The 72,089-nt window shown below is 42.1% G+C and overlaps 1 protein-coding gene across 1 annotated transcript; it reads right to left on the bottom strand.

Annotated features, from left to right (window-relative positions):
* Nucleotides 1–14,784: 14,784 nt before the first annotated feature.
* Nucleotides 14,785–39,495, bottom strand: LOC142488174 (uncharacterized). The gene is made up of 6 exons (XM_075588546.1): nucleotides 39,439–39,495; nucleotides 38,063–38,326; nucleotides 36,548–36,743; nucleotides 18,811–18,977; nucleotides 17,909–17,969; nucleotides 14,785–14,849 (listed from the first exon to the last, which is right to left on the bottom strand). Exons 1-6 carry the CDS (start codon nucleotides 39,493–39,495, stop codon nucleotides 14,785–14,787), a joined length of 810 nt encoding a protein of 269 aa, XP_075444661.1.
* Between the last annotated feature and the right edge of the window lie 32,594 nt (nucleotides 39,496–72,089).

The following is a 72,089-nucleotide window of genomic DNA, read 5'->3' as shown; positions in this document are numbered from 1 at the left end:
TAAACTCTTTGGGTGCCAGAGGGGCCACGGCAGCCCATTCGGCATATTGAAATCATGAAATAATGTGACCGCTCCTCAGAGTAATCACATGATCGCTGTATAACTGAATCCAGAAACAGAAGAGGAGTCATCCTCTACCATTTCCTTGCATGCCAGATTGGGCTCCGTGGGACTGCAGAACCCAATGTCCCCATGGAAAATAAGCTGTTAAAGGGCATGTGGCGTAAACCTCTTTTGCTCAGCCCCAGGTGTAAGAAGCTCAAAAAACAAGCTTCATACATAAATACTAGGTGCAAATGGATGCAAATAAAAATCTTTGCTTTGTCAGGATGGAGAAAATTGCCAGTTAATATCCCCCAATGTTTTTTTTAGTCCATCAGTTTACAAATACATGTAACCCCTGTCCAGGCACTGTAGCTAGTTTAATAGTAAAAGGACAGGGGCCCAAGTTTCCTCAGCCTTTGCAACACTAGATTTGGCTTCTTCCAGGTGAGGAATTTTATTAATAAAGATGGTGCTATAGATGTGTCTCAAAATGAGGGACGTGCAAGATATACTGTATACTGTATGTGTGATTGATGGTGTACACTTGCACTATTTCATATTTGTCATTTACAATGGTGCCAATTAATTTTCTTGGCGAAACAAAGACTCAAATGTAATTCTTCATCCACCTCCTGCCAAGAGTCTCAATTAAGATGGGGGGTCTTTGCAGACTTAGCTATGTACTTTTTATATACAGTACAGTAAATGCAGAACGGGGAAATGTATTCTATCTTTATTGATACTGCAGCCGGTACTTACAGCTTGGTAATGGGATTCAGATTTCACTAAGTGATCAATAGCAGTGAATCCTCTGTGTCCATCTCTGGAGCTGGAATTGCTCTATTCCTCAGAAGAGGGCAGACCTGAGAAGTTTTGGAGTGACTGTAGCACCTTCTCTCTCCACCTTGTCTGGCTGGAAGCTAATTCGGTTTTTTTCCCAGATTACTTTCCACATGGAAATGTTGACAACTGAGTGTAGGCAGAAGTATTTGTACTGCTTCATTGGGAAATGCAGCAGACTACAGCAATTTTATGCAGCTCTGTGGAGCTTTTATAACACATGAAAAGTGGAATGGCTGCTCTTCTATAGAGTAAGATAGAGAGCTCCTACCTCACCGGCACTCTCTCAGAATTCTTTCCATGGCACCTTTCACTGACACCTTTCTTTTCCTAAAAGCCATCGCACCAGTTCACTTTAAGACTGCACATTGGTAGAAAATCGTGTCCCTCATTTTAGCTTAGTTTCCTGTGTACATACAGGAGATGTGACTGGATAATCATAGCTTTTCAAGCAAGGAATATCTATGCCTGCTCAACTGCTGTCTTTTACAGACATACTGTACTGTAGTAATTTGTACTGCAAATACAATTTTTGTTACAAGCCACTTCACACTCTCAGTTGCAAACATAAACGTTATAAATCTTACAAAGGTTTTGAAACACAAGTTAACTCAATAGTAGAGATGTGCAAAATCACCTTCAGTTTATGCCAACTTTTTGAAACGTTAGCCTATTTGAAAATATTGATCTAAATTTTTGCCCTTAAATGTTTGGTTACAATTTACAAAGTTCAAGTGAAATGCGAAAATTTAGATTGCACTTTCAAGTTTGCCAGGCGAAAACTACACAGAGAGAGGTTAATTAGAATATAAAAAGTATATTAAAATAATTGATATTAGCATATTTCCCATGTGGGTTCCTTTTTATGCAAAGGTATCTCTCCACGTGTTACATTAAGGTGTGTCGAGGTATATTACTTGTTGAGGTTACTTGGGACCTCTCTCTCATCCTCCCTCTTTCATATTTCAGAATACTTTTCATCTGGAAAATGTCAAAGTTCAATCAAAATTGTCACTTTAGACTTAAAAAAATGTTTTTGCAAACATACTAATTGCTAAATTCGAAAAAAGGGGTAATTTTTGCCATATTCGCGAATGCAGGCGAAGAGTTTGCATATCTCTACTCAGGATGCTGGATTAAACTTCAGAGATGCAGACGGATGTCCTTGTTAACACAAAGGCTCAGGTCAGAAACTCCAAAGGAGCCTACACCCCCCGCCCAGCTTAAAAATTGATGCCTCCATTGAACACTTTGAGCATTACATACAGCCAATACTGTATGCGAACTAATGCAAATTATACATATCTCTCTAGACAGAAACATATACAGAAGTATTTAATAGTGAGTAATAACATTTTCCACATTGTAACACATTAAAACACCACCAGGTTTCACAATTCCTTCTATTGCTAGGAATATCAGTAGGAATACCACTATGCACAAGAGTCCCGGACACTTCAGTAGAAACCCCCAGATAATAATTTGTGAGCTCCATTTGGGGTTTTATTCATATTCTTGAGAATGTATAAACAGATTTAAGTTCTACAGATGAAGAGGGTGCTTCTTATTCAGTAGTCACATTGATATTAAGTGAGGGTACTCCTTCATGCTGTTCACCATTAATTCTGTTATCTGATATTTAATCAGGTAATGGAGGAGCAGCAGGAATAAAAGTTCAGCTTCTGAATTTAAAAACATGCCTAGTACCTGGTTTAGATTTAGGATTCTGCTGAATAAACATGGAGTGGGGGAGGGGGAAAATATTTATAAGCTGATCCCTGACATTTTGCCTGTCAGGAAATCCATATTCATATTCACTTTCTGATTCACTACATCCTTCACTACATTACAAACAACTTGAGGTTGATCAGGTAATTACCCTCTAGGAGCAGTAGATGTAGAATGCAGATTTTCCTGATTTTTTTTAAACTGGGATTTTGTTTCTGAGCTTCAGAAGTTCTTGCCTGTCCCGCTGAGGCAAATATATTAGCTCAGAGAAACAGCTGTACATATTAGGTATGGTTTGTAGAGAGACTCCTAAGATAACAAGCAAACAAGAAGACACAAGAGGTCTCCCACAGATCCCTTTTAACACTGCACAACCAGGCTGTTGAACAATATTTATAGGGGTATAGTGCTCCCTGATATATGACCAAATAAGCTGTATGGGGTACAGAAAGTAATCACTCCCAACACTGTGGGCGAACAATTAAATAAACAATTAAATAAAAATACAAATATAGAATCGGAACCTGGTGCGTGTGTATATGTGATTAAAGTCCAATAAAGGATATATAATATTGTGAGTGAAGTCCTTGTTCTTGCAAACTTGAGTGGTTAGCCGATGAGAAATGGACTCAAAATCACAGTTCACAGAGCAAACAGTCCTCTTCACAGTGTGATGTTACCCTGTAGATGTGAGACATGAAGCAGGGAAAAAGACATTGCGCCGTATTGTTTTACAGCCCAATGCACCCTTATTCTTTGAACTCAATAAATTGCCTACTTACTAGAAGTAGGTAGGTCGCATACAGGGGAGAGAAACTGTGCTTGGAGCCTTCCGGGTCCAAGGAGCTTTGGGTATGGCATGAACCCCTCGTGGTGTCCTCAGCTTCAGTGGATATAGGAAGGGTCTCCCTCTCAGGAAAAGGTGTCTCCTGGGTCTGTCTTCGGACTCCTGTATCTTATTCTCCAGTGAGGGATGAAAAAAGAACAGAGGATTGCGCAATAATAAAAACTTTAATGACGCCTCCAACCTAAAACAATAAAATACTCACAAAGGAAGGTGAGTTTAAAATCAAATTAGAAGTGCCCGACCCAGCACATCCAGCAGCCGCGTTCAGTCTCTGAATGTCCTTTCCGGTATCGCGTGTACCTCGCGTGGTTCCGGCGCGGCTTGGATGACGTCACCGTCTCCGTTCTTTACTGGCAGCTGGATGAGTGTCTAGGGCAGTACCTCGTTAGGCTCCTCCCTACGCATTTCGTGACGGGGAACGTCACTTCGTCAGGGAATTGTGGAGCCTCAGCAATCCCGTGTGTGTTTTATAGCCCCATGTTAACCCCTTATGTGAAGGAACCACATGGGACTATCAGTAGCAGAGTGAATCTACTGTCCTGATGACTAGCACCAGTGGAAGGCTCCAAGCACAGTTTCTCTCCCCTGTATGCGACCTACCTACTTCTAGTAAGTAGGCAATTTATTGAGTTCAAAGAATAAGGGTGCATTGGGCTGTAAAACAATACTGCGCAATGTCTTTTTCCCTGCTTCATGTCTCACATCTACAGGGTAACATCACACTGTGAAGAGGACAGTTTGCTCTGTGAACTGTGATTTTGAGTCCATTTCTCATCGGCTAACCACTCAAGTTTGCAAGAACAAGGACTTCACTCACAATATTATATATCCTTTATTGGACTTTAATCACATATACACACGCGCCAGGTTCCGTTTCTATATTTGTATTTTTATGTTATGTTTTGGGGTTTATTTTTAGATATTCCCTAGTAGAATACCAGGCTGCTTAGTTTTGTGCACTGCACTGTACTATATTAGGTCTAGCGCTTGTTTTAGTTATTTTGTATTGTTATAAAAACAATTAAAACACAAGGTATTTGGTGATACCAGAAGGGAATGAAATAAACAATCCAATAATGGATACATCAAGTAAATCCTCCTGATAGTGACTGAAATTAGGACGGGGGTAGGGTGGGAGGTAAATGCAAATAGCAGGGGGGACAGTAAATGTTATATTTTATATTCAACACATGTATTTATATAGTATATTGCACATCATCAAATAGGCCAAAGATCATACAGATATATGTCCCCCTCGATAACCTCCTCCCTAGATAAGTGAAAGGGTGTGTACTGCACCGACACACTTTATTCGAGCAAATACCCAGTATGTACCTGGCAGATACCTGGAATGCGCAGCTCCTCACCTCTGACAAGCCCCGTTGTGTTTTCCTTCCCAGGCTGGGTTCATGCCTGGCTGACGGGCGGCTGATCTGTTAAATGATAATGATTAGGATTTAATAGGCTGCAATGCTTCGCGTGTCTACCAGATGGCACAAATTCATGAATTGTAATGCAGTATATATATATATACTGTGCAGTATTGCAGCCAGCGGGAATAAAATGCTTCAATCCCTGCCTGGAAAATACCTCAATGCACTCGGGCAGAAAACAGTCACAAACCTCAATACACCCGGGTATACCCGAATTCGTGGAACTAGCCGAGCTCGAATAAAGTGTGTCGCCAGTGTATATGGTAGGTAGTGTTAAACCGCAGCAATCTCAGTGCACCACAAATGATTTATCATCTGATGAATGGAACAATAGGAGTTAACAGAGCTACTACATTTGCATTTGAGATTTAAATTGCTGATATACCATTTGTGGAGGTTATCGAGGAGGACATATATCTGTATGATCTTTGGCATATTTGATGATGTGCAATATACTATATAAAGACATGTGTTGAATATAAAATATAATATTTACTGCCCCCCCTGCTATTTGCATTTACCTCCCACCCTACCCCCGTCCTAATTTCAGTTACTATCAGGAGGGTTTACTTGATGTATCCATTATTAGATTGTTTATTTCATTCCCTTCTGGTATCACCAAATAGTAAGAAGGTTGGTGAGAATGCTCAAATACCCTGCTTATATAACATCATACTGTCCCAAAACATAGAGAGGTGTATGCCATACAGTGAGTAACCTTATTGAAGGTAAATAAGTCTTAATCCCTGAAAATTGAAAGTGAATGAGAGACCCACCACAAACAATTTCATTGGAGGCTAATGGGGCTAATAGCCCAGTACTCACGGACACCTCTTGTAGTGGATGATGTGCTGCTGCTGATAGATCCAGGGAAAAACGAAAAAAGAGAGCACCATCGATGACTGGAGACAGGAGGGGATCCAAATAACAATCTTTATTGGAGTAAAAGCACAGGGAAACACCTCCTACGCGTTTCGAACAAAGGTTCTTTATCTCCTTGATAAAGAACCTTTGTTCGAAATGCGTAGGAGGTGTTTCCCTGTGCTTTTACTCCAATAAAGATTGTTATTTGGATCCCCTCCTGACTCCAGTCATCGATGGTGCTTTCTTCTTTCGTTTTTCCCTGGTATCACCAAATACCTTGTGTTTTAATTGTTTTTATGCCTATTGAGTATGCGTCGTTGTTTTATATAATTAATAAAACTTTATTGTTTTGCCTATATCAGGCTTTAATTGGTTTTGGAGCAATTACTTTCTGTACCCCATACAGCTTATTTGGTCATATATCAGGGAGCACTATACCCCTATAAATATCGTTCAACAGCCTGGTTGTGCAGTGTCAAAAGGGATCTGTGGGAGACCTCTTGTGTCTTCTTGTTTGCTTGTTATGCCAGTACCATTCCTTTGCATCTGCTATTTTTATTAGAAACTATTTGGTGAGCGGTCCATCATTAGTTATTTCTAAGACTCCTAAGATAGCCACATTTTTTCTTAATTTTAGCAGGTTATGAAACTGGCACGACACATACACGAGTAGGTATTTCTTCCCACTAGCTGTCTGGTTCAGGTATATCATGGTGGAGTCCTGATAATATATCGGCATCAATGTTTGTCACGGGAGACAAGGCATTTACACCTTTTATACCGGGATTATAACATTGAGCAAAAAAAATTGATTAAATAAATTGTCATTTATTATCTTAAACAGGCAAGCACAATGTGAAACACAAAATACATGAGAAAGACACACTTACTGGGGGTGGGGGCAAAGAACTAGCCTTTCCTAGTTGAAATAAGCAACAAACCTACGTTTTTAGTTGACCGGGACTCATCCGGAAATGTCCTAGAAGTCAAAATGGCATGAAGTTCCTGATGCCACCGCTCTCTTTCTTCCGGAGTTGTTGAATTCCCTTGACCGGGACTTAGTCCCAAACATCCTGGAACGGTTTTCATCTTGCAATCCTAGCAGCGACCGCTACGTTCAATTCTCAGAACTTGGCCCCAAAAAGTGGGACCTAGTAAATATTCTGCCTTGAAATTTATGAAGCCTGCTTGCTGATATTTCTCCAAGAGCATATTTTTGCCGTTTCAAATTTGCCGCTGCTCTTCTGGTGCTTAGAATCTGCTCTCCAGATTGGCTGAGGGTTCCTTATAGTATTTCAGAGTTCATTCATGAAATATTACAGCCAATCCGGGCGTGGGAAATTTCCTACCAGCCAATCAGAGCGATGCCAGTCTTCTGAAGCCGCGCAAGCGGATATTCTGCATCAGCCAAGGGCATGCGCACGCTTGTCACCTCAGCCTCTTGGTATGCAGAAGCCACCCACTGGTTTAGGCTCCTCACAGTCTGAGAAAGGCAAATGGTAGTCCGAGGACTTCCATTCATCCCAGGACATGAGTGCTCAAGCCTAAACCCTCTGCCCAAATGCTCTTCACACCTCTGGCATCCTCTATGGCTTTCATGTCCAATGTCTGGGTAGACACAGTGGCACCAAGCTGGTAGCTCATCGGTCCAGAAAGACCCAGCTCATAATACAGCGCACAAGCATATGTACTTTAAAAACACTGTTTAATAAAATCATACATTTATACTTTCCTAAGTCTTATGTTTATGGGGAATAGAATAAGAAGTTGCACTTTATTCCTGCTAGCCATATTCCCCACACACTATACTAGACTTAGACTTTAAAAATTCTCACAACCTTATATATGGTTGGAGCATCCCCCGAACCTCTATACCGTATTATGGATGACCTGGGCATTAACTGGGCATAGCCCGTTTACCTAAGGACCCCTTTGCCGTTTCAGGGATACCTCACATCCATATGCCCCATTTACCTTTCTGGTCTGTGCTGAAGCAGGGAATCCTAGCGGTGAGTCGAGCAAACGTTTTCAATGGGAGATTTTGCCAGAGCAATGTACCTATATGTATCCAGGATTCCGACCTGATTCCTGGGTACATTTTTGGGGTATCCAGCAACTCTGGACCCCGACTAGCTAGGCACATTCTGACAACACTTTCTCCATATAAACCGCCTTGAAACTCAAAGCCCAGCAATATCTGCTTGCTGGCACTCCTGGAAAGGTAAAAACACATACATTCTTTATTGTATTGTATGTCTTTATTTCTATAGCGCCATTAATGTACATAGCGCTTCACAGTCACATAATTATTCACAATGCATATACAATCACTGGGCTCAAGAGCTGACACTCCCGAACCCCAATACAAGGATCAGAGGTAACTAAACGGGCTTAACCTTTATTATTGAGCCTGGTTACCACCTCACCATCACAATGTTCTCTCTACCAGAGTGATACTTCAGACTAAAGATGTAGGTAGCAAAAGCAGCTAACCAGAGATGTCCAGTTGTATTAATATTTGCTGAAGAAAAGATGTTGGTAAGCAGGTTATGTGTGTGTAATGTACTTCAAATTCTGCTCCACAGAGATATTCATGTAGTTTGTGAACTCGTGCCCACTTTAATACCAGGAATTCAAGCTTGTGTACAGGATATCTTCTTTTTGAGTGAGAATGTACGCTACTTACAAATACAACAGGTCTTAATCCTTCAGGGTGTTCTTGTAACAGCTCCTAGTCCTTCCAGACTGGTATCAGCATTTACATTTCTGGGGAACAGCAAAACCTGCTCATACTGCTAGAGAAGCAAACGGTTTGGAGGTTCTAATCCTGTTGAGTCTGACACCAGTACCCCATTTGAGGTACTAGGTGCCTTAGACTTGTAAACTCATTATAGTTCTTATGGAAAGCCTTTTAGGAAGTATGGGGATGTGACTAATTTAAATATACTTTGCATATCTCATTAGCATATCTCCTAGCCAAATACCTCAGGTGTGTTCCTATTTCAGCACAGGAACGTCTCTTTAATTTATTTGGAGGGAGGTTTGAGGGGATATATATACAACTGGAGACACTACTAATTTGGAAGTTGGCCTCCTCGTCCTCCTCATCCTACTCATCCTCCTCATCATTTCTGAGGATCAACAAAACCCAAGACAGGAGCACCAGTGAGACCAAACCTTAATCTTCTGAAATTCCTCCTCACAAGCTTCAGTCCAGCTTTTCTCAGAGACCTCACAGTAGGACTGTTTACATGTCCTTTTGTGTGCCTTTTTGGGAACATGTGTTGGGGGAAAAACTTTTGTCAGCTAATTCCATGGTGACACTATAGTGGGGTTATTCCTCACAAATCTACGGTAGAAGGTTTTTTGGGCTTAACAGATACTGTACATAGAATTTGGTTTAGGCTATTTCTGTAATAGTAAAATGAATAGCGTAAAAAAACTTAGCAGGTAAAAATAATTGACACAAAGAGACACCATATTGTATAGTATGGATTAGAACTCTTAAAAAAATTTTTTTTTAAAACATGCAACGGAATATAACCTATTAACTGCGATGTAAGCAAATGGCAGTTAATGCTGGATCACGCTCAGATACCCCTTATTGGAGTTTAGATTCCATGTTCAGGATTCCGCAGCATCCCCAGCAGGATAGTGCCGATACTGACCAGCATTAATAGATAAAATAGATAATAGATACAATTCTTGTTTTCTGAAAGGTATGTTTATGACGAGTAATTAGGCAAAATTAGGCTAAATATTAAGAGATAACATCTGAAGAGTTTTTAATTATTATCCCGTATGGTCTGTTCATATATCAGAAATGTTGCTAAACATTCTGAATGCTAAAGATAATTTAGCAAATTTCTAAACTAGAGACGGAACTATGAATGTCTGAATACTTGATGAGTTCTTTGCTAAAATCCCCTAATTTGTTTAATTGTATCCCTGTGTACATTTTGACTTGCATTTATTTATAATACTAACAAGATTTATGTAGGTTTTTTAAATATTAAAACAGATTTAAACATGCCCTGGAACCTTAGGTAGGTATGTCAGAAAAAAATAAACTGTATATTAACATTTTTAATAATGCATGAGAAGCATTGGAAAAAAAGGTCTGTCAAAACATTTTAATGTCAGAATATAACATACCGTATATTTGGAAACCCTGTTTTTTTGTGGGTCGTGTAGGATTTCAATTGTAATGTGATGGCAAATGGAATAACATTATTTCTCCATATACAAGGGGATCCCTTTACCTTATCTATTACTATCAAAGTTCTGAAGAACACAAAGGCCTAGATTCACTAAAAGATGACAATGGCCTCTTGACCAAAGCAATAACAGCGTTATTTTTAACGCAGCATATGCAAAGGAGTAGTAAACGCAAAATTACGTATTAACATTCAACTCACTAAACTACGATACCTGAAAATATGGGCGTCTATCCGAAAATATTGCAATTTTGCATCAGCTACTACTGTATTTGTACCCCAGGCTGACTTTTTGCCCATCTTGCCAATCATATAATAGCCATTATAAACATAGGCAGATAGGACTAGCCAACCTAGAATACATGATTAAATACATTTTAACACTGTAGACCAAGGGTAGGCAACTCCATTCCTCAAGGCCACCCACAAGTCAGGTTTTCGGGACATCCCTGCTTCAGCACAGGTGGTGCAGTCACTGAATCACTGATTGAGCCATCTGTGCTGAAGCAGGGATAGCCTGAAAACCTGACCTATTGGATGCCCATGTGGATTGGAGTTGCCCACCCCTGACCATATTAATATATTAACCCCTTAGAAGCCCACGTGACCAGCTACAGATGCAGCGGCCGTTATTTGAACACTTCACGCGGTGTATACCTCGGAATACCCATGTGATGGCGTGTGATTTCTTCCAACCGTACCTCCTGAAGACGCGAGTGCAGGTGAGTGCAGAAAATTGCATTTTAGAGTTGTGGCTTTTAAACACCTGAAATTGACACAGTAGCACAGTACTGTACACATTACAATTAATTCATTTCATGGCATTTAATTGCACACAATCCAAGAAATTCAAACAAAGCAACCGCGATAAACACGTGTGTATGGGGCGATTGGCGGCGTTAGTGACGCGTGGAGTACAGCAGCGCACACGAAAATGGTGCCGTGATTTGTTCGAATAACAGCCGCTGCTTCTGTAGTTGTGGTCAACCCGTGGCTAGCTGGCCACCTGTGCTATTAAAAGCTTAATATTTGCACATACTGTGTGGATGTTATGCTTTTTGTATTTTGTTTTTAGAGTGTATAATGTATGTGAAGACCTTTTGGCCTGGTGACATTCCATTGCAATGCATTGGAAACCTCAGGCATCAACGGTTAAATAAGTGCCATAGGGTTTTGCAACAAATCCTATTACGTTGAATTAATGCTGATTTCCGGGAGTAATCACTTCTTTATTTCACTAGGATTATGTATTGCACAGGTTTTATTTATTGCGTAGCATTCAAAGTATACGCAGCGTGATACATAGCATTTTGCAGGCACAATGAGCCTCTGCACCTAGAGCTTGCAATCTAATTTTGGTGCCTGAAGCCCAATATTTAATCCCCACTTGTAAGGCAGTGACATTACCACTGATGTACTGTACTCCTTCAGCCCCATTTAAAATATTTAAATCCAGCCCCTACACCCAACGCATTTTTCCTTTATAAACATTCGCTGTCAATGTGTCACGGTGCTCACCACAAACCAGGTCCGGACCGCGAGGCTGAGGTGGGGATATGAAAACAGCGACCTAGGTCGCGAAGCCGGGTCCAGGTTGCGCAGCTCGTGGTCGTGGGAGGCCGGGTCCGGGCAGGAGAGGGTAGGATCGTAGGAGGTACTTGCCGTATCAGGGTTGGAGAAGTCGAGAGTAGTCAGAGTCCGAAGCCAGGGTCGTGGGTAGGAGAGAGTGGAAGTCCGATGAGAGAGTCGAGTCTAAGGGTGAAAGAGGTAAGGAGTCCGAATACAATGCTGGGATCAAAGTACAAGGAGACAAGACGAGTGCAAAGAAGTGGCTTGTAGCAAGCACAACTAAGAACTAACTATGCTCAGCAATCAGCCTAGAGCTGATTGAACTATATACCAGTGAGGAGCCAATGGGGATGATAAGAGGTGAAGTCACAGATAAGTGGATCGCTGATAGGCCGAGGCTGGGTGCAGGGCAGGTGCAGAGGATTCCAAGCGATTGGTAAGTGCAGCCATATATGTGCGTGCGTGCGCGACTGGAACTCAGCGCTGGGGCAGCTGCCAGGAGATGCTGGTGTGCGTGGGTGTCTTCCTCAATGGCGCACACAACCCGCAGCTGGAGCGCGGGTCACCGCTGAGTGGGAGATGGCAATCTGGGAGCGGCGTTCACGTGGCCCTGCGTCGGGAAGAGCCCGTATGCAAGGAGCGCGGGGAGAGAGGGTCAACTCGGCAGGTAAGGGACGCAGCGCCCTTACACAACGTCAACCCATTTTGTGAATAAATGCTTCTTGGGACCTTTTTTATATTGTCGTTCTGGTCATTTTCAGACCCAAATCTCATTTCAATCAATAGACATTTTCATCATAAAACAGCCTGAACGGATGCTTTGCACTATATAGAACGACTTCCTTATTTAATATAGTAATTCCAAGTATCGCAGCAATATAATTTTTTCATACTGCCATATTTTAACACATCTATATAACCTTTCGCAAATCTAGCCCAAAGATAAGTTTCAAGTGCAAATTTTTATGAACCAACAAAAGATACCTTCCGACCCAAGTGAATCAGCGAGAAGGTGTCTTGTGGCATATTAGCACCACTTAGTTGTGTATGGGTCTTAATTTTTTCCACGAAACACTGCAATATTTTTGTTAACTTTTCCAAAAGACCACCAATGACTACAGTATAAGAAAGTAATATTGTGTTCATGTAAACAGAGCATAACATGTTATTCAGGGTGCAAGGATATCCTCCAATAGTCAGAAACAACATGAATACAGTTTTCTTCAAAGCAAAATATACAGGGCAAACTACAATGCTCCAATGCTCTTCTCTCGGGGCAAAAATAGTACCACAATATTGGAGCCCTGAAGTGTGTCTGGCGGTTAGGATGGTGCGACTAAAACGAATGTTACAATTGCAGCTCTTTTTCAGTGTCAGGTTATTCATATCCTTCTCCCTTTTTTTTTTCTCTCTCCAAAAAACAAAGTAATCCAAAAGAGAGTTAGAACACCAAAAGCTTGTCAAAAGTCAAAAAGAAAATCAATATATTTCATTGAAAGAAAAAGATGCAGGGCGTAAACGGCAATGCTTTAGGGCTGTTCTTGGAGTGCACACCATTTCAAGCCCAGTGTTGCAGTCCATGTATTGAGCTCAGTATGGCAACTGGTGCCCAGTTACAAAAAACACCAATAAGTATTTTATTCATTCCTATCTAGTATAAACTTGCAAATGTATTATGGAGGGATTGTGTTCGTGGTTAATGGTAACTTTGAATATTCATTCAGAAGTAATGATAAGATCTGCTTAGTAAGGAAAAAGGTAATTATCAGCTATTAAACTATGAAGACTAAAATCCTAATGTTATAGTTGTGGTTTTCAAACCGGAATAAATCAATTTCCCAGAAACAAAGATGGATCTAGACGGATCTTTCATTCCAAGTTGTTTGTAGACTCCTAGTTATTTTGCAGAAGTTGCCATGAGTCAAAATTAAAAATCTACAAAGAAATTACATTTGCTTTCAATCCATATCCTATTTTTTTTGCTGCACGAGAATTAACACTGGTGTGTTTTTTTTTTTCTTTTGTTCTGTAATTTAAATGTTAAGCTGCCAGATGTGTGTCTCATGCTTCAAGAGTTGGAGCTTTGCATTATTTAGCATATTAAGATTCACAGAATTTAAAAAAAAGGGTTCCTTTATTGCCTGGGGGTTCTAATTAAGTAAACCTCCGCCTGATCCATGTAAAGCTTGCAAAACGAGAGATCTCTTCTTTTTTTCTGCAGTCAGGCAGAGGGATATAATAAAGTGATATAATAATATGAGAAATCCATAGATTATATCATTTTTCTTGTGCTTCAGGAATTAAACCTATCTGTTATTCTAAGAAGATTTTAATAGAGACTAGCAATCAGCAAAGCATTTCAAAGCCTACAACTTTTTTTTTGTATTGTGGCAATTCCTCCCAAATGATTAATCATATACAGTACGGCATGCTCTTTCTTGAATAAAAGAGAATAAAAAAAACATGATCACGGAGATGGACATTATTCAACAGAGTTTAATCTCTTTGTTATAATGACGTGCAAACCACTGTTGGTTTCTCCATTAAAAATGTTGCTCAGAAAAAGTTTGAATGAGAGAGCTTGTGTGGAAAGCAAAAGCGTTTCTATACGTGGCGTTCATAAATCATACCTTGAAATACCGTCATTTTTGCCATTTTGAAAAATGTCAAAGGTGTCAAGTTTGTCCAGCCACACAGCTTAAAAGCAACTAGATTGGTCGACATGCACAAAACGCAGCAAGTTAAATGACAACTTAATAGAATATTCTTTATGTTGACCGAAATGAAAAAAGGGTTTACAGTGATACAGATATTGTTAGTTGAGAAGTAAACGTTCTTTTAGAGTACATGTCGCTTGTTGCTTAACACAATAACATTTAGATTGTATAACGTGTAAGCATGTGAAGTTGAAATAAAAAGGTTCTATAAGATTATCGAGGATATGTTAAAGTGGCATAGGAGGATGCAAAGTCCATTTTATGAGTTGATGGTAAAATAACAATCCTGTTGATGTAAAAAATAATGCACAGTAGTTATCTTGAGACCCAACTGAAATCCTGTCAGCCACGATGGCACCATTATTAGGATGCTGCTGTAGTTAAAATGACACACTGAATCCCATCACCAAAGGAATGTCAACAAACTCCCTAAAGTGATTGAATAACACACACGGTTATTTAACAGTAGCGTTAATGAAAATGAGCACAAATTGGGCTACAGTATATTTACTAAGTGGTGCTGATCAATAAGACACCTTCTGGCACCGGAAGGCGCCACACAGAGGGTTTTTCTGCCATTGGTAGGTGTCTTATGGAATAGAGCAAAAAAAGAGAAAAAAGATAACGCACTGCAAAATAATGAGGGACTGGAGGCAAAAAGTAGAAAAATATAAAAAATAAAATGTGTTTGCTGGATCGACGCACGCCACTCCTGGGTACTGTGGACCTCTAAGGAGACTTCATGTGAGTTTACTCATTCTCCTTACCCTATATATTATGTTATTGTGTTTATTTTGAGGTTTTCATAGGGCTCTATACCTATAGACCTGGGGGTTCCTTAGCCTGATCTATGGGGTTGGTCTACCATATGTAGGCTCACTTCCGAATTTCTTAGCTAGATACCCCTTTATCTAATACAGGTCTATTTTATTAGGTTATATAGTGAGCCATGTCTTCCTCAAATGCACAGTCATTGGGGGTTTGTATATAATTTATGTCCCACCCAGAAGCTATATTGCAGCCATCTATTCAGGATTTTTGTAGCACCCATCGGGAGATTCATTTCTCTGTATTCTGGTCTTTTGGAATAGCACATATGGGCCATTGGTGTCTTCTGCCACCGGAAGGTGATATTTAGTAGCACACTGCTTTGTGAATGTGGCATATAGACCTAGGTTCATTAAAGGTAAAAAAAATAGAACAATTTGCATTATTGTGGTTTAACACCAATATTTTCTATTCGCCTGTTCACTAAATCCATTTTGGTAGTGGTAAAGCAGTGTTAAGGGAATTTTCACTGTGGCAATAGCTTTAACCTGGCTGTGACGAGTGGCCTCAAAGGTATGGTCAGAAAGGAGCTCACACACCACTGTATTGCAATGAAAGTCCTTTATATACCTCACCAGGGAAAGCAGGTTGCAGTACACGTTTATTGGAATAGAACAGCCAGTTCAAAGGAAGTACGTACAGTAGCATAGGTCTGCAAAACAACACAACAGTCCTTAATCTCAGGTACAACTCAGGGAGTTCAGACTCTTCCCTAGACAGGTGCTCTGCAACCTGTTTCCTCACCAATTGAGAGCAGAGAGGGAGACAGCATGAAGACTGCTGTCTGCATTTTAAACCTCCCCTTTCTAATCGGCTAGCAACCTACAAGCTAGGGTGTGGTTTTTCTGGTCTGCTAGAGTGAGAGAGTTTTAGCCTCTTGTACTGTGTACTCCCTCACAGTGGCATATGCAAATAAGCATGTAAAAAGCTAAGTAACCCAAAAATATTAATTTACAAGATAGAAAAAATAAAGAGAACAATCTTAATAACCAGATACTCTCTTGGGGAAAAAGTGGAAATGATTGATGAGTGAATTATAATAACCTTTATGGTGATTACCAGTCTTATAAATATATATATACACACTACCAGAAGATTTATTATAGTCCACTCATCAAGATCTTCAGAAAGGCTCCATAGCGAGCCGAAACGTTGAGGAGTGGACTATAAGATATGTTCTTTCTGGTTAGTGTCTGTCCGCTGGACTTTCTTTATTATACAGTACATATTTTGTGCACTGGTTTACAGAGCACCCCTTTATTGGTCGAGAGCGCATTTCCTGCCTGATATATATATATATATATATATATATATATATATATATATATATATATATATATATATGTTCAAATAACGGGGTAAAAAGAGGGAAGGGATAGGGAAGAAAAACCTTGCATCTACTTGTACAATATTCATGCCACCATAAGCCAAAGAAAATATACTATTTGCTTTACATGAGTAAGATTTGGCGGTGCTCACGGGTTGTGAATTATGTGAGTGAAAAGAGAAAAAAGTAACCCGTATGGGAGCACTCAGGTATGCAATTGATATATTTGTTTATTTATTTGACACAGTGCAAAAAGGGATGAATAAACAGTACATGATTAAAAACACTTAAAAAAGAGGCATGGACCCCTGTCACGGGTGCTACCCTTAAACACAAGTGAACAGCACTAGGGAACGACACAAGTTGTCAACCCTAAACATGAAAAGGATAGTGACTCAAAAAACACTAGGGTAAATCAAAAGTGAATCACAACAGGTTAATGGGTTCAAAGGCACCTATACAAGGCTAAGAATAGTACACACTACACACCAAAAAGTAGACTGGTCACCCCATGACCCCTCTCCTTAATACTCCATGCTGCCCATGTCATCCCCTATAACTCCTCTCCCTTTGTAGTTACCCTATATATATAACAGAAATAGTCTTGTTAGTCCAGTTGCGATAGTGGAGAATAAATTAATACTTCCGTATTAGGTGTTACCTTTTTTATTTGGACTAACAATTTATGTCATAGGACAAGCTTTCGAGAGTTCTCCTCTCTTCCTCAGGTCAGCAATACTGGTTTACAAAGGAATCTATGGCTAAAACAGAGGTTTACAAAGCAGAAAAAACAGAGATTTAGATAAGGTAGGTGAGAAAAGGATGTTTGAAGAAGGTGACAAGTAACAGCATGGAGGGGAAAGGGGATGCTGGACTCCAGTCCTCAAGTCCCCCAACAGGTCAGGTTTTCCTGATATCCCTGCTTCAGCACAGGTGGCTCAATCAGAGGCTCGGTCGAAGACTGCACCACCTCAACTGAAGCTAGGATATCCTGAAAACCTGACTTGCTGTAGGGTAGGGGGGGAGGGGCGGGAGATTATGATTATGGAGAAACTCACTGCTTTCCTAAAACATACAGTTAAGAGGTGTAATAAGACTTGTGATCCATGGATAATTATGATAAAAAAATAGTCAATTACCTTTTCTTAAGAACACAGGGACAATCAGAAATCAGAGACAGATTAAGAGGACTGACACAGTAGTGACTATGCGGAGAAAAGGATGAGTTACACCAAGGTTCATTAGGATTATTACTACTATAACCTGAAGATAAATTTGAAGAATGAGATTTGATTAGATTATTGATACATTATATAATCTCTGAATGTAAAGATGATAATGTCACCTCCCCCTGCCCTTTTAAATTTCTGGATCCACCCTCTCTCCTCTTCCTCTATATCTTTTACTTATTATTTTTTGTTAATATTGAAAATATCAATAAAATTACAAGTTCAAAATAGAAAAATGAGCAGACGCAACTTTTATTCGTATACCTTTTTTGCACATCTTCCTCTTCATATTTCTCAGTGTACTTTGTAATGTTGTTTCGTCTACCTAATGAAAAAGACTAATTGTTAATTCCGTAATGTCAAGTATTTATTTATTTATAACTTATTTATAAAAATGTTTTACCAGGAAGTAATACATTGAGAGTTACCTCTCGTTTTCAAGTATGTCCTGGGCATAGAGTTAAGACAAATAATACATGGTTACAAATACAGTTACATAAGTGAACAGGGTATACATTATATACAAGACATTGCATGCACAGTTAGAGATAATATATATTATAGGCGTATGTAACAGTTACAGACCAGATTAAAATGTGAGACAGCCTCAGGCCGCGCTTATAGTGCTGACAACGGCGACGCGACCGATGACGTCACCCGTCGCCGTCAGCGAAAGTTATAATTTGATTTTCAGCGACTCTCGCCAGTAACGTCACGAAAGGGGGCGGCCCATGGTCTCTGATTGGTTTAGAGAAAGTCATATGTGGCGACTGTCTCTAAAAAATCAAAAAGACCCGGCCGTCACGCTTACTATAAGCGCTTGCGACGGAGTCAATGTATTTGATTCAGGGCTAAGTCACATCGCCGTCACAAGGCACTATAAGTACAGCCTAAGTTTTGAAAGAACATAAACTGGTGGTGGATGTGAGAATCTCTGGTAGATTGTTCCAGTTTTGGGGTGCACTTTTGGGGTGCACGGTAAAAGAAGGAGGAGTGGCCGATACTTTGTTGATCCTTGGGACCATGAACAGTCTTTTGGAGTCTGATCTCAGATGATAAGTGCTGCATGTGGTAGGGGTGAGGAGCTTGTTCAGATAGATGGGTAGCTTGCCCAGAATGTATTTGAAGGCAAAACAATTTAGAGATATTAGATTTAAGATACAAACCTTAGGAACATTTGGCAAGCTTTGCTGACCAATTTTTGTCTGAGTTTCTGTTAAAATATTCTCCTCCTCTCCCTTCTGTGCATCAAGTTGTATTTTCATATCCTTCTCAGTATTGGGAATTATTTCCTTATGAGCATTAGGATCTCTCTGAGAGGCCAAGGGTTGTCCTGTTAGGGAAATTACAAGCTACAGTATGAAATGTAAAAGAACAATTCCGTCCACATGGTTCTGTGCTTAAAGAGCAGTAAGGATCTTGTCAGTCAGAGTCACTTTGAGACAGACTACAGGGCTTATTCTGTAAGGTGTGATAAGTGCAGATGGCGTGCTATTGCAGGAAAAGCCCCATTAAAGTCATAGATAAATGTAACACTAATTGGCTTTTTATGTAACAACAAACTCTCAACATAGGATTGGCATCACAATAGCCTACACCCTTATGTTCTGAGGCTATTCATTGCATATTGCAGTATGTCCTTGTTAGGACCAATTTAGAGCATTCTTCTCATTTCATTGAAATTACTTTTTCAACAAAGAGATCAGAAGCAAAAGGGAATATAAAATTGCAATCCTTTCTAAATAACTGTATATTTCATCATGTAAGGATTTGACCTTTCTTTTGTCCCCAGTAAAGTTTTCGTTCCTGCATGTTAGAAAGTCATCATGTATTAATCTGGCTTAAGTCAGAAGAATGTACAACCAGCCAAACCAGCTCTAACGTCCATGTGTGCCCCACCTGTGTGGCTAACATGCAGAGCATTTCACTTTTGAAAATGTGTTCATCTGGTTGAACACTTTTTTGCCATTCATTTACCAATATTTGTTGTCTTATGTCTTGATCAGCAAAAAGGTATACACAAAAAAGTTATAACTGTATCCCCCAAAGTTAGAAGTAGAACACTACTTACAAAAATTCTTGCAAAAAGGCTTTCATTTGTTTACAGGAACAAAACAGAGACCACGACCTTTCTGGTCCAACACCGACCTTTCTTCAGGAGGGCCTTGTTGGACCTGGAATGTTGCGGTCTCTATTTTGTTCCTGTCAATCAATTAAAGTATTTTGCAAGAATATTTATAAGTAGTGTTCTACTTCTAACTTTGGGGAATACTGTTATAACGTTTTTGTGTATACCTTTTTGTTGATCCTGAAAGATGTGCTGGCTGCATATACTTTTTGTTCCCCTTGAGAGAGATTTATTTCCCATTTTTTTTCTGTTTTTGTTGTCTTATGTCTTCACACAAGATGCAGATCAACATTTAGCAGCATACAGCATAATACATTGTTTTGAGATGATGCCAAAACAATAATATATGAACATATGTCATTTGATTTCAAGTTTCTTTCCAGTTACAAATACATTTTATTTTAAAAGAGATGATCTGCTTCAGTTTAGATACATAGTAAGACATAAATCACTGGGCATTCTTCTAAATTTATGCCAAACTGAACTTTTTTTTTTTTTTTTTAATTTCTGAAGTTGCAAGAAAACTTCTTGACCTATTTTAGGAATACTTGAGTACAAATATTAATATTTTAATATTATTATGGTCTTACACACAAATATTTTTAATGATGTGTGGCTGGTTTAGGGTTCCCTCTAAGATCATACAACTTTTCTTCAGGGAGATGAAAAATCTGTTATATCATAAGAACCTTTGTAAACAATAAAATTCACTACAATATTGCTTAGACGAGGGGAGCGCAAACTTTTCCTGCTGCGTCCCCTATCTGGCCTGCTCCAGATTCGCGCTCCCCTCTCTTCCAACATGCCGCCGCGTCAGATGATGCTTCGGGTCACGTGACGTTGTGTCACGCGACCCATGGTGTCATTTTACGCTTGTGACATCACATGACCCTGTGGCATCATTTGATGTTGCGTTGCCATGGAGACGCACCAGAGCTTCTGAATCTCGGTAAGTTTTCCTGTTGCAGAGGCCTCACGCAATCCCCCGGCATTTAATTTAAATGCCTGGGGAGAAAGCGTGGGGCTTCTGCAACCGCCCGCGCCCCCCCAGACAAATCTCCCGCCCCCCTGGGGGGTGCATCCCTCAGTCTGTGCACCCCTGGCTTAGACGACACAAATGCTATAGTTTTCTCAAGAGCACTTACATAGGTTATATGGTATAATAGTGGCTGATACTATAGGTAAACAAAGGAACATAGGGCACAACGGATTTAGCAAATTAAACTCATTTATTGAGTGTTGGCTGTTGAGTGCCTGGAGGGAGCGGCGTCGCCTTCATTGTCGGCGTGCCTGCTCGCAACCTGTATTGCAGAGGAGGATTGAGCGGTTTCTGCTGTAGCCGGGAAGGGTTGGTGCGTCACGTCCGGCCGTGACGCCATACCCGGAAACCCGGTAGGCTGAAGATTACCAGTCTCTGACATCTGAGACTCCGAGGAGTTCGTTGGAGAGGAACTTATAAGGAGAAATTAACGTGCCGTTTTTGCATTAACATCTGGAGGTTAGGTGAGTTTATTTAGCAGTGGCTCATCAACGGCCCGTATACACTCCTACTTTATTAACTATTCCATCAACCAACGAACTGTGCATCTATCTGGAGCTGACACCCTGGTTCTGGAACTTTGTTTTTGCATCAGGTTGTTTTTACCTGCTTGATTCTCTGTTTGCAGCAGCGGGCCTTGATTGCAACTTACCAGTAATTCTAAGATCATATGGACATTATCATTTACTGATTTTTATTACACCATTGGTTGTTTATTGTATATTATTTGTGTTATACATTTATTATAAAGTTGCTTGTTTGCCATCTCCCGTTATATTGCGCTTCCTTATCTCTTTTTTTCTTCTGTTTGTTAGTAACTTGGGATAGCCATGGCTGAAGCCCATCCCTCCCATCTCTCTCGAGATGAGAATAGTTGGAGGGAGAGAACCCTCAGTCACTCTGGGACTGGAGCCCTTTTTCCAAGTGCCCAGTAATTTGGGGGTTCACCTTTGGACCACCATCTGGCACTCCTGATATGCACCAGCGAGATTTGCCATGTTTCTATCAATTTGTGTCCCCAATATGTGGCCGTGGTTGAAGAGGAGCCCTGTTATACAGTTCCCATGATGGATAAAGCTAACAAGTGTTTCTTTTCATACTGTATGTGCTTGTATCCAGTGCGCTTTAATCGCCCGGGGAGGATTTTTTCCAGGCACAGTCTTTCCACCATGTGCTTAGCTTCCTCACCTCTGTAGAGGACTCCTAGCTCAAGATCCTTTTTCCACTTTAACAAGTCTTCTTTAAATCGCTTGGTAACATGTTCTCACCTGCTTCATGCAATCTTTTCTTCCCTGAGACTAGGGTAGTCACCTCCGTCTAGTTCAGTATCAATGATCGCAGGTGGTTCAACCTGGGCAGAGTTTTTATCCACTCTGATTTACCCCCATGGCATGTCTGTTTGGTAGTTGGTAGACTTATTGTGTTCAATGTGTGGGGAAATCCAAAGTGATGTCTAGTGGGTTATCTCTGCATTTTGAATCCCCTTCAGTAACAGGGGACCCCAGTCTACAGCTTTTTCATTCATCACAGGCTTATCTGCAACAAGAACCACCCCCTCATCAGTAGAGAGGTAATTGGCATTAGGTTCAGGATACTGTACTTAAAATCTAGTACATCAATTTGGTTGTAGTTTTTTTCACACCTAACCGTTACCTGTGGCCTCTCTTTTTTGTAGTTGGCAAACCTGTATTTGTGTGCCTTTTACCCTTGCAAGACAACTAGTAGAAAACTAGTGTTGCATCTAGGGGAATGATCACAGATACAGTTCTGTCTCATTCTAGCCAAAGACTCAAACCTTATAGTGGCTAATGTCATAGTGAGGAATCTTTATTTGGCCATGTGGGCACAGTAGCATGACCAGATCATTTCTCCTTTATATGAATTGAGAAAATTATTATGAAAGAAAGGGGAGGAGACATTGTCAAAGGCTTGGACCGTAGAGAAGTCTACTGGATTATCCTCTTGAGGACCCATGATCCAGAAGGAATAAATATAGAATGGAATATCAGTCATTTTTTAAAACGATTTAATATATTTGTTCATTTCTCACAGTGGTTTTCTTCCAGAGGTTGAAAGTCTATACATATAATATGTTTTCCTACTATTATTGGAGTTATGAGTTTCTATGGAGTGATTTACTCTGTCTTATGCTAGTACTATGTTATTCATGATGAGAGTGATTCATGTATACCTCTTTAGACTTATCTAAACTTTTATATCCAACTCTATACTGGAATAGTTAATGATTGGTTTACCTTTGATAAGAATTAATGTTTCAAGGGATTAATTGGATTTGTATTTTTCCAGTGTGTCAAAAACTTGCATGTATCATTTTTGGTATATTTTCAGATTCCGATTAAAATAATTTTATTTAAATGGCTGTATACTATCCAGCTTGAATATATATATAAACTGATATATTTTGGATCATATGTTGCATGGAACAGAGATTGGGGTAGTGGTAAACGGTTTAATTTTTGGGACTGTTTATTATCTTTTCCAAACTCTTCATTCCTTCATTCTACAATATGTAGATTTGTATATATGTGAATAGATGGAATAGTTGTGATTTGAGAGTGGATAGTTGGTTAAGAATTGATTAGGAAATTCAGATTAATATTTAAGATCGACCAATAATAAATTGATATTCTTCTTTCATTACCATATATATATATACTGTATATACAGCGATGGGAAGCCTATGGGATGAGTCATCTGTGTCTGAGGAAGGAGTTGTTTATGTTTTACCTAAGTTATACGCCATTAGTTATATGTGTAGCAATATTTTGTATGTGAGTTTTCTTTCTTCTTTTTCTATTTGTGTATATGTGTTATTATGTAGATATGGAAGTCCAGACAGATGCTATATTTTGTCCCAGCTGCTTGGTGATCTCCATGGTTATGAGATATACAGTGGTCGACAAATCACCCAAAAATCTACTCGCCGAACAAAAAATCTACTCGCCACCTAGCCCCGCCCCCAGTCCCGCCCCTTTAAAAAAAATGAATAAATTCCTAGTAAGATCAACATTCGTTTTTGACATTAGTTTATTTATTGTATTACATACTACGATTAGTTCTTGTTACTTGTGTGTATGAGTGTATGTGTCTATGTGAGTATGTGTGTATGAGTGAATGTGTGTGTGTGTGTGTGTGTGTGTGTGTGTGTGTGTGTGTGTGTGTGTGTGTGTGTGTGTGTGTGTGTGTGTGTGTAAATGTCGGATTTAGAAAAAAAAGCCAGATGTGAATGACTAGTTTCCTGCACCCTTTAACCAGTGTCTGGATGCCCCCGCTTAACAATATCTAAAGCAGCAATCCCACCTGGGATCTTACCTGATCCGTAGTCCCTCAATGTCCAGGTACCCTCATTCACACAATGTTATAAGTTGGAGGGGAGGTGTTCCCTATCTGTCTTCTGAGTAAGGCTGCATCCATGGATAGTGCTTGCGGGCGGAGGCGCACTGAGACGCGCTTCCGCTCGGCACTGAGCCCCTACAGCCGCAGTGAGAGTGGCTTTAGTAGGGGCTCGCATACGCTTCCGCAAGTGCGCGGAAGCGTAGGTCTTAGGAAAATTTTAAATTTTCCCGCTTGCCGGAGCGAAGGGCCAGTCACGTGAGCGGTTCGCCCAATGAGGGCGAACCAGCTCCGTGATGTCACTGGCCCACCTGCCGATACGCCCCCGACACGCCCAAGGACAGCGCGCTGTCTAAGGCAAGGGAAAGCACCCGTGGGGGGTGACTGATTGGGTGGGGGGGTACTTCTGGTGTCCTGCACACACACACACACACACTCACTTTCTCTCCCATACACAGACACACTCTCTCTCTCATACACACACACACACTCTCTCTCATATACACACACACACTCATATACACACGCAGGAGGGGTGTAAAGTGCAGGGGAACTGCAGCAGAGGAGTGGATGGGAAAGGGTGCTGCTGCAGTGAGGCTCTGAGCAGCGGTGGGGGGGGGGGTGATCGGTACCTGGGCACCCTGGGGGTGGTGGTATGTGGGCAGCCAGGAAGGGAGATCTCAGAAGGTTGAGGGCGACTATGGCTCCTGGGTGGAACGGTGAGGGAGGGGATCCCTGCAGCCAAGGTCTCTCTTACCTTCATGGCAGTGGCAGGAGCCGGGTGGCTTCTCTCTCTTCCAGCTGCTGAGGGGGGGGGAGGGGAGCTTACTCTCCAGCAGGTACCGGAGTGAGGCAAGGGGGGGAGGGCTGGTATCCTCTTCCTGCTGCAGCTTCTCCTCTGTCCCTGGCTGCCGGTACAGGAAGGAGGGAGGTAGATTCATCTCCCTGCTGCAGCTTCTCCTCTGTCCCTGGCTGCCGGTACAGGAAGGAGAGGGTGGAGATTCCTCTCCGTGCTGCAGCTTCTCTTCTCCCTGCCGGTGTAGTGCGGTGGGCTGGTCTCCAGCACAGGACGGATGGGCTGCGAGGGGGAATCCACACACACACTCGCGACGTCCCTGTAGGCCAGCCACGCGGCGCACAGATTGGGAACCACAGAGATAGAGAGATTATTTTTTTTGGTGTAGGGGATTTTTTTTTGCAGAGCAGGAGAAATCTACTGGCCATGAATAGGTTTGTCGAACACTGTATATATATATATATATATATATATATATATATATATATATATATATATATACATACATATATTTAAGTCACCTCGCCAAGCACCACCCGCTCAGTGAGCTCAGCGCTAGCGGGGACGCAGCCTAAGTCCTTACGAGCAGCAATACCGTCAGCTGTTTTATACATGAGGGCTTTTCATGTGGGGACTCAATTTACCAGCAGGTTATATTACAGATGCAGCCACCAGTATCCAATGACTTGCCTGGGAAAATACTGTGGCTATCTCACAGTAAATGCTGGAATATTTCTGTGAGATTCTGCAGCCAGACTAATGGCCCATCGGATTAACACAGCAGGGGTCCCTGCAGTTCCTTTCAGTTTGAATGGGACCTTCAGTGACCCCCTCTGTGTTAATCCGATGGGCCATTAGCCTGGCTGCAGATATCTCACAGAAATGTTTCAGTTTACTGGGAAATTGCCCCAGATTTTCCAAGGCAAGTCATCAGATACTGGTGGCTGCATCTGTATCTGCTTTGTGTATTGTTCCCTAAGTAGCCGAAAACCTCTTAGGATTTGCTGCTACCTGTGACTTTATTACGTGCAATAACCGCATCAAAGTTTTTTTGTTTTGTCAGTGAGCATTTGCATTTTATGGAATAAATAAACGTTTTTTTTGTTATTATTTTTATTTGGGAGCGTGCGCTTCTCAAATTATCTTTTTATATATATATACATACATACATGCAAATAAAATGTTGCCCTATTATGTCAAATGTACCTATATCAGACAGAATACATTAAAGAGTAAATACAGTAGCTGCTGGTGGTGCTGGGGATAATATGAATTTTGTAAACAGAAGAAGAGAGCCCACAATAAGCACTCAGGTATTCAAAAGTATATAAATGTATTAATAATTACATCACAGAAACAAAAGATTGTTAAAACAATCTCTAGTACCTCCACAATATATTAAAATAATGCTAGCACCACTAGATAGAAGAAAGTCACACAATAATATAAATAAAACACCAATATTGTTGATTAATCTAAATTGAGGGTGATGAGGCATGCAATCAGCCTCCCATCTACATGACCGGTCGGTCTAAATAGAATACTGTGGAACAAAAATCCCTCAATCTGCAGCAAACATGTACCTTGGCTACAGGGAAACCTGTTTCACAATAAGCTCAAAGCAGTGAAGACCTCAGATCATAATAAGTGTTTTAAACATTGAAAAGTAAAATCAGCACATTAAGATGAACCATCGGAGGAAAGGCAATCCATAGATATAAGTTCACTGAAACAGCTCCAAGGTCTGAAAAACATAGGTAGAATCCCAGGCGCTCTTTGAAGAGCAAATGGACTAAAGCAGAGCTGAACCAATACTTAGCCGCAGCTGAGAGCTGAAGACTGGAACAAGTGGAAAAGCCGATTGGAGTTATGCTGACACAAATGGCCAACAAATCACTGCTAGACACCAGGAATCCAAGGTAAGTGTAGAAGCCAAGGAGGTACAAAGAGAGAACACACAAGGAGAAAGCTATCTATGGGTGATAGCATTATTATAATTGTAACGGTCTTCCCCCCACCCTCTGGGAGATTCTGCCAATAACTGGTCGTGTGGTGCATGATACCTGCTGGTAACAGGAGGACTGAGCTGTCCACCGGTGGTAGTGGTGACACAGGATCAGGTTTCTGGGGTACATTACCCACATGGGTAACATTACCCCCAGTAAGATCACACACTAGGCGGGAGAATAAAAACAGGAACAGTTTATTCTCTCTCTCTGTGCAGCACAGTACATGGCAGGGTTCTGCCCAATGCAGCAACTGTCAGCTACTCACTGAAGGATGGTCCCTGGACCTTCACTACAGGCCAAGGACACCCGCAGCCATCCCAGCTCTTCCCTGCCCCTCTAGCAGGGTCAGAGGTATAGTTCACACTCACTCTCCCCCGAGGGGAAGAGGACCAGAGAAGGCCCAATAATAAGGCTCTTGGCTGTGTGACTTGCCTCCCTCAAGTGGGTAGAGGCACTCCTAAATTTGGTAAAAAGAGAGAAAAGTTGCGCCAAAAAAGAATTAGCCTACTGTTCAATATATGGCTCCTGTCCTTGGCACAAAGCAGTTCCGCAGCCTGAGTCTCTCAGAGGTGATTCACCAACCTCTGTGTGGATACTGGTAGAAAAAAGGGGGGTCCTCCGGCGCGTTACTCTGCTTGTGGCTCCACGGCGTTTAAGGCATATAAGTGAGGGAGAGAAGAGAGGGGACCACAGTAAGGGACCAATACAGTGATTATACACAGCTCTTCGTTTGATTGGGGAGGGAGGGGGGGGAGTCGGGGTGTTGGGGAATCAATAGAGATTGAACGATACTGCTACATAAAGGAGACACACTTACATCAAAATATCTAATATCTTGAATTCTTCTACTCTTCTCCTTATATAGCTGCTTGTTGTTGAGGGTGAGGAAAAACCTCCTGGTATCCTCCTTCAGCAGACAGCGACTCCGTTTTCCTGGAGTGCACTGTGACGGTGGCCGCTTTGGAACTGGTCAGTAACTGACCTTTCCAAAGCGGCCACCGTCACAGTGCACTCCAGGAAAACGGAGTCGCTGTCTGCTGAAGGAGGATACCAGGAGGTTTTTCCTCACCCTCAACAACAAGCAGCTATATAAGGAGAAGAGTAGAAGAATTCAAGATATTAGATATTTTGATGTAAGTGTGTCTCCTTTATGTAGCAGTATCGTTCAATCTCTATTGATTCCCCAACACCCCGACTCCCCCCCCTCCCTCCCTCCCCAATCAAACGAAGAGCTGTGTATAATCACTGTATTGGTCCCTTACTGTGGTCCCCTCTCTTCTCTCCCTCACTTATATGCCTTAAACGCCGTGGAGCCACAAGCAGAGTAACGCGCCGGAGGACCCCCCTTTACTCCTAAATTTGGGGTGGCACTGACCTTAAGTACAGTTAGGAGGAGGGCACCAGGTTTACCCCATGATTGGACATGCTCAGGCCTGATGTCACCACCTTCCACTGTCACTCAAGTGCAGCACCAAGGAGGGGGAAAACCCCATGTTGACTACTGGCAGCCTGATTCTAGCAGGACTTACTGCCAGGAGTAGGGCAGGTTATTAGCCAAAGGTGGCATGGCTACATAATATATTGTGGAGAACTATAGATTGTATTAACCACCTTTTTGTTTCTGTGATGTAATTATTAATAAATGTGTATATACTTTTGTAAACCTGAGTGCTTATTGAGGGATACTCTCCTTCTGTATACACTTAAAATGCAATGCACATTCAGTGACTCAGTACAACTGTATTTATTTGCATTGCGCATGTGTAATTCAATAGAATGATAGCGCACATATGCACTACAGAATAACACCGTTTTTAAGTAACGTATGTATTTCTTCATTATCTTACAGGTGGAACTTCACAAGATACAGCCAGGGCCAGATTGGATTTTCTAGGGAAGCTTTATTATTTCTGTACATGTACTCAGTAATAAATATTGTTATAAAACATTCACCGGTCCAGTGCACTTCATTTTCTTGCACTGTACAATACAATCCATATTTACCACAGCCTCTCATGTAATTTGCAATGTACACAATGTGTCTGTGCTTTACTTAAATAAATATTTCAGAATTTACAGAGACTGTCTGGTGTTTTAGTTTTCTAGCATTGAAAGAGGTGGTTATGGGGGTCTTAAAAAGCAACAGACACTTTTCTTATAAGGTATTATACAGAATGTGCATGACTGTGGCAATAACCTCACAATACATTGAATTTAGCTTAGCTACATTCCAAACTAATATCACCTAGCGTTAATTCAAAGAACTACAGAATCTGCAATATACCACTGGGCAGCTGCGGTCGTGGCGGTCGTGGCGGTCGTGGCGGTCGTGGCGCCATGGCATGCAATGAAGTTTCGAGGCATTTCCCTTTTTAAACTATGGTCATGGGAACAGTAAGTCTTGCTACAATTATACTGTATCCAATTGTGTCACTGTGCATGACTATTGTATTGTGTATTGGCAAAAATATGCCAGGTCTGGGGTGTCAAATGTGGAGAAATACGTTCTAACATTGGCCAGGCATGCAAGCATAAAATGGAGCAATGCAACAAAACTCCCATATGTGGGAGCTTGGGGCTTGGGGAGTGTCAATAGGAGTCAGGTAGGAGTTGCATGATGTGCAGATTGTATGACATGTACAACATTTTGCATCTCTGTACTTCACTCATCTTGTATTTGCATGAAAAATAAAGGTCTGATGTTACGGAAAATGTTCTGCCTAACAATTTGTAAAAATCCCTATTCATTTCACACAAACACTAACAAAATAGGGCAATGTGCCAAAACAAAGTTGTATATGTCCTTTCTTTATGTTGATACATCTCCCCCAAGTATTTATGCAGAAGTGGTGCAATTCGAATTTATAAGTGGGACCCTAAAGTATCAAAGGTCAAAAATTTCCATTAAGATCAATAGGTTTTGATTTCTTTGATACATCTGGTGCAATTGTTTTACACTATGATTGCTCCACTCTTGCCTTCATACTTTTATCACGTTGGGATTAAATTATCAAAGTCTCACGTATGCAAAAAGTGTGCAAAACAGTAGTTTTAAGAAATCCCATTGTTTTTAATTAGATAACTTTGAAACGTCTGGTTGCAGTTAAATGCTTTATTTTCCCTATTATCGCAATCAGAAAACTTTGATAGATACTGTATACCTGCTTCTAAAAACCAACGGGTGACATGTTGAAGATGCTTTACACTTAGCAAACTATTTATCAAAGCATTATTTTCAATGGGATGTTAGTTCCCCTGGTAAATCTAGTACAGTTTTTATTCCAGTTTTTCCATAGTTTTGGAACGGTAAAATAGTGGGATCTGTTTACTAAAGTTTCCCAGTTGCAAACCTGGGGCAAAATCAGCACCATTTAGGACCATGTATTGAAGTCTACCAGTTGTGGTACAACAGGAGAAAAAAAATACACCACCAGAAAAAATCTCAGTGCATCCTAATATTCATATTCTTTGAAAAAAATGATGCAAAGGTTTTCTGCAGTTTTGCTGCTGGTAGATTCTGATATGTATCCAGGGCCGGTGCAAGGGTATTAAGCAACATAGGTGAACTTTAAGCCCTGCGCCCCCCAAACTTTCAGATTTTTTTTTATTATAGTCCCATTCTCTCTCACCACCCTCATCCTCTCTCTTCTCACCCCTTCCATGCCTCCTCTCTCACGCCCTCTCTCTCCTCAAACACCCCCTCCTCCTCAATCATCCTTCTTCTCCCTGTCCTCTCACCCCCTTCTCTTCCTCTCACCACCTCCGTCTCCTCTTCCTCTCTCACCTCCTCCCTCTCCTCTTCCTCTCTCACCCTCCTCCTGTTTCTCTATCACTCCCTCCTTCTCCTCTTCCTCTCTCAACCACCTTCTTCTCTTCTTCTCACCCTCGTCTTTTCCTCTCTGACCCCCTACTCCACCTTCTCCTCTCACCTACCTGACTTCGGTGGAGCAGGGCAGCAGAGGAGGACAGCGGGCAGCAGCGAGAGAAGAGAATAGAGGAGGAGGACGTCAGGCGGTGACAGGAGAAGAGGATGGAGAACAACAACAACAAGAGCGGAACAGGGCAGCAGAGAAGGAAGATGGGACTGCGCCAGAAGAAGAGGATTGAGGAACACGGGAGTGGAACAGGGCAGCAAAGGAGGAAGACGGCGGGTGGCAGGAGAAGAGGACTGAGGACCATGTGAACAGAACAGGGTGGCACAGGAGGCTGGCCAGGGAGGAGCTACACTGTAGCAATGGCAGACACCGGGAGTCAATAAAATTTCTGTGTCGGACCGCTGGGGCCCGCTCCTCCTCAGCTGTCCTCCTGTGCTGCCCTGCTCCACTCACATAGTCCTCAGTACTCTTCTCCAACCGCCGCCTGCTGTCCTCTCTTCTATCCTCTTGTCTCACTGCTGCCCGCCATCCTCCTCCTCCTATGCTGCCGCTGCCCCCCAAAAGTGACTGCCAAAGTCACCTAGTGGTAGCACCAGCCCTGTACATATCCTCCCATATTTCTCAAAGAGAGGAAATCCCATTGAATGGAATAGGGTGTCTATGTATTAAGGCAGACCTGCACTACTCCAGTCCTCGAGGCCGCAAACAGGCCAGATTTTCAGGATATCCCTACTTCAGCACAGCTGGCTCAATTAGTGGCTCAGTCATACTGAGACACTAATGGAGCCAGCTGTGCTGAAAAAGGGATATCCTGAAAACCTGGCCTGTTTGCGGCCCTCGAGGACTGGAGTTGTGCAGGCCTGTATTAAGGTAAAAGTGATACAATTCTGGGGCAAAATGTGCTTCATATGCATCATTAAAAAAAATCCTATCACTTTCAATAGTTTTTTTTCCATTGATACCTCTAATATAGATTCTTCCCCCCACCCCCCCAAAATATTACAACTTTTGCCTTGATACATAGACCGCTTGGAGTTTATCCTTTGATAAATCTCGGTGCAATGTTGTTCGCACAGCTTTTGCACTAGTTTTGCAACTGGTGGACATTAGTAAATAATACACTTTGACAAATAACCACCACACAGTAGTCACACACTTGAAAAGCATTTCTTGGATTCAGAACATACTGTATATGTCATTTGAAAGCAACATAAGTATTTTTGTTTTCCGACTGAACTGTTGAAGCAATGATATCAACTGTGATCTCAACTCCCCTAGGGTTCCTCCTATAATTGTAAATAGCCGGAAAGTCATCAAGCAAGCATTTAATAAACTTTTAATTTGAAATGGATTACCACATGTTGTGTTTGTTTACCCATTATTAAATCTCTTAGCTACATATCATTGGTAAAATCAGCATAGCTTTTGCTTATATATTACAAAACAAATACATGGGGGATATTAAAATGCTGTCAAAATATATTTAGAAGGACTCTAATGAAATAAATACAAGACGAGGTTGGACCATTTTCCAATATATATACATATATATATATATAGTATTGTAGAAATTGTTCAATGAGGAAATTACACATGGTTTATATTAATTGACCTCGTGCAGGTCTTTACAAAATTATTTGCCCTATAATTATGACACATTATGACATACATTATGAACTGTCCATACACTTTGGCACTGCCATGGTTGGACAGCCATCCAAATGTATTTACTAAGGACTCCACAGTAAATGACCTCTGTTAATTTCAGCTACTGCTTTTTTTTTTTACAGTATTATTAGTTATAAGAGATGGTTTATTTTCTGTGGTAAGGTATCTTTGAGCTTAAAGTAATACGATTAATAGGTAAGATATGATCATATTTGCAATGCTGAGTGTAAAAACTTAATGAAATTTTGAGGAATTATGTAGGATATGTACATATAATTAGGGAGAAGGGATAATACAGTGGTAAGGTTACTCTCTCTGAAATGGGCACCCTGCAGATACCTGGGAAATATGCTAATAGGATATGCAAATGAGTCCTTTCAGCATATTTCCCAGTTATCTGTCTCTCAACCCATATTTCAGGGTCTGGGTGAATCGAATGTTTAGGGTGAATTTGCGAATAATGGCAACCGGTGGAATTGCATATATCCGTACACATTTTTAAAGGTTTTTTTTTTTTTTTAAGTTAGGAGAATCCATTTATTTTAACAATCCCTGAATATTCACACTTGGGAATAAACGCCATCTTGGCTGCAAATTCGAATGTTGGTGAATAATTTGCCCATCTCTTCCTGTCACCTAGCATTGAACTATTGCACCACTTCTCCCAATAAACCATCTGGTGGAAGACATCCTCTAACCACCACTATACCAATCACCTCCTCACCTTACTCTACGACGACAACATATCTCCACAAAAATGACCTTATATCAGTTTTTAAATTAACCATTTTGTTTTACATTTTTGTTTCCTCTCGGTAATGTATTAGAATACCATTCCAAACCATGAAAGCAAGAAATGTTAACATCCCTTCCCCAGAGTTTCACGTCCATTAGCTGTCTTCCATTGTCTTTTTCTTAGTGCTATCCCTTTTAGCTCTAGACTTTTCCAACCGTAGTTTATTTACCTAAAGCATTTCAACACATTAATTAGTTGATGGTAATTTGGTCCCACATCCTTTCTAATATTCTGCAAAAGGCTTCAAGGTTTAATTTCCTAAACATGAAACGATACACATGTTCAGCAGGTAACTTCACTTCATTGTTTCCCAGCACATGGGATCTAAGGGTTGTCTCTTTTGATGCTTTATTTTGGATTCTAAATAAAAAATCATGTTTTGGTTTTGGATTTGTTTTTTTTTAATGATGGGAAAATATACAAAACCAGTAGGATTTTTTATTTCCAAGGTTTTTAAACTTTTTAAAACAACTAGCTGAGGGACCCGGCGTTGCCCGGGAGATAATGTTCCCTCTCCTCTCTCTCTCCTCTCTCCTCCCCCTCTCTCTCTTCCCCTGTCTCCCCCCTCTCTGTTTGTCCCTCGTACACATCAATCCAGTCCCCCCTCCCTCCTTTACAGCTCCGTTCCCCCCCTTTAAAGCTACATGCAGTGTGTGTGTGCGTCAGTCATTGTGTGTGCGTCAGTCAGTCAGTCAGTCAGTCTGTCTCTGTGTGTGTGTGTGTGTGCATGCGTCAGTCAGTCTGACACACACACACACATACACACACACACAGTCAGTGTGTGCGTGCGTGTGTGCCTCAGTCAGTGTGTGCGTGCGTGTGCGCCTCAGTCAGTGTGTGCGTGCGCGCGGCAGTCAGTGTGTGCGTGCGCGCGGCAGTCAGTGTGCGTATGCGTGGCAGTCAGTGTGCATGCGCTCGGCAGTCAGTGTGTGCGGGCGTGCGCGCGGCAGTCAGTGTGTGCATGCGTGCACGCGGCAGTCAGTGTGTGCGTGCGCACGGCAGTCAGTGTGTGTGTGTGCGTCAGTCAGTGTGTGTGCGTCAGTCAGTGTGTGTGCGTCAGCCAGTGTGTGTGCACCAGTCAGTGTGTGTGCGTCAGTCAGTGTGTGTGCGTCAGTCAGTGTGTGTGTGCGTCAGTCAGTGTGTGTGTGTGCGTCAGTCAGTGTGTGTGTGCGTCAGTCAGTGTGTGTGTGTCAGTCAGTGTGTGCGTGCGCGCGTCAGTCAGTGTGTGCGTGTGTGCGGCAGTCAGTGTGTGCGTGCGGAAGTCAGTGTGCATATGCGCGCCAGTCAGTGTGCGTGCGCGCGGCAGTCAGTGTGTGTGTGCGCGCGGCAGTCATTGTGTGCGGGCGTGCGCGCAGCAGTCAGTGTGTGCATGCGTGCACGCGGCAGTCAGTGTGTGCGTGCGCACGGCAGTCAGTGTGTGTGTGTGTGCGTCAGTCAGTGTGTGTGCGTCAGTCAGTGTGTGTGCGTCAGTCAGTGTGTGTGCACCAGTCAGTGTGTGTGCGTCAGTCAGTGTGTGTGCGTCAGTCAGTGTGTGTGTGCGTCAGTCAGTGTGTGTGTGTGCGTCAGTCAGTGTGTGTGTGCGTCAGTCAGTGTGTGTGTGCGTCAGTCAGTGTGTGTGTGTCAGTCAGTGTGTCAGTGTGTGTGTGCGTGTCAGTCAGTCAGTGTGTGTGCGTCAGTCAGTGTGTGTGCGTCAGTCAGTGTGTGTGTGCGTCAGTCAGTGTGTGTGTGTGCGTCAGTCAGTGTGTGTGTGCGTCAGTCAGTGTGTGTGTGTCAGTCAGTGTGTGTGTGTGTCAGTCAGTGTGTCAGTGTGTGTGTGCGTGTCAGTCAGTCAGTGTGTGTGCGTCAGTCAGTCAGTCAGTGTGTGTGTGCGTGTCAGTCAGTGTGTGTGTGTGGCAGTCAGTGTGTCAATGTGTGTGTGTGTCTGTGTGTGTGTGTGTGTGTGTCAGTCAGTCAGTCAGTGTGTGTGTGCATCAGGCAGTGTGTGTTAGCCAGTAAGTGTGTGTGCGCGCGTTGCAGGCAGTGTATGTGTGCGTCAGTCAGTGTGTGTGTGCGTCAGTCAGGGTGTGTGTGCGCGTGTCAGGCAGTCAGTGTGCGTCAGTCAGTATGTGTGTCTCAGGCACTCTGTGTGTGTGCGCGTTAGTCAGGGTGTGTGCGCGCATCAGTCAGTGTGTGTGTGTGTGTGTGTGTCAGTCAGTGTGTGATGTGTGTGTCAGTCAGTGTGTGTGTTTCAGACAGGCAGTTTGTGTGTCAGTCAGTTTGTTGTTGTTGTTTGTTGTTGTGTGCCCCCCCTCTCTGCTTTTTCCTCTGCCCTGCTGCGGCGAAGGGGGGGGGGGGGTGGTGGTGATGATGATACCGGCTTCCCGGCCCGGCCGCGGGGAGAATTGTGGTGGTACCTGCTGCCGCGGGGGGGGGGGTGTTTGTGGGGTGGTGGTGGTACCTGCTTGTGCCACCCGGTGCTCCTGGCTCGGCAGCGGGGGGTACCTGGTTGCGCCACCCAGTGCCTCCGGCTCGGCCACGGTGGAGGTGGGGGGAGGTTACCTGCTTACTGGCGCTCCCGGCAGTAATACGGGGCCCCGAGGAGAAGAGCCGAATGGGCAGGCGGCGTGTGAGAGGCGGCGGTTATTCAGCGGGAGGCGGCGGGAGTTTTGCTGGCGGCATGTCGAGAGTTGAGGTGGAGGAGGCTTGGCGGCGGGGAGGCCGGGGTTTGCGGTAAGGGGTGGTTTGCGGTGAGGGGGGTGGGGGGTTTGCGGTGAGGGGGGCACAGGGGTGTGTGTGAGACACTGTTAGCCCACACCGGCCAATGAGAGGTGTGTGGGGGCGGGCGGGCCAAGGGAGCAATCTCATTGGCCTGAGGCGGAGTGACGGGTCAAAGGTCCAATGTGATTGCCCCTAGACACAGGGAGACACAGGACGGACAGACAGGCATACAACGGTTTGAGAAATATATATATAGATGAGAGATTGTTTTCCATTTGTGAACTCGAGTTCATCTAGTTTCTTTAAAAATATATATGAAAATAAATAAACTGAGGATGAACCTCTCTTAGGTTTTGATTAACATTTATCTCAGATTTGAAAGTTCATTCCGATTAAGTTTGAGTCAAATTTCCAAATGAACTTTGAAGTTCACAAAGTAAAACATTGGAACTGGTGAACTTGTCCATCCTTCCTGAGAGCACTGACTCCATAAAAAACTTGGTCTTACACTTATATTACACATTTTCTGCATGGGAAATACCTTGTCCAGAAGGGAAAAATAACCTTGAATTGGTGCCTTGACTACGACTTGATTGTTTTTTTAGTATAGATCTCTTTATCTCTTCACACTCTGCCTTTTTCTCATCATGGTTGGCATATGCCAGAAATTCATGGGGTAGTTGTACAAATGTGTCATATTCCTTCTGCTCATGTAAGTATTGTGGCAATTGTACAATCTGTAAAAAAAAAACAGGTAATATATATTAGTTGTGTGCAATGATATTTATAGGAGATTCAGTTTAACAAGTTAGTCATGTGCACATTGGCTTGTATAGTTCTAAGGTACAGTGTAATTCACATGTACAATATTATTTCATCCTTATAGATTTTGTTGCACTATGAAGGTGGTTGGAACTTGTAATTGTTATTCATGTTGTCTAGTAATCAGTGTTCAATACTTTCCTCCAGATAAAGACAATATGTAGAAACATATCGCCATTTACACATTCTTTTTTTGCCTTAACTGAACCTTGGAGCAGATCAGTGGTCACTTGATCTCCAGGGACTCCGCCAATTCCTGAGATATTTGTCGGGTTTTTGTGCTGGTTTTGACACACACAAAAAACTGCAAATATGGCCGCAGGGTCATTAATAGAACTTGACATGGCAATTTTCTATTGGCCGCAGGAGCAAGCCTGACCCTAAACCTTTTTGTGTTCCGATTGTGCTGTTTAGGGAAATTTTGACCCTAAAACAGCATATTTGGCCACATCTTCAAATACAGAATAAACCCTTTTATCTCACATTTATGACATGAGACCCAAAACATACAGTAGCTGCATCTCAGACGTAAAATCACATAACCTATGTCCACTTTCACATAATTGTTGAAAAGTCTATGTGAGTTAATGATCAGTTTTGTAAAAAAAATAATTTAAAATATAGCAAAATGCTAATTTTATATAGAGGTATAATTTATTTTAGCCAATCCGCATACTGTAACTACTTTATCAGGTGCTGGACTTCTAAACATGTTAGTTTAGATGGATCTACCAGATATTTGAAAATATTTTTTTCAGTTTGTTTTAAATGTTCTTACAATGCTTCATTCCTTTTTTTTTTTAAAAGCAGGTTTTGTATGTAAATGTGATTAAATGGATCCGGGCTGCAAAGAGTATAACAGAAAACATACTTTTTCTAGGTAGAAGACGAACAGAAGATTTAAAAAAAAAAAAAAAAAAAAACAAGGAAAAGATTGAGTGGCATCAACAAAAATATTCTGTGAGTTAGCAATTTGCCTCTTGTTTAAGTTAACAATAAGATACACAGTATCACAAAATAATAAAGATAATAAGGAGTAATCTTGTGTTTTACAATATGGATTTCCTCCAGATACATTCTTAGGCCTATACAGTATAATGATGTATCAATATTTATCATATGTACTCTATAGTATACACTGGTTGTATGTACCAGTATAAGTATACAGTTGCTTTATTTGTGATGATCATTTAAAATATATTTTAAAAAAATGAAGTACCTAGAAGATACATACCTGCAAATACAAGTTGCACAGCCAGTGATCCATATCTGTCTTAATGAGATCTTCAATTTTGTTGAACCGATCAATCCTTAAATCATAATGTCCTCTCAAAAATGGACACTTGAATTTGCCTTCTAAAATGTTAAAGTTGCTGTCGCATAGTGGAAAGACCCCCCATCCCACTACACGATCAATGTAAGTATCTTTCCCATGAAGTAGGTACAGTTCTATAAGCAGAGTCATTCCGGACTTAATTTTCTTTTTAGTGGGCAGCAGCTACAAAAAAAAAAGTAAACAGGAAAGCACTATTTAGTAATGAATTCAAGCTGAGAGCTCTATCCGGGCCCATCCAGCTGGAAAATTGTTACAGAGGAGAGCCACACACATCAAAGGAAATTCAAAAAGTGTTTCTGTCATAGGTCCCAACATTGCTTGTGACAATCACTCATTTTTTTTATCATGCTTAATATCTGAAACGTCTAACATAGTTTCATATATTCTTTCACTTACTGTACTAATAGTGCAAAAAAAATCGAATTATTTTCTGGTTTTAAGAACTTTCGTTTCACAGTGACACCAGGAATCAATTAATGTGGGTACAGTAATATTGCAAGAAGCACATTAATAGATTCAACAAAGTTGTGTTTTATATTTTGCATTATGCTGCAGTAATCAGTGATTCAGGTTTTATACATGTTAAATTCTGTGTTTATGGTTTCCGGCTTTAATCATTACAATCACAACATTGAAAGAGATCAGTGGCGATTCTACATATCTCCCTTTTTATAAAGGTGCACATTATATTATATTAATTATGAAAATATATTCGGAGACTTTTTGGATTAATTTAAAATAAAACAGAAGCATCTGTTGAATAGCACCTTAGCCCTGTGGCAGCCTCTATTAAACCATTAACAGTATCAGATTTCATTTAAACCAGATTTACTATTTTCTATTGCAACCTGTGGAAAGGCATTATACATAAATGACTGCCAAAAAAATACTTAATCAAGCCATGCATTTTTTTGGCTAGTTAGGTTAACCAACCTTTGAGAAACACCGGCTTAGCAATGAATTTTTAACATTGGTACTTGTAATTACTGTAAGTCAAATGAAGCAAGTCAAAATCTTTCGTAATCATGCAAAAAACAGCCATAAAGCATTGGAATAAATACAATTTTTTTGGTGTTTGTAATAAACTCATTCTCATAATCTCATAAACCTGAAGCACAAAACAGGGAAGCTGTGTTGTGCTTGTTAAGATTATTTAAGTAGGCGGGCAATGTGATACAGCTAAAACAGTTTAGAAAATGAGTTAGTATTTATGACTACTGTCATCAAAAATGTTTAGTTGTAAAAACTTTCTGTAAAGGCAGAATTCACCTAACTTTACGTCCAATTGATGTCAGATTTAAAGTCCCTTGGTAAAAGGCAAAGGTGGTCATGGTTATACGTCTGAGTGTTATGATAAATAAATGTGACACAGATTTTTTTGGTGTGCAATTTGAACCTTTCATGGTATCCCCCATTGCAAATAGGAAACATCTTTGTGTTTTAGTCAGGAAGTCACAAGTCTGAACTTCTAAATATGAATTCCCATGCTTTAATTTGCCCGTTTCATTTACGCTGTACTTTCTTTGGACACAATATGAGATGAAAGTACTCTAGGTGGTTGTCAACATTACAAACTGTACAAAAATACTATGTACAGTAGGTTTCCATGAGCCAACAACTTTTTCCTGTAACAGGCAAATGTAATCAATCATTTTACTTTAACTTTCATTATATAACTAAATTAATAAATCATACATAGCACACATAACACGCTGATTCTCATGACATTACTATAGCCTGTGATCAATCCCAACTGAAGGAATTGTCCATTGTGTAAGAGTGATGTCCCAACAGACATTATTCTTACGCGCACAATTCCACTGAAATATATTATATCATTTTGGTTTATTATTTAATATAGCATAAGACATGGGGGATATATCAAAGTCTTTTGGCTGCAAAACAAGGGCAAAACTGGAGCAACCAACTGCATCGGATTTTTAAAAGTGATACTGCTGCTTACAATGGTTTTTTTTCCTTTGATAAAACAGGTGCAGATTATTCAAGTACAGTTTGCTTCGGTATGGCATCTGGGAGAATTTGATACATGACTCTCTTAGATTTGACACCACCCCAACTCCCTGTGCTACTCACAATGCGGCATCAAGTGACAGTATGGGTCAAATCAATTGGAGTTAGCACCAGAATGCAATAATCCGTAACGGCACTTTTGCATGTGCTTGTTACCTTCTGTCAAATGCTGAGAGACATGTACCAAAAGGTTTACTTGAAGGAATTTCAAACTTTTCTCCTGTCACACGCTATTTTATGTTCCCTGCACTGCAATTTCACTGTAGCTTCTACATCTTTCTAGTGTCTTTGTGAGAACACTGTTTACCAGTTATGTGGTTCAGGAAAGTAGTACAAATGTAATTTCATGCAACTTTCCAATAACCATTTTGCTGTACCTAGACAATAGAATTACGGCCAGACAAAAGCAAACTGCAATATCTTTAGAACCCAATGCTACGTGTGTCCAAGTATTAAAGTCAGGACAGACTGAGAGCTACAATATATCATCTTTAGTATGAACAGCAAAAGAAAGCTTGACACAAACAAAGAGTTAACCAATTCTTAACCATCATTTTTATTATAATGGACGAATATTTATTCAAATGTAAATGTTCCCGTAAAATTAAAGGACAGTTGGTCACTTACGACCTGTATAAATCAGCACTTAAAGTTTGACCTTTCCATCCAACAAATATTCAATATTTATTACTCTGTTGATTCCCTTAGTCACCAAAAGAATAACTTCAGTGGATGATAGCTGGATTCAGAAGTGAAGTTTCCTGACTTGCACTGTGTGATTTTGAATACATACACATTGATCACAGGTTGATGAAATGCAAAGCTAATAAGGGTCCCACTTCTGTGTTATATCTGCGTGAGCCCCCTCCTCCCCCCTGAAGCAGGGGATCTGTGCCTGCAGAGGGAAAAGTGTGGGGTCTGTGAGATCAGATGTCTGTGACATTGAGGGCAGAGTCTGTGACATCAGGGGTAGTTCAGGACTTCATGATGAATACATCACAATGTTTTTGATGCAGTGTTGTACAGGCTTACATCGAGGTCCAACAAAAGTATGAACCAGGGTAAGGAAAGAGAAGGGAGTCTTTAATTGGAATCTCAGACTCTCTTTGGGGCCAGAAGGTTAAAGTTGAAGTGTTAAACAGGTTTGTGCATAGTAAGTGCATAAATGATTAAAATGAGCAGATGCGTGATTAGGTTGTTGTGAGTTTACTAATAAAAATGAAGGTTATGGAAAGTTCTCTCCATTTAAATGAAGAAATGTATTAGTTCAGAAATTAGGACTGGTCTAAAAGTTGCAGCTGGCATTAATTGATGGCATGCGTGAATATTACATTGAGGAAGTACTGTGTGTAGATCTCTCCTTCCTCTTTCCAGCTGATATTTGATATTCAGGAAAAGTAAATTCAAGGAAAAATCATAACATAGGTGTAGGAGGACCTGTGCAGACGTACACAATGGAGACTGTTGTAATGTGAAATTATAACAAGGCTTTATTGTGCCTGTCGATAAAACACAGCAAAAAATCAACATAAGCGAAATAATGAGCCAAACAAAGAAAACCTATCTCTGCTTTGGAGACTATCTACACATGTAGCTCAGCCGTCTCTGACTGGGTTGGTTAGCTAGGCACTTTACCAGCCCCAAATCATGGAGACATTTATCAATATACAAACCTAGATAATAGTCTTATACGAAAAAGTCTTATCTGTTAGCTGGGCTGCTGTAGGGGAAGCTTCTCTGCTGTCCTGGAACCGCACCCTTGTGTGCACAGAAAATGTCAGGCTCCAAGTTTAGAATCTTGTCCCCTTTGTCTTGTGGTCAGCTTGTCGCTCAAGACATCTGTCCTTCCTTGGTTCAGCCCCATTGTGGACTAAGGAATCTCTGCTCTGTCTCCAAAGTTCAGCTCAGGTATGAGCTAAAGAGTCTCACTTCCTGTCTCAAAAGACAGGCTTTTCTAAGCAATCAGGCAGGTGGTGTTAGTTAATTCGGCGCAACTGCACATGTCCGGATCAGAGAGACTCCTGGGTACTTCAAAAAACTTTATTGGAACACACAGAAGAAATTATATACCATATTCTAATACAACTATACGTCTGTATACTATGGCTGCACAAACATGAATTATTAAGCACAACTGGTTGTTGAAAAAAGAGGAAGAGGTTAGAAGGGACAGGAGGAGGGGGTTTTTTTTGGGAGGGGGACAGGGAGGGGGACAGGGTAAGGGGGGGGGGGGAGGGGATTCAACCTGAACTATGATTCAACCTCACATGCTGTATCCTTTTCGTTCTCTGAGAGTGACTTCAACCCTTCATCAGGCGTGAGATGGCAGGATCCAGTGAGATGATCTATTCTACCAGACCAGCCACGCAGAAGTCATCAAAAAACGGGGAAGGACGAGGAGAGGCAGAAGAAAGAACGTGTACTGGGATGCAGTTCAAGAGATTAATGATTTAAAAGTGGAAACCAGTAACGTGATCAACATCTCAAAACACGAACTGACACAATCAGAACTGTCCATTTTACACCTGGGACTATCTTTTGCACCCAGCACTCAATTTAATCTGTTCTCCACTATGGTGGACGTGTTTAAATTTACACGCAAATTAACCTTGAAACGATTTTTCTCCTCTAGGAACAACAATCCCAATACACTGTTACCAATATTTGATACTAACCATGATGTCCCTATTCCCTTAGGTTTTGAAGATCAATGCAGAGAGCAAGATCTCATAGATCTCTTCAATGAAAACAACACAATAGATGACCCGATAGATTTTCTGGGCAGCACCAATTCTGGGTTTAAAAAGAAATCTGTGTTCTACCCCTCATTTATGAGGGGGCACTACATTGATATTTTCCAGAAAGGCATTGAAAGAGATCTGGCGCTCCTGGCCAAAGGCATAGGAACTAAGGGAGTTCAGCGGGATAATCTAAATGTAGAACAAAGGACAGCTTTAAAATCACTAATGGACAATGATTCCATTCTTGTTAGAAAGGCGGACAAAGGTGGCGCTACCGTGGTGCTTGACAGAGAATATTATGTCGCCGAGGCGCATCGTCAGCTAGATGATCCAGAGGCCTATCGTACCCTTGACGGGGATCCTACATCCCAATTCAGCAGAGAATTTTTGGATCTCCTGGATGAAGGTGAGATGCTACATGTTCTCTCACCTAATGAGCGAGACTTCCTCACCACTCCAGATCCCATCACACCCATCTTTCATCACCTACCTAAGATTCACAAGACACTGATTGCACCCCCGGGGAGGCCTATCATTTCGAGCATAGGTTCACTTGGGGAACACCTTTCACAATATATAGATCATTATTTACAGCCACTGGTTCATTCCCTACCTTCACACCTCATAGACACCAAACACGTTTTATCACTTTTAACACCTATCACTTGGCACTCACACTACATCTGGGTCACTCTGGATGTAGCTTCTCTGTACAACATTATCAAACACGAGCATGGCCTTACTGCCACAGAATTTTTTCTTCACAATCACTCCACCCTTTCTCCAGCACATGTAGCTTTTCTTTTAGATAGCATTAAATTTTCACTCACGCACAATTATTTTCTGTTTGATCACCAGTATTATCTCCAAACACGTGGGACAGCTATGGGGACGTCATTTGCCCCCTCCTACGCCAACTTATTCATGGGTTGGTGGGAGATGTCCCACGTGTTTGGAGATTCTAACCCTTTCAGACGTCATGTGGTGTTTTACAAGCGCTACATTGACGATCTGATTTTGATCTGGAGTGGTGGGGAGGCAGAACTCTTGAAGTTTTTTGAATACCTGGCTAATAATATACTTAACCTAAGATTTACTCACACATATGATAAACATCAAATACAATTTTTGGATTTAAATTTGTATGTTGATTTAGAAAATAAAATCCAATCAGATATTTTCAGGAAAGAAAATGCCAGGAATTCACTGCTTCACGCAAAAAGCTGTCACGCTCGCCCTCTGGTCAGGGGTATTCCAAAGGGGCAGTTTCTGCGTTTACGCAGGAACTGCTCCACTTTGGAGTCCTTTGTCCACAGGGCGAGCGAGATGAGGGAGAGATTCCTGTCAAGAAGATATGATGCCAAAGATTTAGATCTGGCATATCAAAATGCGCTAGATACCGATAGGGAACGGCTTATTGATATGAATGTCAGCCGAAAAAAACAGGGCACTCTAGTTGAAGATACTGAACCCCCTTTTTTTATTACGAATTTCAGTGAGCAAGCCAATTGCATTAAAACAATAATACATAAACACTGGGCTACGCTATCTTTGGACCCCTTGCTGCGCAAGATGGTCTGTGTAGGCCCCAAAGTTGTGTTTCGTAAGGCAGCTACACTTGGTAATTTCTTGGCACCCAGTATGCTAAAACCATCCAACCGCAACAGGACAAGACTGTCCCTTTTTCCTAAACTAATAGGTTCATTCAAATGTGGACACTGTAAAATCTGTCCGAATATGCTTAAGACTAAATACTTTTCAAATTATGACGAAACACGTAGATTTCCTATCAGAACCTTTATGTCGTGTCAGACTAATTTTGTGATCTACTTACTAAAATGCGGATGTAACAAACAATATGTAGGGCTCACAAGTAGGGCTCTCAAAATCCGCATCATGGAACACCTCAGATTAATTAAGAATCATGACACGACACATCCGGTCCCTATACATTTTAATGTATGTCCGTTGGGTTCTGTGGAGAATTTTCAATGTTGTGCCATTGAACACATTGCATTACCCCCTCGGGGAGGTGATAGAATAAAGATATTGCATCAGAGAGAGGCCCATTGGATATATACTTTAAATTCTCTACAGCCCAACGGACTTAACATTGATTGGGATCTGCGTTGTTTTCTTTAAAGTCATCAGAAGTATATGTTTCAGGGATGTATGCTTTCATTATATCCTATTTTAGGATGATTTTAAAATGATGCTATAACTTTGTCATTATTATTATAGCCTCTGTGGATGTTTCTGAACCTACTCCCATTCCATCACTCCTTCCTCCCCCCGCCCCCCCCAGTATACCATCCTCCCTCCCCCCCACTTTCCCCCCCTTCCCTCCCCTCCTCCCCCTTCCCCCCCACGTCTCCCCCCCCCTCCCTGTCCCCCTCCCAAAAAAAACCCCCTCCTCCTGTCCCTTCTAACCTCTTCCTCTTTTTTCAACAACCAGTTGTGCTTAATAATTCATGTTTGTGCAGCCATAGTATACAGACGTATAGTTGTATTAGAATATGGTATATAATTTCTTGGTAGGAATTAAGCCACACAATATACGAGTAGATGGCTGCTAATCTGTACATAACATTGTATTAAGAGAGTCAACAGGATACTAGCAGGATTTAGAGCAGTTTTTAAATTCAGTATATACCATCAATGATTAACCAGAGCCAGGGATATTATATTATATGTTTATTATATAGATACACAAAGAATGCAAAGACATTCTAATGTTTTCATTATATGGTATTCCCTCTACGAATCCCTTGATAGTTTATTTACAGGATGATGCAAAAAAGAGGGAACATGTTAATAAGCTCAGGCATTGATAATGTTAATGTTTTAACTTTTTTTATGTGCTTTTCGCGCGCTTTTCTGTACTTAATGTGGCAGCTTCCGCTTCTCCCCACTCCAAGACGAAGCCCTACCTGTGAGGGTGAAACGCGTAGAGGGGGAGAATGCGGTGCTAGCCCTTGTGTGTTCCAATAAAGTTTTTTGAAGTACCCAGGAGTCTCTCTGATCCGGACATGCGCAGTTGCGCCGAATCCACCATTGTTTCAGCCTTCACCTAAGACGGTGGCACGCAGGAGCAGCCGAGGGAGCAGACCCCAGACCGGAGTGCAGGTGAGGTAAGACATCTCCATTCCCCCTGCACCGGTTGTTATTGAGGCGATACGAAGCTCCCCCATGTTATGCCCCAGTGTCTGATGCATTCAGAACACTGCCCTGCACACGGAAGCGCAAGACAGACACATTGACAATTGCTATCATTTTCTGTCAGCAGCTCGTGTTTAGCAGGGCAGCACTCTTTAAACCTCCTGATTTCTTCTCTTCACCTTCCCTGGTGATTGCCTTGGCAGCAATTGGAATCATCCTGTGCCATAGACACGTGGATTCTACACACACACACACTAAAAGGGCTACACCAGCATGGATACTGTACCTGAACAAGATGCAGAGGTTTTATTTAGCTGCTGTAATACTGCCAACCGCACATACAGAGCAGAGGCTATTTTTAGCAACACCCCTGAAATCCTGTGTGAGGATACCACAGACCTCAAGATACATTTCATTAAATTGGAGAAGTGTTTATTATTAAGACAGAGAATTTGGTGGGAAATTACAACCATGGAGAACTATAATCGTGTGAAACGTATCCCTAGAGGTTTACGCCATACCAAAACACCCTCCTTCGGTTTTGTTAATATTGAGTTTGAACAACAATGGTGCCAGATTCTTGAGGACTGCTCATTTAAACTAATGGAATTAATCATTAGACACAAGTCACAAGAATACAAATTAGTGTCCAAACAAATTTTGGAACTACAAAACAAACTAAAAGCCTTCTCCCTTATGGATAACTTTAAAGAGCTAGATATGAAAACTGCTAGCAAGCTTAATAAGCAAGAAAAAACCATCATGCTCAATAAACAGACAAAGTTTGAGCGGGATAAGGCTGATTATGACTTGCACCAAATCTACATGTGGCAGAAGTTACCCTCTAGATCTAAGGGTAAACCCAAATACAAGAAAACAAACAAAGAAGGGGGGGGCAAATCCATCCTTAAGGGGAACAAAGTCAGTGATTCAACCTCACATGCTGTATCCTTTTCGTTCTCTGAGAGTGACTTCAACCCTTCATCAGGCGTGAGATGGCAGGATCCAGTGAGATGATCTATTCTACCAGACCAGCCACGCAGAAGTCATCAAAAAACGGGGAAGGACGAGGAGAGGCAGAAGAAAGAACGTGTACTGGGATGCCGTTCATGAGATTAAAGATTTAAAAGTGGAAACCAGTAACGTGATCAACATCTCAAAACACGAACTGACACAATCAGAACTGTCCATTTTACACCTGGGACTATCTTTTGCACCCAGCACTCAATTTAATCTGTTCTCCACTATGGTGGACGTGTTTAAATTTACACGCAAATTAACCTTGAAACGATTTTTCTCCTCTAGGAACAACAATCCCAATACACTGTTACCAATATTTGATACTAACCATGATGTCCCTATTCCCTTAGGTTTTGAAGATCAATGCAGAGAGCAAGATCTCATAGATCTCTTCAATGAAAACAACACAATAGATGACCCGATAGATTTTCTGGGCAGCACCAATTCTGGGTTTAAAAAGAAATCTGTGTTCTACCCCTCATTTATGAGGGGGCAGTACATTGATATCTTCCAGAAAGGCATTGAAAGAGATCTGGCGCTCCTGGCCAAAGGCATAGGAACTAAGGGAGTTCAGCGGGATAATCTAAATGTAGAACAAAGGACAGCTTTAAAATCACTAATGGACAATGATTCCATTCTTGTTAGAAAGGCGGACAAAGGTGGCGCTACCGTGGTGCTTGACAGAGAATATTATGTCGCCGAGGCGCATCGTCAGCTAGATGATCCAGAGGCCTATCGTACCCTTGACGGGGATCCTACATCCCAATTCAGCAGAGAATTTTTGGATCTCCTGGATGAAGGTGAGATGCTACATGTTCTCTCACCTAATGAGCGAGACTTCCTCACCACTCCAGATCCCATCACACCCATCTTTCATCACCTACCTAAGATTCACAAGACACTGATTGCACCCCCGGGGAGGCCTATCATTTCGAGCATAGGTTCACTTGGGGAACACCTTTCACAATATATAGATCATTATTTACAGCCACTGGTTCATTCCCTACCTTCACACCTCATAGACACCAAACACGTTTTATCACTTTTAACACCTATCACCTGGCACTCACACTACATCTGGGTCACTCTGGATGTAGCTTCTCTGTACAACATTATCAAACACGAGCATGGCCTTACTGCCACAGAATTTTTTCTTCACAATCACTCCACCCTTTCTCCAGCACATGTATCTTTTCTTTTAGATATCATTAAATTTTCACTCACGCACAATTATTTTCTGTTTGATCACCAGTATTATCTCCAAACACGTGGGACAGCTATGGGGACGTCATTTGCCCCCTCCTACGCCAACTTATTCATGGGTTGGTGGGAGATGTCCCACGTGTTTGGAGATTCTAACCCTTTCAGACGTCATGTGGTGTTTTACAAGCGCTACATTGACGATCTGATTTTGATCTGGAGTGGTGGGGAGGCAGAACTCTTGAAGTTTTTTGAATACCTGGCTAATAATATACTTAACCTAAGATTTACTCACACATATGATAAACACCAAATACAATTTTTGGATTTAAATTTGTATGTTGATTTAGAAAATAAAATCCAATCAGATATTTTCAGGAAAGAAAATGCCAGGAATTCACTGCTTCACGCAAAAAGCTGTCACGCTTGCCCTCTGGTCAGGGGTATTCCGAAGGGGCAGTTTCTGCGTTTACGCAGGAACTGCTCCACTTTGGAGTCCTTTGTCCACAGGGCGAGCGAGATGAGGGAGAGATTCCTGTCAAGAGGATATGATGCCAAAGATTTAGATCTGGCATATCAAAATGCGCTAGATACCGATAGGGAACGGCTTATTGATATGAATGTCAGCCGAAAAAAACAGGGCACTCTAGTTGAAGATACTGAACCCCCTTTTTTTATTACGAATTTCAGTGAGCAAGCCAATTGCATTAAAACAATAATACATAAACACTGGGCTACGCTATCTTTGGACCCCTTGCTGCGCAAGATGGTCTGTGTAGGCCCCAAAGTTGTGTTTCGTAAGGCAGCTACACTTGGTAATTTCTTGGCACCCAGTATGCTAAAACCATCCAACCGCAACAGGACAAGACTGTCCCTTTTTCCTAAACTAATAGGTTCATTCAAATGTGGACACTGTAAAATCTGTCCGAATATGCTTAAGACTAAATACTTTTCAAATTATGACGAAACACGTAGATTTCCTATCAGAACCTTTATGTCGTGTCAGACTAATTTTGTGATCTACTTACTAAAATGCGGATGTAACAAACAATATGTAGGGCTCACAAGTAGGGCTCTCAAAATCCGCATCATGGAACACCTCAGATTAATTAAGAATCATGACACGACACATCCGGTCCCTATACATTTTAATGTATGTCCGTTGGGTTCTGTGGAGAATTTTCAATGTTGTGCCATTGAACACATTGCATTACCCCCTCGGGGAGGTGATAGAATAAAGATATTGCATCAGAGAGAGGCCCATTGGATATATACTTTAAATTCTCTACAGCCCAACGGACTTAACATTGATTGGGATCTGCGTTGTTTTCTTTAAAGTCATCAGAAGTATATGTTTCAGGGATGTATGCTTTCATTATATCCTATTTTAGGATGATTTTAAAATGATGCTATAACTTTGTCATTATTATTATAGCCTCTGTGGATGTTTCTGAACCTACTCCCATTCCATCACTCCTTCCTCCCCCCGCCCCCCCCAGTATACCATCCTCCCTCCCCCCCCTCCCCCCCCTTCCCTCCCCTCCCCCCCTTCCCCCCCCCCGTCTCCCCCCCCCTCCCTGTCCCCCTCCCAAAAAAAACCCCCTCCTCCTGTCCCTTCTAACCTCTTCCTCTTTTTTCAACAACCAGTTGTGCTTAATAATTCATGTTTGTGCAGCCATAGTATACAGACGTATAGTTGTATTAGAATATGGTATATAATTTCTTAGATAGGAATTAAGCCACACAATATACGAGTAGATGGCTGCTAATCTGTACATAACATTGTATTAAGAGAGTCAACAGGATACTAGCAGGATTTAGAGCAGTTTTTAAATTCAGTATATACCATCAATGATTAACCAGAGCCAGGGATATTATATTATATGTTTATTATATAGATACACAAAGAATGCAAAGACATTCTAATGTTTTCATTATATGGTATTCCCTCTACGAATCCCTTGATAGTTTATTTACAGGATGATGCAAAAAAGAGGGAACATGTTAATAAGCTCAGGCATTGATGATGTTAATGTTTTAACTTTTTTTATGTGCTTTTCGCGCGCTTTTCTGTACTTAATGTGGCAGCTTCCGCTTCTCCCCACTCCAAGACGAAGCCCTACCTGTGAGGGTGAAACGCGTAGAGGGGGAGAATGCGGTGCTAGCCCTTGTGTGTTCCAATAAAGTTTTTTGAAGTACCCAGGAGTCTCTCTGATCCGGACATGCGCAGTTGCGCCGAATCCACCATTGTTTCAGCCTTCACCTAAGACGGTGGCACGCAGGAGCAGCCGAGGGAGCAGACCCCAGACCGGAGTGCAGGTGAGGTAAGACATCTCCATTCCCCCTGCACCGGTTGTTATTGAGGCGATACGAAGCTCCCCCGTGTTATGCCCCAGTGTCTGATGCATTCAGAACACTGCCCTGCACACGGAAGCGCAAGACAGACACATTGACAGGTGTTAGTTAATTGCCTACCAGCAGTTAACCACCACACTGCTGGATTAGAGGCACATCTGTGAACAGGGATAAGTCCCCTGTTACAATAGGTTTTGACGTCAGAAAGTTAGTAGGCAATTAAAGCAGATATTGTATTGTATTGTGTCTTTATTTATATAGCGCCATAAATGTACATAGCGCTTCACAGTAGTAATACATATCATATAAATAATAAATAATATAAATAACATATCATGGGAATAAGTGCTTCAGACATACTGTAAAAGTAACATTAAGGAAGGAGTCCCTGCTCCGAGGAGCTTACAATCTAATTGGTAGGTAGGGAGAACATACAGAGACAGTAGGAGGTTATACTAGTAAATGCGTCTGCAGGGGGCCAAGCTTTATGTGTCATGTGTCCATGATTATCCAGTGCTACGCAAATGCTTCTTTAAGCAGATGTGTCTTAAGGTGAGTCTTAAAGGTGGATAGCGAGGGGGCTAGTCGGATATTGAGGGGAAGGGCATTCCAGAGGTGTGGGTCAGAAAGTGAGAAAGATTTAAGGTGGGAGACAGCTTTAGATACAAAGGGGGTAGTTTGAAGACATCCTTGAGAAGAACGCAAGAGTCGGGATTTTGCATAGCGAGAAATTAGGGCTGAGATGTAAGGAGGGGCAGAAAATGTAAAGCTTTAAAAGTGAGCAGGAGAATTGAGTGTGAGATACGTGATTTAAAAGGAAACCAGGAGAGGGATTTCAGGAGGGGAGATACGGAGACAGATTTAGGAAAGAGTAGAGTGATTCTGGCAGCAGCGTTTAGGATAGATTGTAGGGGAGACAGGTGAGAGGTAGGAAGGCCGGACAGCAGTAGGTTGCAGTAATCGAGACGTGAGAGAATGAAGGCCTGAGTCAGAGTTTTAGCAGTTGAGTAACAGAGGAAAGTGCGTATCTTTGTGATATTGCGGAGGAAAAAGCGACAAGTTTTAGAAACGTTTTGAATATGAGAGGAGAATGAGAGTGAGGAATCAAGTGTAACCCCTAGGCAGCGTGCTTAGGCTACTGGGTGAATGATCGTATTTCCAATAGCAATGTGGAAGAAGGTAGTAGGGCCAGGTTTGGGAGGAAGTATAAGGAGCTCTGTTTTTGCCATGTTAAGTTTCAGTCGGCGGATGGCCATCCAGGATGATATTCCAGAGAGGCATTCAGAAACTTTGGTCTGTATAGCAGGTGTAAGGTCAGGGGTTGAAAGGTAAATTTGTGTCGTCAGCATAGAGGTGATATTTAAACCCAAAAGATGTGATTAGGTCACCTAGAAAGAGTGTGTAGAGAGAAAAGAGAAGGGGTCCCAGGACAGAGCCCTGGGGTACCCCCGCAGAGAGATCAATAGAGGAGGAGGAGGTGTTAGCAAAAGAGACACTGAAGGTACGATGGGAGAGGTAAGAGGAGATTCAGGATAAAGCATTATTCCGAATACCAAGAGTATGGAGAATGTGAAGGAGAAGAGGGTGGTCCACGGTGTCAAATACTGCAGAGAGGTCGAGTAATATGAGCAGAGTGTAATGACCTCTGTCTTTGGCAGCGTGGAGGTCGTCAGTTATTTTAGTGAGGGCTGTTTCAGTAGAGTGAGCAGTGCGGAAGCCAGAATGTAGAGGGTCTAGGACAGAATAGGTGTTGAGAAAGTGTAGCAATCGAGAGAATACAAGAAGTTCAAGGAGTTTGGAGGCAAAAGGCAGGAGGGAGACAGGTCGATAGTTAGAAAGACAGGTAGGGTCAAGCTTGCTGTTTTTGAGTAATGGTATGACTGTTGCATGCTTGAAGGATGATGGAAAGATACCAGAGTAGAGGGAAGAGTTAAAGATCTGTGTGAGCATAGGGATTATAGAAGGAGCAAGATATTTTAGGAGATGGGAGGGAATGGGATCAAGAGGGCAAGTGGTAGAGGGAGAAGAGGAGATCAGCAGTGACACATCCTCCTCCGAGATAGCGGAAAAAGAGTCAAGAAAGGCAGGAGGAGAGTTGGGAAGCATTGTGGGATGGGAGGAGGCAATAGATGGGATGTTCTGCCGTATGGACTCCACCTTTTCCTTAAAAAAGTCAGCAAAGTCCTGAGGTGAGATGGAGGAAGAAGAGGAGGCAGCTGAGGGTGGTCTGAGTAGAGATTCAAATACAGAAAAGAGACAGCGTGGGTTAGACTTGTGTGTGTTGATTAGTGATAAAAAGTAGGTGTGTACAGTAAACACATGGCCCTATTCATTTATGGCTGCGTATGTAAAAGAGCTTACCAAGGAGAGCAGAGTGCCAGAAAACATGGAGAAGGGGTGGATAGTGATTTTCATTTTTCAGCTAGCAACATGGCTGAAAATGCAGCAGGGCCATCAAATTGGCAACTCCCCTCATATGACTAATACAGCCTTATAATCTCTATTTGTGTACATACAGAACAGTCTTGTAGTTGTCCCATATGTAAATACTGACTAATACAGCTTTCTGATTTTCGCATGTGTACATACACTAAGTGAAATAAGGAAAGACATTGAGGAAGTTTATTGAACTTGGTAGATTTTGCCTCTCTTTTACCACCCACGGTATATGTAGGCATGCATATATGAAGGTCCAAAAGGACAGGAAAAAAGGGGGAGTGGGCGAGCACGCACATTTTAAGTGAAACTTCTTTGTCTTTTGCCACTGTTTAATAACATAAATTGTATTTGTGATGGTGATGTTTTTAATTAGAAATCAAAACACAATTTCAGTGACAAAACGCAAAGAAGTTTCACTTAGAACGCGGGTGCTCTGCACACACACACTGTTTTAGCTATTTGCAGATCTATAGTTATGTGAATTCCTCTTGTTTGTTTGTGTGTCTGTGTATGTGAGTGTGCATGAGTGTGCGTGACTGCGTGACATAATGAGACAGTGTGTGACAGTGTGACTGAAAAGTGTGACAGTGTGACTGAAAGTGTGACAGTGTGTGTGGGTGACAGTGTGTGTGTGACTGTGACACAGTGTTTGACAGTGTTTGACAGTGTGTGACTGAGTGTGACAGTGTGAATGACAGTGTGACAATGTGAATGACAATGTGACAGTGTGAATGACAGGGTTACAGTATAACTGTGTGTGTGTGACAGTGTGTGTGGGTGACAGTGTGACAGTGGGACTGACAGTGTTACAGTGTGTGGGTGACAGTGTGACAGTGTATGTGGATGACAGTGTGACAGTATGTGTGGGTGACAGTGTGTTGGTGACAGTGTGACAGTGTGACTGACAGTGTTTCAGTGTGCGTGGGTGACAGTGTGTGGGTGACAGTGTGACAGTGTGTGTGGATGACTGACCATTGGATGACTGGCTGACATGTTTTGGTTGGTGACTGACTGACCTGGGTGACTGACTGACCTGGGTGGGTGACTGACCTGTGTTGGTGGGTGAGCAGGTGAATGACAGAGTGGGTGACTGGGTGACTGACTGACTGACTGTGTGGGTCACTGGGTAAGTGACTGACTGGGTTGGTGACTGACTGGTTTGTTGTCCGACCGTATAGCAAGATATTTCAAAGTCCGCCCGCATGCGCAGCTGGAAGAGCAACACAGAATAGCATCTGAGTCCTAGCGCATGCCCCTTACATCGATTGAGACATGGCAATTATTCTCTAAGTGTCGGCGCATGCGCATTATGATCAGGAAGGATTCGCTGTGTTCTCCAAGTCCTCGCACATGCGCAGTGCAGTCTCTACACACCGATCACGGTGGTGAGCTTAAAAAGGCATAAAAACGATCGTTCTAACACAATAAAATGACATTCTGTTAGCTGGATGTGTAGCTATTCATTTTTATTGTTTATTATGGCCTTTTGTGTAGTTTTGTGTTGCACATTGGGCTTCGGCGCACTGCGCATGCGCAACAGCTGGTAACCATCAATTTTTAATCAAGGTACTGCAGGGGTATAAAAGGTCTCAGTCCTCTCTCCCCCAGTAAAATTTTCCCCTGAAGAAGCTCCTTTGCTGGAGGGAAACGCGCGTTGGACGCGCAGTTGTGTCAGTCTCCTACTTGGAGCTGTTTTTAATGTAGTGCTCTTAAGTCCCCTGGTTCTATCTATGTAGACGGCACTAGCTGGATAATTTTACCAACAGGCAGTGAGTTTGCCTTCCTGCTCCATATGATATATGCACAATTAGAGCCTTTCTGCTGGGCAACTCACTGTTAATGATACTGTGAGTGCCAGCTCCACTATGTTGTGAACTATTTTCCATTAATAGAGCTTGTGTCAGCGTTACCATCTAAGCATATGCAACGTCATATATCATTTACTATCACTGTAGGTGCTTGCTGGTATATATTTGAGCAGGATTGCTGGATTTCCTACCATTTAAAGGCTCACTGAGTAGGATATATTTACCTACTGTTCGCATAGTTGCTCCAGAGGGGTTAACACCCTGATTTACAGCATCCTCTGTCCTTCCAACCCCAGGAATATTGATTTTGGGATTGTATAATCACACATTTATTGACAGGGATGCACGGTATTGTCAATTTAATTCATTTTTAATACATAGTACACAACGTTTGGTAATATATGTTTTAAGTAAATTCATTAAAAGTTAGATTTTATATTATGTAGGAGTGCAGTTAGTGAATTCTTTTAGGGGACACATCCATTTTGTGTTCCCCTTCCCCCCTCTTTTTGCCTGATTCACTTTTCAGTTCACAGTTTGCACCCACATCAATAATTACCACTATTATATACTCTATTACTTCACTCAATTAGTGTGGCCCTGTGATCACTCCCGAATCTTCTCCTTGTATTCTAAGAGTAACCTTCTGGGGTACTCTGATTAACCCCTTCTAGGGAGTGGATCCAGTCTCCACACATACCATGGCCGGTTACCTCACTAGTGGCATGGATATGTCTGGCTGGCAAGATGAGTCTAGAAACGTTTTTACTAAAACGTCACATGGTACATCTGGTGCAGGTCAAGATATTGTAAATTACTTCCGCAACATCTCACAATTACTGCGTACTCAGTCTCAAGTCTGGTGGGAGATTACAAGCTTGCAAAGCTATCTTGATTCAAACATGATCCCACGTGGACTTAGACTAAAATTGAGTCCCGCGTATTATATTACCTCCCAGGACTTTATCAAACAATGGGAAGACATTCTAACCAGATGTTCTAATGAACTTATGAGTATCCTGATTGACCATGAGAAATCAAGGTTAGATGCGACTAATAAAGACCTTGACGCTAACCTCAAGGACCTAAGTAAATTTAATTAGCTAAAGGAATTTGAGGAAATGGAGAAAAAGTTGGAAACTAATATGACTAAGTTCAGGCAAGAACTAAAGGATAGAAAACACACTAAATATTTACGCGACACCAATGACTATGAGCAAGGCACTGTCTATAGATACCCCACTAGGTCTAGGAGAAGGGGTAATTATTCTGATTACTCCTCATCAGAGACTGATGTCTCTGACGGTGAATAGACGGGCTCCAGACCTAAGGGCCAAAATAAAGGCAGAGGCAATAAGGGTAATAAAGACACTCAGGTGGGTTTTTTTAGCTCAGGCCCTCCAAAACGTAAAACCAGGAGAGGAAAAAAGAAACTTAAGAACAAAGAAAAGCTAAAACATACCCAACTAATAACTGACCATGATATAGTTAATGATGCCTTGCAAGTTTTTAACCTGTCCAGTCATTCTTTCAGTGAAGTTCAATTGAATCTGTTAAAGAAAGGTTTATCCTTTTCACCCACTTCAGATTTTAATTTATTTGAGTGGGTTAAGGATTTAAATCTGTTCGGGAGACGGTTACTGCTATACAAATTCTATTCTAAGCGTGCAGCCGCTAACCCGAACGCACTCACTGATGATCTGAATGCACAGGAAAAACATGATGTTGAGGATCTTTGTCAATTATTTGACCAAAACATCACACCGAACAGTGACATAACAGGTCCCTTTACACATTTAAAATCCAGGAGTCATTTTACCCCACCAATTACCACCTGCCCAGCCGTTGAATTATTTGTCGCTTGTGTTACCAAGGACTTAGAAACCGAGCCAAAACACTATAAGTCTGATAATAATCTGACATCTGATGAAAGAACTGGCCTAAGAGACCTGATGTCTAACAAAGCCTACACCATTAAACCATCTGATAAAGGTGGTAACATTGTGATTCAAGACACTGAAGACTATGTTAGTGAAAACATGAGGCTTCTCAGCGATAAAGACTGTTATGAGACTCTTGAGCGCAGTCCAACATCTCAATATAAAACAGAACTGTTAGACATCTTACAGAATGCCCTTGACACTGATATGATAAGCCGAAGTGAGTTTGATTTTATGTACCCCAAGTCACCCACGGTGGCGACATTTTACACTCTGCCGAAGGTGCATAAAAAGTTACAGTCTCCTCCAGGTCGCCCTATAGTTTCGGGCAACAATTGTTTGTCCGAAGGCAGTAGTATTTATTTGGACAAGGTCCTAAGGGATTTCGTTATCAGTCTCCCATCGTATGTTCAGGATACGAAAGACACACTTAAGAGACTTGATGGGATCCACGTTACATCTCAGACCATTCTTGTGAGTTTAGACGTTGAGTCATTATACACTTCCATTGTTCATAAGAATGGTCTTACTGCTGTTAAATATTTCCTATCGACGAGGGACTGCAGGTTTAACAGACACAACTCATTTGTGTTGGACCTATTGAATTATGTTCTAACACATAATTACTTTGTCTTCGATGGGCTGTATTACCACCAGACCCAGGGTACCGCTATGGGCACAGCTTGTGCCCCTACGTATGCCAACCTGTACCTGGGCTGGTGTGAGCGTAGCCACGTTTTCAATGAGGTTCTTTCTATGTACACTAACCACATCTCCATGTGGATCAGGTACATAGATGATATTCTGCTCCTATGGGAAGGTCCTATTCAACTTCTCCACGAATTTGTTGAGAAGCTAAACACCAATACTCTCAACTTGAGGCTCACGACTGTGCTGAGTACCACTTCAATAACATTCCTAGACCTGAACATCTATGTGGACTCTGACTGTAATATTCAAACCAAGGTCTATAGGAAAAGCACAGCAACTAATAGTTTGCTGTTGGCTCAAAGCCAGCATCCCAGTAGCCTCATAGCTGGCATCCAAATTGGGCAATATCTCCGACTTCGGAGGAATTGTTCTACGATTGAAGAATTCATTATTCAATCTAAAGAACTTCGATCCAGGTTCCTCAATCGTGGCTACAACATCAAGACACTGAACAAGGCTTACCATCGGGCACTACATAGCGATAGGTGTTCCCTTCTGTCCAATAATAAGGCAAAATCAAAGGACAAAATTATCAGAGTCATTGGCACCTTTAACAAAAGATGGTGGGCTATCAAAAAGATTTTTGCTAGACACTGGCACCTCCTTCAGGCAGATGATGACTTGGTGAAGGTTATAGGCTCTAGACCCACTATTACCAGCAGACGGTCTAAGAACCTACGAGACTCACTAGTAAATAGTCATTTTCAGCATCCTAGTACCACCACTTGGTTGAGCCCTGTGAAGGGCATGTATCGCTGCCAAGGGTGTAAAGCATGCAGACATATCGACGTTGGCAAAGTGTTCACTAATCATGACAATACATCTCAATTCTGTGTGGACAGTTTTATCAACTGTGGGACTCCCAACGTTATCTATCTTATCACATGTAATTGTGGTAAGAGATACGTTGGAAAAACGACAAGACAACTACGCAGACGTGTTCTTGAACATATAAACTCTATTAAGCACTCTGCAGAGACTTCTGTTGCCAGACACGTCACACAATATCATAACGGCGATATTAGTGTAATCAAGTTCATGGGCATCTATCAGTTGAAATGTCCCATGAGAGGGGGCAATATTGACCAATCCTTACTTCGTATCGAAGCAGAATGGATTTATAAACTTAAAACCAGGAGCCCTAATGGACTCAATGAGGGGTTTACCTTTACATCCTTTATTTGACCCGAGAGTGCTCTTTGGTCAGACCATCGTATCTCTCTTCTGTATTCTAGATGTGTATATACAGTCTACCTGTGCGTTACTCTCATGAGTAGCCATGCCATTCTCTATGTCCATGGTGTTGGTTCCCAGCTTTTGGTATTGTTAGATATTATAGGATTATTATTTTTATTTATACCAGTGACTATAATACCAGAGCCCTAAATACCCAGTAGTGGTGTTTAGGTGTTGTGTACAAAGTGTATATGCGCAGAATTAATTTAGCATAGACAATAACTTCATGCATATATACAGACACATGTTTTTAAAAAAATGCTTTATTATCCTTATCACTACATTACACTATGACACATTGTGTAGTAAATAATGTTGGGGGATTGTATAGAAAAAACTTTATATGTGCAATTACTCTCTATAATAATGTGTCTCAAAGGTCCTGTAGACCCTTCCCTACCCCTGTTATACACAGTACCTATACCTGGTGGCACTATGTAAATATAATGTCACTCTAACAAGCACTATACCAGCAGTAAGAAAGGAAAGAAAACTATTTCTAAGTGTCTGCGCATGCGCGATATGGATAGCTAATACTGATGTTATCTTCCGAGTCCTAACGCATGCGCAACATGCACAGACCCTAATAGTAATGAATTTCTATGTTTCCACGCAAGCGTGGCGTGTTTGGTGAATTGGTGGCCTGCATCTACGTCCGTGAGCATGCGCAAGGACAGCACATAGGTAGAGATATCGCTATGTAAGTCCACGCACATGCGCAGGGAGTGAAGGGTATCTGCTATTATCCTTAAGCCCACACGCATGCGCTGTGCGATGTGAGACTTGTAGTAAAAAACCCTTAAGACCTCAAGCATATGTATTTGAAAGGGCAGCCAAGTAAGAGTGTCAAAGCCCCGGCGCATGCTCACTCAGCTCGTATAGTCTAACTGCATAATCACCCATTGTCCGCGCGTGCGCGATGCACTGTGGTAACACTGGTAAGAATTTATAACTACCCACGCATGCGCAATACGGTCGGACACGTATAGCAAGATATTTCAAAGTCCGCCCGCATGCGCAGCTGGAAGAGCAACACAGAATAGCATCTGAGTCCTAGCGCATGCCCCTTACATCGATTGAGACATGGCAATTATTCTCTAAGTGTCAGCGCATGCGCATTATGATCAGAAAGGATTCGCTGTGTTCTCCAAGTCCTCGCACATGCGCAGTGCAGTCTCTACACGCCGATCACGGTGGTGAGCTTTAAAAGGCATAAAAACGATCGTTCTAACACAATAAAATGACATTCTGTTAGCTGGATGTGTAGCTATTCATTTTTATTGTTTATTATGGCCTTTTGTGTAGTTTTGTGTTGCACTTTGGGCTTCGGCGCACTGCGCATGCGCAACAGCTGGTAACCATCAATTTTTAATCAAGGTACTGCAGGGGTATAAAAGGTCTCGGTCCTCTCTCCCCCAGTAAAATTTGTCCCTGAAGAAGCTCCTTTGCTGGAGGGAAACGCACGTTGGACGCGCAGTTGTGTCAGTCTCCTACTTGGAGCTGTTTTTAATGTAGTGCTCTTAAATCCCTGGTTCTATCTATGTAGACGGCACTAGCTGGATAATTTTACCAACAGGCAGTGAGTTTGCCTTCCTGCTCCATATGATATATGCACAATTAGAGCCTTTTTGCTGGGCAACTCACTGTTAATGATACTGTGAGTGCCAGCTCCACTATGTTGTGAACTATTTTCCATTAATAGAGCTTGTGTCAGCGTTACCATCTAAGCATATGCAACATCATATATCATTTACTATCACTGTAGGTGCTTGCTGGTATATATTTGAGCAGGATTGCTGGATTTCCTACCATTTAAAGGCTCACTGAGTAGGATATATTTACCTACTGTTCGCATAGTTGCTCCAGAGGGGTTAACACCCTGACTTACAGCATCCTCTGTCCTTCCAACCCCAGGAATATTGATTTTGGGATTGTATAATCACACATTTATTGACAGGGATGCACGGTATTGTCAATTTAATTCATTTTTAATACATAGTACACAACGTTTGGTAATATATGTTTTAAGTAAATTCATTAAAAGTTAGATTTTATATTATGTAGGAGTGCAGTTAGTGAATTCTTTTAGGGGACACATCCATTTTGTGTTCCCCTTCCCCCCTCTTTTTGCCTGATTCACTTTTCAGTTCACAGTTTGCACCCACATCAATAATTACCACTATTATATACTCTATTACTTCACTCAATTAGTGTGGCCCTGTGATCAATCCCGAATCTTCTCCTTGTAATCTAAGTTCTATAGATGGACTCAAAGGCAGTGTATATAGGAGTGTCTAAAATAGGCATATAGAAATGGGGAAAAGGGATAGTCGGATATGTACATGATGGAACATAGGAAGGCACAAAGGTAAGATAAGCTAAAGATGACATAGCAGGCAGCATACTGAACCAAAAGGACACAAGTCAGCACAGTCAAAATTAATTATTATACAAACTAGACTTGTATATGCATATTTCTGAAAACAGTCTGGTATCTGAGCTACAGTAGGATTTTAGTACAATCTGGCATACACTGCCACTGATTAGTGGAAGATAAAGAGACTCGAGGCCTGTGGCTAGCTTTGTGTTTTTCAGCAAGCAGTAAGGCTGAGAAATGCCGGTGTTTTTATAAGAGGGATCCAGCTGCTATTGATTAGCTTGGCTGCAGTGGCACAGACAAGAATTGTGGACTGGAATTTCAACTCCCCTGCACAACAGATAAAGACGATAGCCTTCCATTATATTTTGCATCATTTAAGTAATATCTCCCTACCATCAATTACCTTTTGCAACGCATGAATATTTATATACCGCCAGAGTAAAACACTGATTTTATTTTTTTAACTGGAATCTGTAATGTACGATACATTCAGAACACTACCAGTTGTACACTGTACAGTGTTAATTCTGTGCACGGTTTTCATTCCTAAAAAAAAGTTTCTGCTCTAGTTTTGAGACTAACACCATGCACTGTGTTTAGTACTTATTCAAATGATTTCAATTTTCAGACAGATGCTGACATACAGAAAATAACCTCTTAGGAAGTGGCGGTCTCATCATCTTTTAAAAAATGAATACCTCGGGTCATGTTAATCAGTTTCTGATATATGCAGTTTCCAAAAAGCACTTCTGGGAAGGAAATTGTGGGCATGACTAATAGTGACAAGCATATGAATCCCATTCTCCATACATATCAGAATTGGTCCATTCCAGAAGACTTTACCTTCTGAAGTATTAAAGAGGCCTTAAATAAAAAATAAAATCCAACGTTCTTTTTTTTTTCTTCCAGCATAAAAATTGAAGCACATTAATTTTGAAAGAGTATTTTAAAATGAGAGCCAGAATAGCTGTACACTCAACTACATGATAAGTGTTCTAAAAGTTAAAGAAAGGGCACTAAATTTTTCACAGAATTTGCGTATCTTTTTCAGTGTAATAAAAGCGTTGTGCCCTTTTTATAATGAATAATATATCAAACTTGTGATTTACATACAGTACGTGGATTAAATGTCATATTTGAAAAGTTGCTACTTTATTCTTTTTGGATTTCCATCAAGTAAAACAAAATTGGGCCTATGCAGTACGTTATGAAAATGCTACATTGACATAGTAAAATTTGAATATTAACTATATGCAAAAATACATGTCTATAAATTGTACTGTCATAATCGGAATACAGGTGAGTGCTGTTTTTCATCAGAATAGCATGAATTATGAATGTGTGTATGTACTGTATATATATATATATACAGTATATATATATATATATATATATATATATATATATATATATATATATATATATATATATATAGCACTGACAATGTAAGCAGCGCTTTACAAATCAGACAGTAGAACAAAGGGAAAGTATAATAACTTAAGTGCATCAAACAAAGTTACAATATAGGAAAATATATCCCTGACCGGGAAAGTTTACACTTAAGTGTAGGCCTAATCTCTTACCTACTGTACATTCTTAAATAAAGCTGTTATTAGTGCCAGGAATAAAATATGGAAATGCGGTGCACTACCAAATTGAAAAAAAATACTTTGAGAGGTGAACTCCAATAAAAAAATATGAATTAAGACATAGTAATAAAACCAGAGGTAAAGAAATCACCTACATGTTTTGTGCCGTAGCGCTTTATTAAGGTGTACATACAGTATCATGACATAATAACAATCTTCTGTTCCTTAGCAGGTCATAAAATTAGGTAAATACAACCTCAGATGAACAACAAAACATGACATATTACACTGTGTCTTGATTTATTTAACAAAAATAAAGCCAAAATGGTGAAGCTATGTATGAACAACTAAGTACACCCTTACTGCTTCCATAGGAATTAAGATGCTAAGTAGCAGACAGGTGCTGCTAATCAAATGCCTTTGATTAATTGATCCTCAGCAATGTTCTGAGCATTCAGGTGTGTGTTAACACAATGCCAAGGAGGAAAGACATCAGCAATGATCTTAGAGAAGCAATTTTTGCTGCCCATCAATCTGGGAAGGGTTATAAGGCCATCTTCCCAGGAGTGGCCGTCCCAACAAATTCACCCCAGGTCAGACCGTGCAATGCTCAAAGAAATTGCAAAATACCCAAGAGTTACATCTCAGACTCTACAGGCCTCAGTTAGCATGTTAAATGTTAAAGTTCATGACAGTACAATTATAAAAAGACTGAACATGTATGGTTTGTTTGGAAGGGTTGCCAGGAGAAAGTCTCTTCTCTCTAAAAAGAACATAGCAGCACAGCTTAGGCTTGCAAGTTGCATCTGAACAAACCACAAGACTTCTGGAACAATGTCCTTTGGACAGACGAGACCAAAGTGGATATGTTTGGCCATAATGCACAGCACCACGTTTGGCGAAAACCAAACACAGCATATCAGCACAAAAACCTCATACCAATTGTCAAGCACGGGGGTGGAGGGATGATGATTTTTTGCTTGTTTTGTAGACACAGGACCTGGGAACCTTGCAGTAATTGAGTCGACCATGAACTCCTCTGTATCTCAAAGTATTCTAGAGTCAAATGTGAGGCCATCTGTCCGACAGCTAAAGCTTGGCCGAAATTGGATTATGCAACAGGACAATGATCCAAAGCACACCAGCAAATCTACAACAGAATGGCTGAATAAGAAAAGAATCAAGGTGTTGCAATGGCCCAGTCAAAGTCCAGACCTCAACCCGATTGAAATGCTGTGGCTGGACCTTAAGGCCTGGTCCCCGCTGGCAACTGCAGCGCCCGCTGTGGTGGATGCTGCAGGGACGAGAGCCCTCCCCTCAATGGCGCCAGGCCCACTGCGAGTGGGGGCTGCAGCGCTGGGGCGAGAGTTGCTCCTGCTCTCAATAGAATTGAGAGCACGACTCGCGACAGAGCGCTAAGCCACACACCCCGGCGGTTCAGCCAATGAGGGTGAACCTGCCGGGTGACGTCATGGCCGCGCCCCCATCACTCCCCCCCGTCTCTCTTCCTGCAGCTCACTGCAGACTGGGGAATCAGCTGCACGCGCTGCCAGTCTCGGGGGCATGCGTGCAGCGGAGGTACTGGGGCCTCAGCCTAAGAGAGCTGTGCATAAACAAATGCCCACAAACCTCAATGAACTGAAGCAACGTTGTAAAGAAGAGTGGGCCAAAATTCCACCACAACGATGTGAGAGACTGATAAAGTCATACAGAAAACGATTACTTCAAGTTATTGCTGCTAAAGGTGGTTCTACAAGCTATTGAATCATAAGGTATACTTAGTTTTTCACACATGGCTTCTCCATTTTGGCTTTATTTTTGTTAAATATATCATGACACGGTGTAATATGTCATGTGTTGTTGTTCATCTGAGGTTATATTTACCTAATTTTATGACCTGCTAAGGAACAGAAGATTGTTATTATGCCATGATACTGTATGTAAAACCATAGAATTCAAAGAGGGTGTACTTTATTTTTCAAACCACTGTATATGAACCATTTAAAGGATTTGATTCAAGGCTTTCCTCAGAGTTAAATAATCTCAGGAGATGTGGTTAGCAATAGTTTTGGCCCATCTAAACACAGAATGGGTGTTTTTCAGAACAGGATCAAGAAACAAGACATTCCAATGTTCTCTAACAGTCTATTTAATTTGTTTGGCTTGTCTATTAAACTGTATAATGAAGAGTGGAACTCTTTATTGGTTTGCTCTCTCCTTCCTCGTTTCAATAAAAGATACCACAGTTTTCTCAATAAACTTAACATCAAACAACTTCCATCCAACATACTACTACTTGTTACTATGAACATAGAATACCTCTACATTACAGTAACATCCCGCACCGAGGCACCCTGACTGAATCATTATGACAGAAGGAATACAAGCCAAAGACTATTGCCAAAACAATCACAACTGCATTTAAAAGCCCCGTGAGAACACCTGATGCAATGCAAAAAGAAGGAAATCACATGCAAACCACTAGTGGCTACAAACAACCCTGCCCTAGAGGAAATGCGAAAAATAATCAAAGATTTTAAACCTATTCTTAAAGAGGATGAAACATTAAAATACATCTTCCCCCAAATGTCCCATCCTTGCATTCTGTAACGGATCGGGGGACTCACGCTCCCTAGCGTGTCCCCGTCACCTCTGTTCCCACAACCTCTAGCTCTCCCTCTTCTCTGCGTCCTCGCTCTCTCCCTTCCTTTCCTCATGGCCGTTCCTCTGCGGCGCGGTTGGCATACCCTGACGCGCGTTCGGGTCACGTGCGCTGCCCCCGCACTGTGTGCGTGCGTTCCCGGTCACTCGCTCCCCTCCACGGCACCTGCATTCCTCGGCGTGCCTCTATTCCCCCAGCCTCTACATTACCTTGCTCCTCCGCCTCTCCTTCCCTCTCACCTTCGGTGCCGAGCGTTCCCGCGGCGGTGCGTCCCTCGCGCTCTGTGACACGCGCTGTGCACGCGCATAGTGCTCCTACAGAGGGCGCGCTCACCCGCTCCAGTTATCTGCCGCCCCTAAACTCTAGCTCCGCCCCCCATGGATTACAAGCCATCTCTCTTGATTATTTCCCTGTCTCCTCCCCTGCTCTCTCAGACCTATCCCTGCAAACTCTCACTCAAACCTCTGCTCCTCCTCTCTTCCCTATTGGTTCTCCTTCCTTTATAACCCCACTCTGTCCTCTTACTCATTCCTCTGCATCGCTTTCCTGTAGCTCCTGTGTGTGCAGTGTCTATGCCTAGCTCCATTGTTTGTTTCAGCACTGGTTCCTGTCCCTGCTCCTGTTTGGATTCCCCTGGCTTGAACTTGTGTACTGCTTTGGATTTGACTACTCTGCTTTCTTCTGCCCTTGAACCTTGGCTTACGGACTTCACTACGCTGCTTTCTCCAACCCTTGAACACTGGCTTATGGACATCACTACGCTGCTCTCTCCATTCCTTGAACTCTGGCACATGGACATTACTATCCGATCTCTGGCACCCCGGACTCTGCAAGTATATGTTAACCCTTTCTTACCAGGCCCGGCAACGCATTACCACACTCCGGGCACGCCCTCACTGCTGTGGGTGCGTGTTATACCCTTACCCACCTCAGTACTGGGGACTGGCCAGGTCTGCGGGCATACAGGCGTTACATTATGCAGAGCCCAACAAATGCAGACCCCCCTGAGGTGGGCCAAGGTGTTTCCGTGGAACATTTGCAATTTGTAAGTAACCAACTTACCACTGTGTCACAACAACTTGCCAATTTGTCTCTCCGGGAAACCCCAGTTGCCCCGTCAACCTCTGTTCCTGTGGCTACAAGTAACACAGGACCACGTATACCACCTCCCAACCAGTACGATGGGGACCCCCTCGCTTGCTGAGGATTCTTGAATCAATGCGAAGTGCAATTCGAGATGTCCCCCTCCCTCTTTCCTTCTGGTCGTACCAAGGTGGCCTACATTTACGCCTTACTCAGTGGCGACGCACTCGCTTGGGCTTCTCCCCTCTGGGAACACAAACTTGAGTTAACCCAAGACTACCCCAAGTTCAGGCATGAGTTTCAACAGGTGTTTGATACACCAGCACGTAGGGAAAATGCTGCTTTTTCTTTGTTCCATATCACGCAGGCTCGGAGGTCAGCTGCAAGATACGCGGTGGAGTTCCGCACCATCGCCACAGAGACCCAATGGAACGACGAGGCACTTGCCACAGCATACTGGCACGGTTTGTCCGACACTCTAAAGGATGACCTCGCAGCTCATGCTCAGCCTTCTTCTCTTGAAGAACTCATTGCTCTTAGCATCCGAATGGATCAACGCACCCAAGAACGATGACACGAGCGTCACTGTTCTCGTTCTTTCCCGCCTCTGTCTGTTTCTCATAGGTTTCCCCCTTCGGCCTTCCCTGCATTGGATGCTCCTGAACTGATGCAAATCGGTATCCAACAACCTCGGCTGCTGAGAAAGCACGACATTGTGAGGAGGGCCTCTGCTACTATTGCGGTTCCCCAGAGCACCGGCTCCGAAACTGTCGCCTGAAGCCGGGAAACGAGAATGCCCAGTAAAGGTCGAGGGGCTTCTAATGGGTACTATCTCTCCCTGCCCCTCTCTCCCTAAGGAATTACCTAGGAAGCTAATGCTCCCTGTAACGCTGGCGAGTCCTGATCTTCAAATAGAAGTGAAAGCTTTTATCGACTCCGGGTATGGTGGTAACTTTCTTGATCCCACCTTCGCCTGTAAGAACCGAATTCCTCTGGTCAAGAAGAGATTGCCCATTGACCTGGAGGCTATCGACGGCCGCCCGCTCCAACCAGCCTTCATCATTTGGGAGTCAATTCCACTTACCCTTGCCACCGCGGATGGTCATAATGAGGTAATGGTCTTCGATGTTTTTCACTCCCCTACTCTCCAGGTTATTCTAGGATTGCCATGGCTGCAGCTTCACAATCCATGTATATATTGGACCAATGTGTTACCCATCCAATGGACTACCACCTCAGAGAAGACAGTTACTCCTCCACCTGCTGCCGTGCTCGCTGGCCTGGACACCAATTAATCTAACTTTTCTGCTCTGTCGACGGTGTATCATGAGTATTTAGATGTCTTCAACAAAGTACAAGCTGAGGTATTACATCCCCATCGCCCCTACGATTGTCCTATTGATTTAATTCCTGGAACTATTCTCCCTAAGTCCAAGTCGTATCCTTTATCTGTGCCAGAGACAGAAGCTATGACGTCTTATATCCAAGAGAATCTGGCGAAAGGGTTCATCCGCAACTCTACCTCCCCCGTCAGGGCAGGCTTCTTCTTCGTGGAGAAGAGGGATGGCTCCTTAAGAAATGGAAACAAAAAGAAAACAGCGCACAACGCCAAATAGTGAAGCAAGTAATAAAAATGTATTACAATATTTATGGGGTATAAAATCTGCGTACATCAATTTGAAAAATCATAAGCATTTAGTGTGTATCACACTCAGTTACCACTCCTTGGTGAAGACAGGGGAATCTGGTACTCAGCTTTCTCTACAGGAGCCTCTGTGGTGATTGTGGGGCACAGGATCCCTCATACACTTTTCATCCAGCAGGATGTTGCTTTCAATGAAATTCCTTAACAGCAGTCTGGCTCCACTGTAGGTTCAGGTACTCAGTGGAACCGAGTCTCAAGTGGCAATATGCCTCTTCCAGGGGCTTATTTCCTTTTATAGTCCTTCGTTTCTCCTATGGAGCAGTCAGCTGCTGCAGTAGCCGGGCAGTTCAGAGCCGGTGGGGAGGCTCAACAAACACTTCCGCAGTTGCGTGCGCCTGCACAGCGTGCCACGATGCCGCTTGGTCACGTGATATGGCGGAGTGACGTCACAGTTCGGCAATAGTGAAGGAGCAGGAGAAAAGTCCCTTAGAGTCTCAAAAGCGGCGCATAAGCCGCTCAGTCAGCGCAAAAATGAGGCTTTGAGTTATTGCGCTGACTGAGCGGCTTATGCGCCGCTTTTGAGACTCTAAGGGACTTTTCTCCTGCTCCTTCACTATTGCCGAACTGTGACGTCACTCCGCCATATCACGTGACCAAGCGGCATCGTGGCACGCTGTGCAGGCGCACGCAACTGCGGAAGTGTTTGTTGAGCCTCCCCACCGGCTCTGAACTGCCCGGCTACTGCAGCAGCTGACTGCTCCATAGGAGAAACGAAGGACTATAAAAGGAAATAAGCCCCTGGAAGAGGCATATTGCCGCTTGAGACTCGGTTCCACTGAGTACCTGAACCTACAGTGGAGCCAGACTGCTGTTAAGGAATTTCATTGAAAGCAACATCCTGCTGGATGAAAAGTGTATGAGGGATCCTGTGCCCCACAATCACCACAGAGGCTCCTGTAGAGAAAGCTGAGTACCAGATTCCCCTGTCTTCACCAAGGAGTGGTAACTGAGTGTGATACACACTAAATGCTTATGATTTTTCAAATTGATGTACGCAGATTTTATACCCCATAAATATTGTAATACATTTTTATTACTTGCTTCACTATTTGGCGTTGTGCGCTGTTTTCTTTTTGTTTCCATTTCCTAGAGTGTGTGGGGTGCTGAGCCACCCCCAATGTTTATAGCAGCAGACGCCCTTATCTACCACACGGTTATGATATAATTTATTATATAATCACTTTTTCACTTGGTATTGTGGTTTATCCAGCACATTTATGGTTTAGTCACTGCACTTTATTTAATTATAAGTAAGAGTTAGATAGTAGCGCATAGTTTATTTTTGTTTTTTATGGCTCCTTAAGACCCTGTATCGACTTTCGTGGGCTTAACAAAATAACGGTAAAGAACCAATACCCTCTCCCTTTAATTTCTGAACTCTTCGACCGTCTACAAGGAGCATCTATATTCTCCAAACGCGATTTAAGAGGGGCCTATAATCTTATTCGAATAAGAGACGGGGATGAATGGAAAACCGCGTTTAACACGCGTTCAGGACATTATGAGTATTTAGTGATGCCGTTCGGTCTGTGCAATGCCCCTGCTGTTTTCCAAGAGTTCATGAACGATATCTTCCGGGACGTTTTGGGGACGTTCGTCATCGTATATTTGGACGACATCCTCATTTTCTCTAAGGACTTAGAGGAGCACATTCGGCATACCAAACTGGTACTCTATAGGCTTCGTGCTAATCGCCTATACGCAAAAATGGAGAAATGTCTGTTCTATCAGACTTCCACAGCCTTCCTAGGCTATATTATCTCTAACCAAGGCTTTACTTTGGATCCCGAGAAATTGAAGTCTGTACTCGACTGGCCCTTGCCGAATTCTCTCAAGGCCGTGCTTCCTTGGCTTTGCCAATTATTATCGGAAGTTTATCCGTAATTTCTCTACCATGCTCTGCCTATCACCGCCTTGACCAAGAAGGTTGCTGATCCGACTACTTGGTCTCCCAAAGCCATAGAAGCCTTTGAATTCCTCAATAAAGCCTTTGTGTCTGCACCCATACTACGGCATCCTGATACTTCTCTTCCTTTTACTCTAGAAGTTGACGCCTCCGATATGGGAGCCGGTGCAGAACTCTCTCAGAGATCCACCCCACAGGAAAAACACTGTCCGTGTGGATTCTTTTCTCAAAAGTTCTCTTCGACTGAGAGAAATTACGATGTTGGCAACCGTGAGCTGCTGGCCATTAAATTGGCTCTCCAGGAATGGAGGCACCTTCAGGTACCAAGGAACCTATAGCCATCCTCACCGATCACAAAAACTTATTGTATATTGAGGGGGCTCGTCGATTACGATCCCGTCAGGCTCGTTGGGCACTGTTCTTCTCTCGATTCAATTATACCATTTCTTTTATTCCCGGCACCAATAATATCAAGGCTGATGCTCTCTCTCGCCAGTTCTCTACTAAGAACGACTCTAACGAATCCTCAGAATCAATTCTCCGGGGCAAATGTATAATGTCCGCCAATAATTTTGATGTTTTAGATGAAATTAATAAAGCCCAGGTTCACATCCCCAGGAGATTTAGGGTGCCAGAGGGACGCTTGTACGCAGCTCCACTTTTTCGCCACAAGATACTTCTATGGGATCATTCTTCGAGATCGGCCGGTCATTCAGGCTTCAAGAGGACAGCAGACCTTATCAAACAGACCTTTTGGTGGCCTAAGATCAACAAGGACATTTTCAACTTCACAAGTGCTTGTCCGGTCTGTGCCTAGAGCAAGTCCGCCTGTCACAAACCCTCTGGCCTCCTCATGCCTCTCCCCATTCCGGAGCAACCTTGGAAACATATCTCTATGGACTTTATTGTGGAACTCCCCAATTCTAAAGGGATGAATACCATCCTCGTTGTAGTAGATAGGTTTTCCAAGCATTCACACTTTATACCCCTGAAGGGTTTTCCTAATTCAGCTACTTTGTCCGACATTTTTTCTAAAGAAATTTTCAGATTACACGGTGTACCTATTTCAATTGTTTCAGACAGAGGTTCTCAATTCATTTCTAAGTTTTGTCGTGCGTTTTCCCAGAGACTTGGGATTTCTCTTCTTTTTTCCTCGGATTATCATCCTCAGACCAACGGTCAGACGGAAAGAATGAATCAGACCCTGGAGCAGCATTTCAGATGCTTCATCTCCGAATCTCAAGACAACTGGGTGGACCTATTACCTTGGGCCGAGTTTGCTATTAACTCCTTAAAAAATGAGTCTACGCAAGAGTCGCCTTTTTTCATTAATTTTGGATTCCACCACAGCAGTCTTCCCCTCTCCTCCCTCCCCTCTGGTGTTCCCGCAGCGGATTCTCATGTCTCCACTCTTCAAAACTCTTGGAGAAAGATTCTAAAGACCTTGCAAACTGCTGTTCAAAGACAAAAAACGAAGGCAGATCGGCGACGTCAAGCGGGCCCATTATTTAAACCCAGAGACAGAGTTTGGTTATCCTCTAAAAACATAAAGCTCAAGACTCCTTCTCAGAAACTGGCCCCGAGATTCTTGGGTCCTTTTAAAGTCCTCGAGAGGATCAATCCGGTCGCATACCGTTTGGCACATCCTTCTACCATGAGGATTCCCTCGGTGTTCCATGTATGTCTACTTAAACCGGTGATCCAAAATGCCCATTTTCCAGTTCGTCCCCAAAGAACCAATCCTGTCGTCATTCAAGGACAACAAAAGTATGAAGTTCACTCCATATTAACAGTCAATAGAAGAAATGCATTTGGCAACAAATGCATTGGCTACCACTGTTTTCATCTGTACCCTAAACAGGCACAGATTAATACATTAGCAGTCAATGGGCATTGAACAACATAAAAAAAGAAAAATCCAATCAAAAAACCTGTAAAAATATAATTACGTACATTCAAT

This window comes from Ascaphus truei, chromosome 2, assembly GCF_040206685.1.
Source record: "Ascaphus truei isolate aAscTru1 chromosome 2, aAscTru1.hap1, whole genome shotgun sequence".
Classification (NCBI taxonomy): Eukaryota; Metazoa; Chordata; class Amphibia; order Anura; family Ascaphidae; genus Ascaphus; species Ascaphus truei.
This window is presented reverse-complemented; position numbering and strand designations above follow the sequence as displayed.

Bases quoted from the DNA above. Each gene is read 5' to 3' on its own strand.
- LOC142488174 (XM_075588546.1), bottom strand. From the start codon at position 39,495: ATGACCACCTTTGCCTTTTACCAAGGGACTTTAAATCTGACATCAATT. The intron at 18,978-36,547 runs GTATTTCCCATG...TTTCCCTAACAG, and splicing joins ATTTTTCCCTTCTGGACAAG to GACAACCCTTGGCCTCTCAG. The intron at 17,970-18,810 runs GTTTGTATCTTA...CTTTTTCATTAG, and splicing joins GCTTGCCAAATGTTCCTAAG to GTAGACGAAACAACATTACA.